A 60,948-nucleotide genomic window follows, 5' to 3' on the forward strand; every position below is an offset into this window, starting at 1 on the left:
ATTGGACTTCAATCCCACTTCCGGTGATATAATCAATGAATGTCATCCATCAGACTCTTGATGGTTTATTTTGAGTCGATTTGTTGAAAAAGCTGATTATGGCTTGGCAGTCCGTTCTTATCAGGATCTCTCTTTTGTCCAGATAGTATATCTTTAGGGCTTCGAGAGTTTTCAGGACTGCGTGTAATTCTGCGTCAATGGCTGATTTGATGGGGCTGAATTTTTCGCTAGCATAGGCACATATTCTTTCTGTGCTCCTTGGATCTCCTTTTTTATTTTTCCATTTACACACTCCTCCCCATCCTTCCATACATCCATCAACTTTTAGAACTATGTAGCAATCTAGGGGTGGTACTTCTAGAAGGAAGCCTTTGGACTTTGCTTTTGACTTCCTTGATAAGCTTCCAGTCCTGTTCATTGAGTCTCTTTTCTCCTGTTGGGCTTGTTTTCGAGTAGAGAGGCCCTAGGAGTTTGCCGAGATTTGGAATATAATTCCTGGCATAGTTTAGAATCCCCAGCCAAGACCTTAAACCCCTTTTGGTTATTAGGTCTTCTTCTTTGAACTCAGTAATTTTTTTTATTATGTGGGGCTGTAGCTTAATCCTTGAGTTTCCTAATACTACCCCTAGGAATTCTATTTCTTTGACTGCAATCTTCATTTTTGTCGGGCTTAATACTAATCCATTTTTTTTACAGATTTCTAGCATTTTATGAAGATGCCTAGCATGGTCCTTCGTATTTTCAGAGAATACTAGGATGTCGTCTATATAGACTGCTATAAATTATTTCGTACCTTTGAAGCAGTCATCCATTTTTCTCTGAAATATTACGGGGGCATTTTTGAGCCCAAATGGCATTGCCAGCCATTCATATAGTCCATCTGGTACCCAGAAAGTCATCCATTCTATTGAGTCCGGGTGCATTGCTACCTGATGGAATCCGGATTTTAGGTCAAACTTGGAGTATATCTTGCTGTTGCTGACCTTTCTTAGTATGGTGTTTATCCCTAGTAGGTTGTACTGGTCTTTTTCAGTGAGATCATTTAGTCTTCTGTAGTTAAAGACCATTCTTTCCTTTCCCCTTTTTTCCTGGCCAGTGACTGGGTCTACTGTTGTGCCAGAGTTGACTATGATTGTTGTTGTCATGTACTTGCTTTTGTTTGGTCTGATCACGCTAATGTCCAGAAGTTCTTTGACATGTTTAGAGAAGGATTCTCTAGCGTGAGGCGTGAGGTGCTTTAATGGCTTGTCCTCTATTGTAAGGTTTGGGTTTTTGATTTCCAGTTCACACATCAACCCGTTTTTCTTCTAGTGTTAAAGAGGATTTTCACCAATGTACCCTTGGGCCTTTAATTTTTCGATCAGTCTTCCAAACTGTGCTCTGAGTTTGTTTTTGTCCTTTTGAGGTTCGGTTGAGTATAGAACCAACTCCTGAATTTGGATGTAGTCTTCTTCTTCTAGTTCCAGTTCTTCTATTGCAGCTGTAACTTTAACATATGGGAGGGTGTTAATAGTGGTCAGATTCTTATAGAAGGTTACCGTATTTCCTTCAATCCTGACTCCTCCTTGCATGGCGCGGATGAAATTGCATCCGATTATCATATGTATGTCATCCCCTAATTTCATAGGGAACACATATGTGTATGGGATTCTGAAGGAGTTGTCACCTATCATCATTCTTTCTCCTCTCAATTTCTTATATGTTGTTGTCTTTGATGTAATCCCGCTGAAATGTACCAGGTAGGGATTCTTTTCCAGTGCTTCCCTAGGTATCGTGCCTTCATCTATGCAGCATGTGGTGGCCCTTGTGTCTAGAATGGCATTTACTTTGATTATAGGAGTATTGGGTATTTCAAGTTGTACCTTAAGGTTGAATAGCATATTCTTTGCTTTTTCTGGTTTGACGGCTTCTTTCGTCTCGGCTGATAGTATTTGCTGATTTTCCTCTATTAGTAAGACGTAGGTGCTTTCCTTTTCAACCTTTTCCTTTTGTTTTAGGAGATTGATCTCCTTTTGTAAGTCTGCCCTTTCCATGCGGAGCCTGTCAAGTTCCATATTTTCTTGTTCCAGCTCTCGGTATTTTCTTTTCAGTTCTTCTACTTCACGTTTTAGCTGGAGGTTTTCCTGGGCAATTGTAATGCCCTTTCCATGCTACAGGGGTCTTTTTGTTGAAGTAGTAGATGCTGCACATCCCGCACGAGGTGATTTCACACAGTGGGCAATGTCGTCTGTGCCTTTGCTGTGAGATTCTTTTATAGCAATTGCACCTTTCCAGTCTTGCCAGTAGTTCCTCGTTTATCCTCTAGATGTGGCTGCACTCGGCCTATTTTTGCGAGACTTGTATTCTTGCTCTGTATCCTGACTCTGGTCCAATCCACCACGTCCTGCTATCTTCAACAAGAGCAAATATCTTATGGGTGAAGGAGTGTATACCATGTTGTAATTCCTCTACGTCTTCTCCCTCAGAAATTGAGTAGATTGCGTCACTTTGGTTTTCTCCTTCTTGGACAGAGATGATTTCATAATCCTTTGGAAGGTCTAATTGTTCAAACATTGCAACCCTCTTTATGTTTTTGCAGTCGTTGGGGCATTCCCTGGCGAAATGTCCTTCCTCACCGCACAAATAGCACTTGCACCTTTTGTTTCTTACCAAGTGCTTTCTTTTTTCTATCCTTGCATGTGATGAGTGGGGCTTGCCTTTATATGTTTTGGATCTCCTAACCCCGTATTTCCTTTCGGGCTTGTTATAATACCCTGGGATGGGTATTTCACTACAGAAAGACAGGTCTTTGAGCGCCCTTTTGAATGCGGCGTCCTTGCATTATGCTTCCAGATATTTGTAGGAAAATAAGATCTTGGGGATTACCCCGATCGTATTGCCCCTGTATTTGGATTCAAAGGCGTCCTTTATTCTCTTTCCTAATTCTCCGGGCATCTTGGACCATAGTTTTTCAGATAGCTCGGGGCTTGTGAACAGCCTTCCCGTTTTTTAGGCTAACCTCATGTAGTCATTCAGGAATTGGATAATATGTTTCAGGTTGTTGCACAAAAGCCTCTCTAGGTCTCTGTAGGCCTCTTCTTGCATCCCGGTTGATCCCTGAAATGGGTCTTCAAGTATGAAGATTGTTCTTAATTGAGATAGGATATTTTGGGTACCTCCTGCTCCGTCGGCGTTTGCCAGTAGTAGTTGGTATTCGTCAGGATACGCCATCCTCCATTGGATCTAGGCTAGCTTTTCAGATTCACCGAGCAGATTTTCGATAAATTCCATCTTTGCTTGGGAATATGTGAATCCTTGGAGTGAGCCTAAATTCTTAGTTATTGACTCCCATCTCATAAAAACTTCATCAAACATCCCTAATTGTGTAGGGATAATGAACATGGCTCCCTGCTGTTGAAATGCTGAGGGTAGGTTCCATGCTTCAGAAAAATCCTTTGTTTTGAATTTGGCTTGCCTAGTGTATCCTTCAAAGGTAGGCTTCTGGATTGTTGACTCTATGTTAATTGCGGGGGGGTAGTTTGCTGGCCCCATAGTAGAGTCTGTAGGTGGTCTATAGTTTGATACGGCAGAGGAGGAATATACTTGTTGGGAGAGTTTGGCTAATTGTGGGTATTCCACTTCCCAATTTTCCTCAAGTCCTATGCTATAATTTCTTCTTGAAATTTTTTGGGATATGGCATCTCCCCACCACCTTCTGACGTCAATATCCTGAAAATAAAAATTCAGGTTATTCCGCAAGCCTTCTGCCTCATTGTCTTTGCTGCCCGATGTTTGTATTATGACAGTTATTGTGTGGCTCCAGATTTCTTCCTCGTCGCTGAACGTCTCGTCATCAGCGGTATTGTAGTTGATCCGGCTTGATGTAGATGCAGCTTTGTAATTGTCGAAGCTGACAGATATCCTTCCATCTAATAAATTTTGGCTTCGTGCTTCTGATGGCTGCATTGGTATTGAGACTTGAGTTGGTCGAATGACCCAGTCTCTTCCTTGTATATCTATTGTAGAGTACCTCCTCCCTGGTAGTGCCCTTAGACCGTGGCTGGTGAGGTAGTCCACCACCTCGGGTGACAAGCAAATTAGCTTCACCATTCCGCCATGTGTCATATCCTCTGGTGAGGATTGAGAGTTGAATATTGCGGTAAAAGTCCCCTATTGTCATCATGATGTCAGGGATTACGTAGACCAGCTGGCTCCCTCGAGTCAAGTCTACTTCCATGGTGGCAATGATGGACCGATCATACATCCATCTGTTGTCCCTGAACACTAGTAGTGCCAGTGTCCCTTCTTCCTGTCGATGCAGGGTTTGCAACCGTACCTGGAGTGTTCCCAGGTGGATATACTGCATTCTACTCCTTTGAAGCCTTTCGTAACTTTCCTCTATGATGAAGGATCTGTCCTCCTGGTTGTTTGTAACCAGCATGGCCTCTTCAGACCTGTGAACGTATACCCTGTGATGGGCATCGTCCCTTCTTGAGTGGTATAGCACCTCAGCTGGTGCTATAGTAGATCTTTTGCGCATAGATAACCTTAGTTGTGCCTGAGGTTCTATCTGCTGTTCTAGGACATGTTGGGTGGAGACTGAACCTCCAAATAATCTTTGTCCTGCACGTCTTGTTGCCTTGCGAGCGTTAAAGATCCTGCGTTGATTTCTTCTGTAATCTCGGATTTGATCTTCGATCAAGGGGGCAGATGTGGAGACTTCTTGAGTCCTGGTCATCATTTCTGGACTTGTTTCAGGATTTGTATAGGATCTTTGAACACCAAAATTTTTCCTTTTGCCTCGTTAGGTCTTTTTTGAGGGACCTAGGCTTAAATTGGAGAGCTTTGCTATCAAGTCTTCTGGGATGCTCTGGGGTGGTTCTGTCTTAGCTTGCTGAAGCTCCCTTATAGTTTGTAGTTCTGTTCGTATCCCCTTTATATCCTCACGATCTGTGTGAGGAGTTGGATTTGTGTGTTGTGCTGTTTAATCACAGCTGCTTGGTGGCTAAGGGTCCCCGGGTAATCGTTTGTTTTGAGAAATTCTAAAGATGGGGGATCAATAGGTTCTGTGGCCTTGAGGGCTTCTTTGTAGGATTCAGTGTTTTTGGAGAACAGATAGTTCATCCAAAAATTTGTTTTTCTATCCTTGATAGAAGTTGTTCAACCCTATGCAGCTTTTGATTTAAGCTTTGAGTTAGTTTGAGAGCCTCTTCTTCCACAAGTTTTGGTTGCTTGGAAATTTCTGCAACCAAATCTCGGACTTCTTGTTTCGTGAGGGGTCTATTTTCCGAGAGTAAGGCAGTGAGAGTTTTTATGGAGTGCTTGAGTCTTTTGATTTCCCTTTCTAGACTCTGATTTTTCTCAATAATAGCCTTGAAGTTTTTTAAATTGACTCTACTAGACAGGCAGGTTCTGTCGTAAATAATCGCAAGATTATGGGCTAGCTCTTTTCTGGTGGGACTATGGGTTTCCGCAAAGTCAAGGTAGTCAAGCTTCGAAGTATGAGAACTAGTGTACCATTGCTGTATGGCTTCTTCCCATTTTTTAAACATATACTTTTAGACTTTCATAACCTGATTTTCTTTTTCCTTTCTAGATTTTAGTCGTCTCACCTTGTTAGTGTTCCTACGGGTCTCCCTGCCCTTTTAACACCTTACGTCTTTTGATCGACTTACTTTTAGATCAGATAAGTACTTCCTCAAGGTTAATTAAGACTTCAAGTCCAGTGGGCTTATTAGGTCCAACCTCTGTGCCACTAGTTTCAATGTCTTAGAATAGGAAGGAACTTACAATTTATGTAAACTAGTCCTCTCTTTTACAGGATAGAACTATTATGAACAAAGATTTGGATAGGACCAAGCTAGGCATCTTCATAAAATAAATTGGGATGCCTAGCAGTCCTCAAAGGTTAGAATTACTTTTTGTCGGGTTTAATACTAATCCATTTTTTTTTACCATAAAGTAAAAAATAGTTTTTGGCACAGCTTTTCACTTTGGTTTAAACATGGCGTAACCAGGCATACGAAGCGTTGGTGTTCATACGAACAAATAATTTGACTTAATAAAATAATTAGTATTACTTAAAATTATTGTACCAGCATGGTCCTTCGTAAAATTATTTTTTTTACTTAATAAAATACTAATCCCGACAAAAATGGATTAGTATTACTTAAAATTATTGTACCAGCAATCGAGATTGAACCCCATCAAAACACCAACGCTTTTCTGCATCTTCGCTGACTTCTTCGAAAGATAATATACATGCATCTTGTGTTACTGAGATAAAAATAAGCTGCTGTGTCTTATTTGCAGCTCTCTAAATCTGTGTGTCATTCGTCAGCAAATATTGCATTCAAATTGATCATCATCTACTTGGTGTTGGGCAACAGCAAAATGATTGCAAATAAGTGAAAACAATCCTTCTTTCATCAAATCTGGATTTATATCCCTCAGGAGCAAAGCAAGATTTGGTTTGGCTATCCAGGTGATCACACCTCTTTCAACCTCACAGGGAAAAGAAGAAACAAGGCAAAGCAGTAGGAGACTGAATCATTCATTGATCCCCATCTTCCAAGTCATGGAGAACTTCTTCCCCAGAGGCAACGACAGTCCTGCAACCTCCACCACCGTGCTACTCCTGCTGTTCCCTCCCTCCACCTTCTCTTGATGCATCGGAGAAGTCTCGGCAAAGTAAGCATCCGCCGAGGGTTCGCCATCCACCTCGATCACCAGCGCCTGTCCGCTTCCCTGCAGCCCCAGCACGCGCACCTTCTCGATCAGCAAACCCTTCTGCAGACTGAAGCTCCCCAACTCCACTTGAGACCACACCGTGACCGTCGTCTTCTCACGAAGGCTGGCATAGAACTCGATGTAGGAAGCCTCCCCGTCCACGAGCTTCATCTCCGGGCGCTCGTCGTCGTCCACGTACACGCTCCCTCTGGCATCTCCTTCGGCGGCTCCAAAGGGGAAGGACACGATAAGCGTAAACGGTGTCGCTCTCGCCTCCTTGGAGATCATCCCTCCTCTCTGCATCGGGAGGATGGTGTTCTGGTACACATGCACGTTGATCTCGTTCAGCGGTGCATCGAGAGTTATGTAGCGCTCGTCCTTGGAAATGACGGCCTTGGTCATGTCGAACAGGTTATACCAGGTGCCAGGGGGGAACATCGCTTTCACTTTCGACTTGGCCTCGTTCAGGACCGGCGACACCATGACGCTGCTCCCTAGCAAGAACTGAGTGCTGAGGCCGTAGCTTGCTGTGAAGTTGGGGAACGAGAAGAATACAGGCCTCGCCATTGGCGCGCCACTGGTGTGAGCTTCGTAGTTCAACGTATACAGATAGGGGAGCAGCTTGTACCGCATGCCCAAAGCATTTCTTGCAGATTTGGCGACCGAGTCCCACACGTAAAGCTCTTGTCTCGGCGAAGCGAAGTTGGCGTGGTCTCTTGAGAAGGGATAGAACGCACCGAGCTGGATCCAGCGGTTGCAGAGCTCCTCCGTGGGTGCTGGGTAGAAGCCGCAGATGTCGGAGCCGACCATGGGCATGCCGAAGAGCCCAAAGTTCAGCACGGTGGATATCGAGTAGCGGAGGTTGACCCAGTTGCCCTGGTTGTCGCCCGTCCAATGCGCAGCATACGCTCCCGATCCCACAAAAGTGGAGCGGGAGAGAATGAAGGGACGCTTCCCCTGGAGTCCCTGGAGGGCCTCGTGAGTAGCAATGGCCTGGGAGAAGCCATACAAGCTGTGTGCATTGTACTCCAGGATTCCACCGTAATGCGTCGCGCTCGTGGCTATCGTCTTGGAACCCAACGGAGCCTGCGATCCTGATGCGTTGATCTTGTAGGGCGGGTCGTCCCATCTGGTGTTGGTGATGTTCTTGCAATCCAGACAACAAATCCATGGTGTTTTGGAACCCGGCACCGGGCACGAATGGTTGGCTGGGAGCTCGCACTTCCCTGTACAGAAGTTTGAAGGCTCGTTCATGTCGATCCAGAGGCCATCGACGGGCACCAGTTCGTGGAACCTGGCAATCTCATCGACCCACCACGCGACCCCGTTGGGGTTGAGGTAGTCCGGGAAGTAGACAGGCCCAGGCCACACCTGAGCCAGGTAAGGCTTGCCCTCGTACTTGATGAAGACGTCCTTGGCCATTCCCCTCTGGTAGACACCGTAGCTGGAGTTAACGGCTATTCCGGGATCGATGAGCACGATGTACTTCATGCCTTGCGAATGGATTCTGCTGAGGAAGTCGAGCAGCTTCGGCCGCGGGTAGTTGACAGGGTCGAGCGTGAAGTCCTTGGCTGCATCCATGTGATCGTCATCGTTCCAGATCACATCAAGAGGTATCCGAGCCTTCTTGTAGCCCTCCACCACCCCTTCCACCACCGAGAGGTTTTTGTAGCCCCATCTGCATTGGTGGAATCCTGTCAAAACAATGAGTAGTAAGCAGAATAGAGGGAGGACACAAATCAAGTTCTTTGTGCGACGTGAGTTGAAGCAGCTAAATAGCGTCAACAAACTCCAGAACAGTTGGATGATCTACCTAGCGCCCAGTACGGCATGGGAGCAGGGCGACCGATGAGAGCAGTGTACTGATCCACCACCGCCAGCGGCGAAGGCCCGGCAAAGAAGTAAAAGTCGAGCACTCCTCCGATGACCTTGTATGTGAGCTCCGTCCCTGTGTACAGCACATCCATGCCATTGCTGTTGAGCAACAGCACAGCATGAGCAGCGGCCTCGCCTCCCTCGTTCCTCAAGTCCATGTAAACAGGGTGAGACCCGTAGAGATCAGAATTTAGATTGATAGCCGAGAGATCGGTCGTGTAAAGGGTGTAGGGATCGTTCGGGCGCAAACGTATCCCACCAGGTTGCGTGTTCTCGCCAAGCCCATACAGGGAAGCAGTCTTGGGCAGGTGAGTGGAGATCTCGAGGTATTGATCCTTGAAGACTATGGTGCCACAACTCGAATCGAACAGCGTCTGCCCATTGGCCTTCCTCTTCACCACAAACGTGAATGGATCGGACGTGTAGCTGAAGATGAGCTCATCTCCTGCGTATTCCGACGCCATGAAGGGAGTTGTGGAGGCTTTGCTCCCCAATGGCGGGGGCTGTTCTCTTGGGAGCAGGTTGTAGGGGACTTCCCATCTTCCCTCCTCTGCATCAGTTATGTGGACCCTCAGTCGATCCTTGGTTTCATGCCTAGAGATGATCAACCACGATGAGCTAAAACATACACACATATACACGCACAGAGAGAAAGAACATGTGTTCTTACTTCACGAAGAGTCTGAGATGGGGGATATCAGGGCCATAAGCAGAGGTGCTCCGCTTCAGTTGGAGATGACCTATCAGCCCACCTCCATTCCTGTTCTCCTCGATCGACACCAAGCGGTAGCCAAAACCAACCTTTGTCGTAGGGACTGCAGCACAAAAGTGAAGAGAAAGGAGAGTGACGCAGCACAGGGCAAGATGCAGAGGAGAAGTGGAGGAGGAGGGCATCCTTTTGGCTCCCCTCAAGACTTTTCCAAGCAACGGTGAATGGGGAAGGGTGTGAAGTGAGCACACAGCCCGCAGGAGCTCAGGAGCAGCGCCTCATAGTTGTTGTACGACGAGCAGGGGGCGTTAAAAGAGTAGCTGAAGAGGGGAAGAGAGATACAGTGAGATTTCAGCCTTCCAGTATCACCGTCACCAGAGGCATGTGACAGTTCTCTGTGACCCACTCAGAGAGAGAGAGCGTGAGCTTTTGGGCTCCATATCCTTCTCTGTGACCCAGTCGATTCTGGGCTCCACTGAGAGAGAGGGCTTTACAGTAATTAATTATCTTAAATATTTTAATTTTTATAATTTAAAAAATTATATTAAGATTTTTATATTTATAAAAGTAAAATATTTAATTATGTTTCTCTATTCTAATAATGAAAATATGATTTACCATACTATTTTGTTTTATCATTAATTCTATCTTATTTTGATTTATTATTAAGTATGTATAATATTTTAATCAATAAAATCGAAAAGAAATAAAATTAAATATTTTATTTTTATAAGTATAAAGATCTTAATATAATTTTAAAAAAATAAAAATAAAGATATTAAAGATAACTAATTAGATAATATAAATCTATAATTAACCCACTCCACGAGCAGCTAACAGAGAGAGAGGAAAATAAGAGAGCCAGTCAATCCACGGGGGTTGGATCTTTGGAAATTGAGATATTATCCTTTCCTTCGATCAAAGCTAGTTTTATGATCCACGGAGGATGAGTCCATGTGGCCCACCCATGCCGGGAAGGTGACAAGACACGCAGGTTGCTGAGCAATTAGCATCCTCCAGAGAACCCTCCCCTTCCCAAGAAGAGGAGGCTCCGAGTCGAGTGCTTCAGCATGATTGCTTTGGCGTTCGTGGGACAATGGCGAGACCGAAACCGCGCATCTTTGGAAGACAGACGATGGCCCCAGATTCATGAGCTGTGTCGTCCTTGTACCATCTAAATGGCCCATGAACACGAGGTATAGCAAGCACTGGAAATTTATTTATCCTGAGAGATTAATCTCTGAATGCAGACTCTGCCATGATCGATGGTCTTGGCAAGAAAAACTCCTGGTTGCCGATAGAGAGACGTCACGAATAGCGACGGAGTTCATACGATCAAATGCAGGCCATGCCCAGGAGCAGACGATGGTGCTCTTCGGCTCATGTGAAGATGCCCGAGTGATGGCTGCGTTTGTCCACAGACGACAGTCCCCATGTGAGCCATCAAATGTAGGCGTGGTCTCGGGAAGTAACGGGCCACTGGAGGAAGACGACGACACCCTGTGTCGATCGTACTTGATATCCCATAGATCCAGATACTCTTGTACCGAACACAAGGTAAACAGATCTGAGATCTTTTTCTCTCTTCTTCCTCGTGAGGTGATGGTGTGATCGATGAAGAACATCGAGGAGGTTGTCGGCGTGATCGAGCGTGCCGTTGTCGGGATGTCCGTGTCGATTAAAGTTGGAGGGCGATAGGACCATTCGGCAATGGGACTCGAGGAGAAAGATGAGATAAAAAAGGCACAGGAAGCTGCGAACGAGTGAGTGAGTTGGTCGCCGGAGGGATGGGATGGGGGCTTTTTTTAGGCCCACATGATATGTAGGCCATGGGTGGTCGGGCAGGTTGGATGGAATGGGCTCGTTAATTCCTATCTAGCAATTTGTTGTTGAAGCTTACTTAAACGCCTCCAAACTCATTAATTCTATAGAAATGAAAGATCAGAATCAAAATAAATATATTTTATAAAATAATTATTATATTATTTAATCCATAATCAATCCATCCATCCGTAGTCAATCAACTTATACGACATTTCAATCATTCTTTAAGAATTTATAGTGTATTCAAATCTAAATAATTTATATATGAAATAATCTCAAGATTCTTTAATCATCATTCGATCCATAATTACAAATGAGCTATTCTTGATATTTAAAATTTTTCGAAATGATCATATGAGCAAATCACACATCCGTAAACAAACATTGTGACTCACATGCTAGCAAAAGTTGCCATAAATAAATAAATAAATAAATATATATATTATATTCAATATATGCTTTCAATACACACATAAATACTAAATACTAATTTTTTTTTATCATGCTTAAACAGTTTATAAAACATAAGTTTCATATGCATTATCTTCGGTTAGTAAAACTAGACATCTTAACCACAATGATTCATAATAATGTAAGGCAAAAGTGAAGAACAAATTAATCATTGACCATAAAGGAACCACAAAATAAATAGCAAATATGTTCTTATAATTTCTTATTGAATTTATCTTGTTCATAAATATAGATAAGAATAATATTCCAGAGGGTAACAAAATTCATAAATTAGTATGTCAAATTGTAATAGAAATTATGTCAAACTTCATATAATCTACCTAAAATTTAAAATAAGATTATATGAAAGAATTCTAGATCGCAAACAATAAACTATGGTAAAAAAAAAAAGCTATAAGGCTCATAAAATAAACTTAAATTTTTAATAAAATAAAAATCTAAATATTTTATAGTAAACATAAGCATCATCTAATATTTCTAGTCAACTTATCAAATTATTTTTAAAAAAATAAAAATATTAGGTATAAATCTAATACATGTATTTTCATGAATAACTAAGTCAATTGATAAATATATCTCAAAAAAAAAATAAATTTTGCAACCAAATTAACAACTTGAAATTAAAATATTATTATGCATCATACAAATTATAATAGTTCTAATATCAAATATTTTTAAAATATAAATAAAAATAAGTAAAAAAAAAAAAAGGATCTTACCTCTCCTAGATCCTCTCACTAATAGATTCGGTGAGGAATAAGAGAGGGGGTGCCCCTTTATATAGGAGAAATGAGTTCTTGCCAAAATATAAGTAATAATATAATTTTTATTTTAATTTATTTTTATTTTACTTTCACATACAAAGATAGAATTATAATATTTATTTCTTATGGTTCACATACAAAAATAAAATTTGAATTATTAACTTTCTAAAAATTGCATCACTCATTAAGAAATAAATTAATTAATAATTTAATTAATTGAAAAAATTATTGATTTGTTCACATGATTAAAAAAATAATTTTAATTATTTTCTTAACCATACTATACAAACAAGGAACTTAATAATTTAAATAAAGCAGCATATTATTTATGACAATTTGATTTATGTTAAGGGAAAAAAAATCATCAATGATTACATTCCTTCCTACTTAATAGAAATTTGGTTCCTAAATTTAATATGAAAATTAATATCAATTCAACATAGTTCCCACTTAAAATACTAAGTCAAAAGATAATTCTAAATCAACTTAAAAATATTTAGATACAAATGTGCCACTTGAAAACTTTAAGTGAAAAGATGTGTTTTGTTTTTATTTATTTTTGGAACAAAAAAATATATAAATTGAAAAAACTCATTCAATAAATTTGGTTTTTGATCACCAATGTAAAGTGACAATTAACAAGCATATCAAATTACACATCCAATAAATCATTAGAATTTTTAAATTTTAAAAATTAATTTGTTGTAGTATTTGAGCAATAATTTTGAAGACTTGTTGAAATATGTAATTCTATAATTAGAATATTAGATGGCTCAATTGGTTTTCAGATTTAAATTTTGGGTTGACACAATAGTACAACTGAAACATGAGTTTAAGATATTAAGATTATTTTGTTAAGCTGAATATAATTTATTTTTCGATAAAAAATGATTAATTAAAAGATTTTACACAAGGAGAGTCTAATTAAATGACTTGAACTGATATTACTAAGTAAAAAGCTAAAATTTTATTATATTTTCTCAAAATTATAATAAGTGTTGTAATGTTTTATTCTAGAAACTCTTGTAAAGTTTTATGTTTTGAATATAATTTTGTGATGACACTTTGATCTATTTTTGAAAAGTAGCTAAGAGTTAATTTGATGGGAGAATGTATTGTTTTCTTTTTTAGATATATTTATCAATATTTTTTTATATCTATTATTCATGAGAATACATATATTAGATTTATATCTAATATTTTTTTAAAAGAATAGTTTGATAATTTGATTAGAAATATTATATGATGCTTATGATTACTATGAAATATTTAGAATTTTATTTTACAAAAAAAAATATTTCATGAGTCTTATAGTTTTTTTTTTCAACCATAGTTTATTCATATTTAGGACCTAGAATCCTTTATATAATTTTGTTATACATAATAGGTAGATTATAAGTAAATAAAGTTTGACATAATTTCCATTATAGTTTGACATATTAATTTCTGAATTTTGTTGACATCTGCTCTCAAATATTATTCTTGTCTATAATTATGAATATGATAAGTTTAATAAAAAAAATATAAGAACGTATTTGTTATTTATTGTATGGCCTCTTTACGATCGATAATTAATTTTCTTCCTCACTTATGTCTTATATTATTATGAATCCTTGTGGTTAGCTTGTATAGTTTTACTAATCGAAGATAATAATATGTATCAATTGTTTTCTGAGATATAAAAGTTTTGATAAATTTTAAGAATACAAATTTTGTAGGGTGTTTTATAAATATATAAATTGAAAATATTTACATTGTGATTTATATCAAATATTACTCTTAAAAGTGAGATTAGATTTGACACGTGTTAGGATTCTTTGTATAAATAAAGTTATTTCTTAACATTAATAATATATATGATTTTGCAGTTGAATAAATTTGATCATATGTTGATATTGAAATTTAATTAAATGTGTAACTAGCTGGAATGGAGTTTTGCTTTAATAAGTGTCAAATCAATTATTAAATATTATTTATAAAAATCATCATTCATTATTCATAATTTATAAAAGATTTTTTACCTTTGAATTCAAAGAATTACATTGTTAATTATAACAATCATATCAATATCATCAATTTAATATAAAAAATAAGAAAAAATCACTAATCTCAATATTCCTTAATCAATCAACCAAAATTGCTACTGAAATAGTCCAATTTACTTGAATGAAACTCAATCCAATTAACATCAAATGAAACTAACCTTAAATCCTAATTTGGATTTTATTATTTTAATTAAGTCAAGTAGGCTTGAATCGATCAAGTTGGTTTGGAATCTTTTTGAACCGATTTAAACCAATTAAACCTATCTGATTTAGTCAACTAATAAACTCAAACCAATAAAGGAAGAAAAAATTAGACTATGTCACATAGAATTAATCTAGTATGAGTTGACCTATCTAAGCCATGGACGGGTTAAGTACATAGCACAAGCCAGTCCTAGGTAATAGGTTGGGTTGAGATACAATAGGCTAGATAATGGGGCGATATTGTGTCTAATGTCAATCGCATAGTTGGGCAAACCTAATTTCACGAGTTGAGCTAAGCCTCAGTTGGGTTAAACCTTACTATTGAACTAAGACATGCTTGACTCTTAGGTTAGATCATATTTGACAATATGGGTTGGATCATGTTTGGTCACATAAATTAGATCATACTTGGTCATATGAGATAATTGTGTTTGGTCACATGGGTTACGTCGTATCTAGCATATGAGTTTGGTCATGCTTAATAACAATGGTTGGGTCATACCTGATCACATGAGCTATGTTATACCTAATCACATGTGTTGGCTCATACTTTGCTATATGGGTTAAGCTATACCTAGCAATATAAGCTAGGCTATACCTAGCCACATAGGTTGGTCTGACCAATCAATTTAACTTATGTGCTACCTCAATTTAACTCTTTTTATTAAATTGTATACTTATATCTCTAGAAGTGCTTTACAATATTAGAAAAATTATAATTAATCTCAAATCTATTCTTTTTTATCAATTAATTAATTGGATTAATGATTCTAAATTTGATTAGACTCCCTTTTAGTAATATTTTTAATTAATTATTTTTATATCTATAAATAAAAGATATTTGGCTCAATAAAATAACCTTAATCATCTAAAATCATTCTTCAGTTGCACTACTATATCAACCCAAAATCTATGTTATATTTAGTTTCAGAGAATTATATACTAAAGAATATACAATTAGTCATTCATCATCCACTACGCAAATACCACGCAAGGCTCACAAGGGAAAAAGACTTAGGACAACCTAACACTCACTTGCCCGTATAAATAAGAGTTCAAGAGATAGCTTAGGTTGATTACTATCCAGCTTCCCTACGAAATATTTAGGGAATATATTTTAGAGTCGAGGGGGTAGCTCGGGTCAGTTACAAGCTACCTCCCTTGTGGAATATCCACGGGAATATTTTCTAGAGTCCAAGAGTATCTCGAAAGAAGATGCTTTCCACCTCAGACAACTCTATATATATAGAAAAGAACCATATCGTGCTATCAAGTATATTAACAATATTTTCCCCTAACATACACATTTCTGTTAGTTGAGGGGGTTTAGTTGAGTTTCTTTTGATGCTTATTCACTTTGGTTCCTGAGATGTGGAAGTAGTAGTGACTTACAAGTTCTCAAAGTTTTCTTGTACTAGTATTGGTGTGAGATCCAAGGCCATTAACTAGTCTTGGATTTAATCTTATCCGATGATTTATGACATGATTCATTTCATTATAATTTGAATATTCATAATTTATGAAAAAATTGTTATCTTTCAATTCAAATCCTTATATTTACAACACTATTTTTTTTTAAAGAATCATATCTTTTTAATAGGGCCATAATTGACAAAAAAATCTTTTACACCCATATCTCAGGTCTATTGCAAAGTAATAGGTTTCTTTGAAAATAATAATAAATATAAATGGGTTGGGTCATGCCTAGCCACATGGGTTAAGCCATGCGTGACCAAATGTGCTAGGTATGCTTGGACACGAGTTAAATAATACTTAATTATATAAGCTAAGTTATACTTAGCCACATAGGTCGTGTCATACTTGGCTACATGGGCTAGGTCGTACCTAGCTACATGAGTTAGATTATATCTAATCACATGGGTTAGGCTATGTGTAACCAAATATGTTAGGTCGTGCCTAGACACATGAGTTAGACAATGCTTAGTCATATGAGCTAGATCATACTTGGCCATATAAATTATGTCATATCTAGCTACATAAGCTGTATTATGCCTGGCTACATGGGTTAGATTATGTCTAATCACATGAGAATGATACCTGGTTATATGGACTATGTTGTAATTGGGCACATGGGATGAGTCGTATCTAGCCACATGGGTTAGTCTAACTAATCAATTTAATTCATATCATAGTTTGACCCCTCTTATTAAATTATATTCTAATAATATTTTTAAAATATTATAAAATGATAATTAATCTCAAATCTATTTTTTCATAAATTAACTAATTTAGATTCATGATTCCAACTTTAGTACGACTCTCGTTGAGTAACATTTTTTAACTAATCATTTTCTTATCTAAAAATAAAGCATATTTGGCTAAGTAAAATGACATCAATCTCCTGAAATCATGCTTCAATTTTACTGTTAACCTAAAATCTAAATCTTAAAAACTAATTGGGTTATCTATAGGGTCATAAGTGATGAAAAGATCTCCACTACCCAAGGCTCAAATCTATTATAAATAAATATAGGATAAAAACATATTAATAATCACTCATGCTAGTAAGAACATTTAAAAAATTATAAAAATAATATTTAATATTTAAGAAATATATATAAATATTAATAATTTAATATGAAATAATGACATATCAATTCATTACAAAACTCATGTATCATAATAACAATAATAATTCTTATCCAGTAAACAAAATCATACATTAATCATATACAATACATCTCGATAACATACATAACAATAAGATAATAAAGACATACATCACATTTGATTGTGCACTCTTCTAATAGTGGATGGAGTGACATACTCTACAAGATAGATTTCTTCCAACAGCGTATGGATAGAACTAATATCGCACTCCCAACAATGGATGAAGTGGTACCACTCATTCACCCAAGTTGGGACATGTTCTTCCCAGCAACAAATGGAGGATATGTCTAACTATTATATATGATGACCTACTAATCCCCGAAAGAAATCAAGTTACTTGCCCTTGGTAAGGATATATAGTCAACTACGTTTATTCGTTTAAATAATTTCATTCATTCATGCGTGCATCCAAGTAGTATAATAAAATACTATAAGGGACTATGTTTGATATATGACCTATTAGGCTATGTTCATAGGTGGCTTTGCATTATGATAGACCTATATCTCTTTTTACAAGTTGTACTTATAATATGAACTACTCAACATAGCCACATATACTATATAATGATAATTACATCAATATTATCAATTTAATAAAAAACACTAATCATTTATAAATATAATTTAAATAAACCTTTTAGTTTATCAAATTATAAAGACATGCAACGTGAATCTTCTATAATTAACTTGAATAAAACTTAATTCAATAAAAATCTAATAAAACCAATTTTAAATCCTTATAAAACTAGTTTGAAATCATCCTAGACTATTCTAATTTAGATTTGATTGGTTTTAATTATGTCAAGTAGGAAAGGCAATAAGACAAGCAAGAGCTCTCTAGCCTATGGGGCTCTGAATCCCTCCTATTTATAGAGGTCCCCTGTCAAACCCTAATGGGTCCTCCCTTAGTGGGTATTGGATCTGCATCCAATAAGACAAGGGCTCCGTCGGATATCTCATATCCGAACCTCTACTCATCGTAATGCCTACCATATGTGTGTGACCCTCTAGGCCCAATATCAAGCTGGCCGTGAGTCATACCTGTCAGAACTCCTTCTAACTCAGTGAATTATTATCTCTGTAATAATTCACTCGACTCATCGACTACGGACGTACTAGGCCACTACCCCGTAGTCCCCAGACGATACAGGGGAATCCAATCCATTGGACCTGTCTATCCTCAGTTACCGTGTACCTATAATCCCTCATCCATCTAATATTCCAGATACCGTATATCGAGCATGGTGTTGTCAGACCCATACAGTTTCTACTCGAGTCTCGCTCTAATCGGATTCTCCTGGAGAACTCTTTCTCTCTCAACCCGAATGACCATGGCCAGGGATTTGTCTGAGCAAGAACACATGGGATATTCCTCTCATGACGCCGAGAGTGGATGATCCTCTATCGACACTCAATAGCCCTCGTAAGGTCGACTACCACTCCCAATGACCAGCTGTACTAGAATTGGGACAGCCAAACCTATAAGTCTGGTATCAAAGAGTGGAGCACTCATACAGGACATCCTTGGTGTCTCAAGTCTAAGGACCAGATACACCACTAGGACTACGGAATCGCTGTTTGACAATAAGGCATCATCAACCATCCAGCATTCCGTAAGCGGATCAATCAGTGAACTCATTCTCCAATGAGCACCTGTACTGTATCCCTAGTGTCCCTACACGAGCAGCTATGAGACCAGCTGCATCCATCATATGGACGGGTATACAGCACACCAGTCTGTCCGGTTATCACGATGTCCCTCTCGAGTAACCTATGACCGGGATTATTTAGGATATGTGTTTAAAGGTGAATCGATCTCATTATCGTGATCTCATCACGATCTGATTCCCATTGCACAAATCCAAAGATATCACAATATATGTATGCATTTATGCAATAGTTATAAAGTGATATACACCAAAATATAATAAGCAAAAAGATTCTGTATCAAGTCACACGTGCCATCACTCACGTGATTGGCTTGCTGGGCACTTATGACTAGCAAAGACACCGGCCAAGACTTCTGTAGAAGGATTAGCATATTATGACCCAATTACTTCTCTAGTATATTAGGGTGATGGGGGAGATGTGCAGGAACATGGTGTCGAGCCTGATGTTGATCTACCTGCAGGACATGTTGAGCGAGAAGAAGTTAGAGAGCAACTTCCAACAGAATCTCAGTTGAGAAGATCTTCTAGACAACGTCAACCTTCCAGAAGATACTCTACATATGGGCATATGATGCTTACTGATGCAAGTGAACCAGAGAGTTACTAGGAAGCAATTGAAAGTGAGCAGAAAGAGAAGTGATTAGTTGTTATGCAAGAAGAGATGAATTATCTTCAGAAGAATCACACTTATGATTTAGTACTACTATCAAATGGAATGAAGGTCTTGAAAAACAAGTGGGTTTTTAGGTTGAAGACTCAAGAATATTATTCTCAACCAAAGTACAAAGCTAGATTGGTTGTGAAAGGCTTTGGTCAAAAGAAAGGTATTGACTTTGAAAAGATTTTTTCTCCTGTTATTAAAATGTCTTCTATTCGTGTTGCTCTTGTTATTGCTGTAAGCCAGGACTTGGAGGTTGAGTAGTTAGATGTGAAGACATCTTTTCTTCATGGTGATTTGGAGGAGGAAATTTATATGGAGCAACCAGAAGGTTTTAAAGTCAAAGGTAAAGAGAATTTTGTTTGCAAGTTGAAGAAGAGCTTGTATGGGCTAAAACAAGCTCTAAGATAGTGGTACAGAAAGTTTGATTCATTTATGATAGAAAATGGATACAAAAAAACGGCTTCAAATCATTGTGTGTATATCAAATGGTTTGATGAGAATTTTATTATTCTCTTACTTTATGTTGATGATATGCTTATTCTTAGGAAAGAGATGTCTAAAATTAACAAGTTGAAGAAGGAAATGAGTGAGTCTTTTGTAATGAAGGACATGGGGCCAGCAAAGCAAATACTAGATATGTAGATTTCTCGTGACAAGAAAAATAAGAAGATTTGGTTGTCATAGGAGAAGTACATCGAGAAGGTATTAGAAAGATTCAGTATGAGTAATGCAAAATGAGTTGGTTCTCCTCTTACAGGTCACTTCAAGTTATGCTCAGAACAGAGTCCGTTAGAGGAGAAGGAGAATATGCAAAAGGTTCCTTATGCTTCAGCAGTTCGAAGTTTAATGTACGCGATGGTATGTACGAAACCAGACATCGCATATGCAATGGGTGTTACTAGCAAATTTCTTGCAAATCCAAGCAAAGAGCACTGGGCAACAATGAAGTAGATTTTTATATATCTCAAAGGGAGCTCTAAGGTTTGTTTAAGTTTAGGAGGTAGACCACCTGTGTTGATAGGTTACACAGATGCAGATATTGCAAGAGATATAGATACGAGGAAGTCCACATCAGATTATGTACTCACTTTTGCAGGGGAGGCTATGTCATGACAATCCAAATTGCAAAAGTGTATTGCTCTCTCCACCATAGAGGAAGAATATATTGCTGCTACAAAGGTATTCAAATAAATGTTATGGATGAAAAAATTCTTACAAGAATTGGGGCTGAAATAGAAAAACTATGTGGTGCATTGTGATAGCCAGAGTGTCATCCATTTATGTAAGAACCCAATGTTTCATTCCAAGTCAAAGCATATAGATGTTAGATATCACTGGATTCGAAATGTATTTGAAGAGAAGCAGTTGTAGCTTCAGAAAATTCACATAGATGACAATAGAGCAGACATGTTGACAAAGATCTTACCAAAAGAAAGATAGGAGATATGCCGACAATTGGTCGGTATGGCTTCACGTTGAGGAGTCTTGGGACTGCCTCCCTTATGGGCTGAAGGGGGAGGTTGTTGGGCTGACAGCCCATATTCGGCCCAAGGTGGGCTTTATCAGCCCACAGTTTACCCCCTCTTTTAACCTAACCCTAATTCATATTAGGGGGTGTGTGGTGACCGCAAAAAAAAGCATAAATAGGGCAGCAACGAGGAGATCTTGGCAGCAGCAAAAAGAGGAGAAAAAGACAGAAATCCAAGGAGAAAGAAAGGGAAGAAAACAAGGACAATGCAGAGAGACTATTCTCAATCATTTAGCAGTATTCTCATCTCAGGTTAAATCAAATCTATAGTAGATTCTTACTATAATTACTTGGGGAGAATTTAGATATTGTGCATAGTGATGTGATCCTTGTATCCCAATTATTCTATTGTGATTATTGCTAGAATTTTTAGGCAAGAGATTGAGATTTGTATATTTATTATTATTATAGTATATTATCTCTAGTTTGTCCCATGGTTTTTACCCTTCATATTGAAGGGGTTTTCCACACATATCTTGATATTCTATTTGATTGTGATTCCATTTAATTCCGCTACATGTTATGGCTGCTAGTATTTGTTCATATACAAAAATTATTTCTCTTTATATCCCATCACTATCATCCTATCGAATCGTCGGTTAATAAGTTACGATTCGACATCAAGTTTCGGACTTTATTTGAACCCAACCTGAATCGACTAAGCTCGATCAATGATCGATGTGCGGATGGTCCAATCTCACTTGACTAGAGAGAGAGAAGATCGATGATATTGCTACCGCCTAAGCTAGCATAGAATGATTGAGGGGGACGGGCCCCACCACCCCTCTCTCATGTTAATAAGAAGAGACTTTTAGCATTGTATATATAACATTGTCCGTATAGTACTGTTGGTCAGGAAGGGACTTAGTAGTGTGTCTTGTATAATTACCATTGACGTCTACCTCTTTTATTACCTTTTTTTTCGACACCATCACTCACAAAAAAAAAAATGACTTGGAAAATTCGTCTTCCAAATGTTTATAATGACATTATAATTCTCAAGCTTCTAATCTGAACATTTTTTATCATCAGGTTTACTAGAAGATGACTTCTAAGTTCTCTGTCATCACTGTTAGTCTCCTTCTTCTCTCTCTTCGTGCTTGCTTGTGAAGTCTTGGTATATACGTATGTCACCTACATACGTTTTGCATCACGTCATTCTTGATATCATAAGGGTCTATTTAATGGCTTTTTTCTTTGACAAACACCATCATTACTGAAGACTTTGGAAATTCTTAGGTCAGTGCTACTTCCAAATGTTCACAATGATAGTATAGTTGTCAAGCTTCAACTTCCAACTTTTTTTTTCATCAGGTTCACTAGAAGAGATGGTTTCCAAATTCTCTGTCATCACCGTCGGCCTCCTTGTTCTCTCTCTTGTGATGCTCGTGAGATCTACAGGTACATCGTGTCAAGATCATCTACCACCTACATATGTTTTGTGTCCCCCTCATGCTTTGAATTCAATTTAAAACACTAATCCCATTTCTCTAGCTTCTTATTGCTGCTTCAATCTTGTGTTTACTTGCAGAGACTCCAGTGAAAGAGATTGGTGAAGGCTGCATACCGATTGGGGCACCATGCAAGAACGCTAGTGACTGTAACGTACCATGCGGACGAGAGCATGGGTATCTTGCGAAGTGCACCTCTGATGGGTGTTTGTATTGGAGATTAAAAACGTCTTGTTAGTATCAAAAGCAATAAGAGAGAGAGAGAGAGAGAGAGAGATGCTTTGGACACATGATCACTGACTGTGCTTCTTGTGGCTTGGCTTGCTCAGTCGAACTATGAAACATGAACAAGACATCCTTCCCTTTTTATTTTCTTTATATATAACATGTTTTCTTGTTCTTTAGAGTGCTATTTCTTAACCATTTGAAGGTATGACTTTCTAATTTCATCAGGAGTGATAGGTAAAAAGAAATTGTCATCACTATGATCGAAGAATCAAACACTAAAAAGAATTTTCGAAGCCATCAAATAGAACTTTTATGTTATCATGACATTTGCTCCAATAATAATTAGCAACTATTCATTGAGTATATTTGAGGTATGATCTATGGGATATGATTCATGGAACCATAATTTGGAAAATAATGAATCTTATTTAGATTCATGGACCCAAGGTATATTTTGGGTCCCAGCCATGTCATCACCACATCATCAGCCACGTTACCACCGACGCATACTCTTTCCACGCGTTAAGCCAGAATCCGTACGGAGGCGTTCCTCGAGACGCCCCTCAAGAATTGGCTGACACACCACACCTGCGTACGATAGTCACCTGACGTCGTCCCGCACGTTCCGAGGCTGCGACCGCACAAAGGTACCAATGCACCGCTCGAGGATCGACTGGCATGCCAAGCTTACGTATGACCGACCCTCATGCAATGGTATAAAAACCCTTGGTTGGCATCTGGGCCAGGGAGAGGTAAAAACAAACACCCCCCCCCCCACCAAGCACTGACTTGATCATCGGAGGGGCCAACGTCGGTAACCAACCGACGAGGGTCTTCTGTGAAAGCGGAGGTCACCGGGCTACCATCGTCATCTCGACCGAGAGATGCCAGTGCACGACTACCAGCGCCCCCGTCCCAAGAGCGTGACCGACTTCGATAACCAGCTCATCGGTTGAAGATTCCCAACATCGGCTCGTGAACCAAGCCGTGCTGACTCACCAGCCACGATACATTCGTTCACCAACAAAGTATATCAGAAACAAATTGAGCAATACATTTAATTTCCATTGACTCAAATTATTTCATTGGTATAAATTTGGTGATATCGTGAGGCTTACCTGATTGAGTTTAGCAAGTCTTAGATAGGTATGTCTTGGTATACAATTTATGATAACAGATACACTTAACATTTTAAAAACGAAGCATCTTTCTATATTTCCTCTTCATGATTTATCTGAAATACAAATAAACTAATATATTGAAATACAAATAAATTGATCCTAGAACAATTTAATGACATGTAATTGGAGCAATGTCAAAATACATAACATATATTATGAATTCTTAGTCAATAGAACAATAGTATTGAGATGTATTACAAATACATCCACAACTTGTAGCCTATTGTGACACAAATAACAAGCTGCAACTTGCTCCACTTCTTTCTTTGTCCCACTGGATCTTTGATTAATAAATAGTTTGTCAATGATCTATATTCATTTAGATGATACAAACATAACTATGCATTGTTACATTTTTTTGGAGGTTCATGTGCAAAAAAAAAAAAAAAATTCATTAAAATTGAATAAATTAAAAGAATAAAATATAATACTTATCAAACCTGATTTTTCCATGGTAACCCTCTTCTTACTCTAACTGACTCTTATGATGATACCACGTCTTGCCTTATATGATAGATACATTTATATGTATATTGATCGTACTATCCATCGACTCGACGACATCATCGCACCTTATATGATAGATATATTTATATGTATATCTATGAATGACTTAACATAACATTAAAATGCTATGTTTTGCTCGAGATAGGAGTAAGGATATCAATGGAGCAAGACGGATGAGGAGTGCCCTCCCCGTCCTTACCTCCATTCCCATTTCACCTCTCATCCTTACTTCATTTCCCATTTAAATAGAACAGAGTAAGAAACTCACGAATTTTTTATATTTTCTTAATTAATTTATTTATTTAAAAAAAATAATATATATTATTAAGATTAATTAATAATATCAAAACTTACGAATAAAAATCCAATTAATTGAATAGAAATTCTAGCAATATCATATCTGTTATTACATCACGTCAATTGACGACCATTAAAACTCGAATTAATCAGACCCAAATTAATTGAGGAGAAATTCTAGCAATTCTGGTTCCGATGCTTCGTCCGATTTCCATGACCCGAGTCCTCTGGAGTATTATCACTTCCCTTCTTATGATTCCTCTCCCCTACGTCGTTGGGAGTTCTGGATCTCCATGGTCAGGAGGTAGAGGTACCATGGCCTTCTCCACTGCCGGCGGAGCGCTGACCGCCAACCGAAGCAGGAACGAACGTTCTCGGGGAAAGAAGACGGTATCGGAGCACCCATCGCGTCCTATAGCCGGCATGGGCTTTTGCTCATCCCGTTCCTTCATGTGCGTCTGTCTTCGTGGGAGTCCAATGGTTTTCCCGCGGAAATCCGATGAAGCATCATGGCCGTCCGTCTGATCCGCCGTATGGTATCATCGTCACGAAGAACAACTATTGGATAATACCGTCTGATCGGGAGCGCTTTGTTGGAAGACGGAAAGGCTACGCATCACAGGACCCGATCTTGATCGAACCCAACCTAGCTCGATCCATGTGTGGACGGCCAGACCTTACCTCCCACCGCAGGGAGCCCACCGCCGGGTCTCACGTGTTCGTCGTCGTCGCCGAGCTGCCGTAAGTGATTAGGAATAAAGACGAGAGAGAGAGAGAGAGAGAGAAGCATGTGATGGGTAGGAGGAGGAGGAGAAGAAGCAGATGCTGCTGCCGCCGTCGTCGATGGCGGGTGAGTGAAGCCAGGCTAGCATTGGCGGCCATGATTGAAGGCGCGACCCCGCCACCTCCCCTGGCATCCCACATGGGTCGCGCAGACCCATGCATAATCTCTCTACCCCACAGCCTCTCTCTCTGTCTCTCTCTCTCTCTCTGTAGTGTTAATCGGTGGCTTTTAGGATTGCATATATAACATTTTCCATGTTGAAAAGCACAGGAATTTCCCCGAAAACTTCATCCATCTCAATCTTCCCACAATCTACGATTGGTTCTTCTTATTTTCTCATCTTCCTATTTCTAATTCATCGCAGCGGACGATCATATATTCATATCTGTATACATTTGATATTATATTGACTGGATCTTGAAGCAAGAAAGGAAGAGTAGGTCCCTCGATCGAATACAAGCTGTCCTCGCCATGTATTGTCTCTTACACACACAATGTAGGTAGTAATGTGTGTCAGCTTGATCCTCGAGCTGTCACCTAAAGAAATGCCCACACTTGATGATTAGGAGGCAAATATTTATTAGAAGATTATTTTGCTTCTTGGCATGGTTTAATTTAAATGTCCTCTTCCTCTTTCTTTACTTCTTCCTCTTCTTCTTCGGACTGAATTGTCTGAGCATCCAAGGCAAGAAGTTGGAAGGCGATTTAAGGAGCCCAACCCAGAAGCCACCCTCTGCTCCTCGTTGGTTCTCGTCACCAGATGATCACATGTACTCTCGGGAGAAGCCGGCGGTGGGTCTGCATCTGGGTGATTAAAAAGATTAACTTGGTCATATACAGTAACTTAAAATAGTATTGTGTACTCCCGGCGTAAACAGGGGAGCTTGTGGTCTTTGTGCCCGCTTGGTTTCCTCTTCTTCTTCTTCTTCTTGCCTCTTCCTCCATCGTTTTTCTGCCCCTTCTTCCTCTTCCTGCTTCGTCTTCGCCTTCTCTGTCTCGTAGAGACATCCCCTGGCAACCCACATGGGTCTCATGAAGAGGCTCGTAAGTACGTTTTTCCCTTTTTCTTTTTTCCTTCCTTCTTCTTCTGTTTCCCTTTGTCTTTGTTGAAGGAACGCATTTGCTTGTCTGTAAGGAAGGTATGGTTATTGGACTTATGCGAAGATGTGATCTTTCTTGCTTGGTGTCGTTTGTTATGCCTTCCTCGGTTGTTCGATGGTGCGGTGATCCGGGTGTTTTTGGATCGAACACGATTCAAGTGTTTTCTTAAGATGCTTTTCTTTGAAGCGATCGCTTGAACTTTGATTTGGTTCCTCCACTTGTGCTTCTCTCCATTGTTTCAGTTAAGAAGAAGCCATTTTGATCATTTGGGCCTTTTACTTGGTTTTCTATTTGCTGGGCATCGCTAGTTTTGCATCATGTGATTCGGAAAAATGGGAATCGGAAGTGTGTTTGACGAACTGGACAAGTGTGACATGAACTATGGCCTGTGTCTTCGATACTTGCATCTACTGACATCAGTCAACGAGATTTTGCTTTTTATCTGCAGTAAATCCAGCGGCGGAGATTTTGTAATGCATACCCACCAATGTACCAATTGGATTGTCCTCGATTCATTGTCAGATGGGCTTCCCTTCATAGTAATCCATCTGATTGTCATGAGATAGCATAACTTCACCTGATTATGCTTTGGCCTCAGAATGATTGTTGAAATTACTTGATGGTTTAGGGGCTCAGGGAAGAACAAGTGCCACTTTCTGGTGCTAATTTTGTGGTTTTATAATACTGCTTGTCTTTCTGCAGGAAGTAGTGCTTTTACTTCTGGCAATTGCCGTTGTCGTCCAAGGCAATGGAAGGGGTGGTGATGGCTATTGCAATCACAAGCGCGGTCCAACGCCAAGACCACACAGTGTCACCATTACAGAGTTTGGGGCAGTGGGAGATGGAGTGACCTCCAACACTCTGGCCTTTCAGAATGCAGTTTTCTATTTGCGATCATTTGCCGACAAGGGTGGTGCTCAGCTGTATGTTCCTAAAGGGAGATGGCTGACAGGAAGTTTCAACCTAACCAGTCACCTCACCTTGTTCCTGGACAAAGATGCTGTTATAATTGGCAGTCAGGTCTTAGCCGTGTTGCATAAACATCTATATCTTCGTTCATGTGCATCCTTCATTTCTGATTGTGAACGATCAATCCCCCATCATAATTTGCTTCTTGTCAACATTGCTAACTTTATGCCTGTACTTTCTTAGCTTTCTAAGAAAAATTTCCAGCTATATCATGCAAAGTAGTGTACTATTTGCTACATTAAAATCAAAATTTCTGTGTCTTATGTTCATTTTAGGATGCATCTCACTGGCCTGTTGTTGAGCCTTTGCCGTCTTATGGACAAGGGATAGACCTTCCTGGTCCGAGGCATCGCAGCTTGATAAATGGATACAACTTGACGGACATAGTGATAACAGGCATGTTTCTTTCCGATTTTGGTAGACCGATGCTGTTGTTCCTTTTTTTATGAGTTGTGTAGCCTTGGCTTCTTTGCATGCTTTGCTCAATTTGATTTGTGGAACAGGTGATAATGGGACTATTGATGGACAGGGTTCTGTCTGGTGGGAGTGGTTCCACTCCCAGACCTTGAATTACAGTCGTCCTCATCTTCTTGAACTTGTGAGTTCCAGTGACATTGTGATCTCAAATTTAACTTTCTTGAATCCCCCTGCCTGGAGTATCCATCCAGTCTATTCTAGGTATGTTCTAAAACTAGTTGTTTATTATTCATTTGATTTTGTCAAGAAACTTTGAACACAACTACAAATAACTTTCTTCTGTCTGTGATGCATGCAGCAATGTGGAGATCCAGAACGTCAAAATCCATTGTTCATCTGCTTCTTCATATACTAATGGTATAGTACCAGGTAAGGAAACTCAAATTTCAGCATACATGAAGCTATATTTTGATGATTTTCTTCCTTTTTGTATCTATGCTTGTAATGTACAAAACATCTACAAGATTTATTTTCAAGTTCATATGTAATGATTGATATGTTACTATTTTTTTTTATTCAAGTCATGCTATGGTGTTCTACATTTTTTATCTGCGCTGCTCTACAGCAAAAATTCATCATCTTGGTCTTGGTCCATTATAATGACACAAATATATGGGAAAGTAGACTTTGAATTGCATGTTTACTGATATGACAATGGCTGAAACAGTGCATGATTTGCTTTGGTGTATGATCTGTAATACCCTTATAATTCTAAAGCTCAACGCAATATCACCTTGCGAGTGAGCAGCTACTGTTATCAAATCGGAACGCGACTAATGTGACTTCATTCTACCTAATGTGACTCATCCAACATAGACTGCAAACTACCGTGCAGTAGATGCTCTGCTCAAATATTAATCTTTCCGAAAAAAAGTTCATTTCCTAGAATCTGAGATTTTGCCTCTTCCTATATCTTTGTACATGTTGTCCAGTCAATTTTTTCCTGTATCATGAGTGAAGTTCTAAGATAAGATATTATACACTATACCGTTGTTTCATTTTGAAGAACATAGAATTTATAGAGCATTGTCGGTTGGTCGGTCGGTCTAAATTCCAGTATCTATGCCCACAATGCTATTTCATCTCTGACTATACTCTGAACTTGCTACATGCGCATGCCCTTGAATCGTTCTTTTGGATTGTAAAGGTCTACTACTATACTGCTACAAGCTGCAAACTGATCCTGCATCTATCTTACCTGCTTGCTTCAGATTCATGCTCGAATTGCTGCATCCTAGATTGCAGCATCAGTGTTGGACATGATGCCATTGCTCTGAAGAGTGGTTGGGACAACTATGGTATCTCTTTCAACAGACCTTCCTCAAACATTCACATCAACAATGTCCATCTGCAGACGTCCCTCGGTTCAGCACTTGCTTTCGGCAGTGAGATGTCGGGCGGGATCTCAGACATACAAGTCGAGCAACTCCATATCCATGATTCTTTCACTGGTATAAAATTCAAGACCACCCGTGGACGAGGTGGCTACATCGAAGATATTATCATATCAGATGTGGAAATGGAAAATGTTCACGAAGCATTTCAAATCACGGGCCACTGTGGTGCACATCCTGATGACCAATATGATCCAGATGCTCTCCCGATGATCAAGCAGATCACCATAAAAGATGTGGTCGGCACCAACATCTCGATCGCTGGATCTCTTTCAGGAATGGATCATGGTCCCTTCAGTGCCATCTGCCTTGCAAACATCAGTTTGTCTGTCACCTCAGGTGCTTCCAATTCTTGGATTTGTTCCAATGTTTCTGGATTCTCTGAATCAGTCGTTCCACAACCATGCTCTGATCTGAGTTCGAATTCTTCTCTCTCCTGCTTTTCCCTCGAAAACTTCAATGCTCTTGTGGATTTCCAATAAGATATTTTTGCATGCAATTATCATTTGTTTATTCTCCTTCAGCTCATCATTGTCTTTGCCAATTCTTTCCAATAAATCCCGAGAAATTCAAAGTTTCGGTACCCCCTCCCTCCATCACCCGTCCAATGTGCTTGTTTGTACAGCTAGATTTCTTCATTCAGTGTCTGTAAGAAAAAATTTTTGGTAGTAGTTGGAATTCAGATGTTTGATTGTGCTGTCATTGGCTGTTGCTTTGTTCAATCATATCATCAGTAGTTTGTATATTCTATCCTGTGTACTGGAATTCAGGAAGGAGATTGTAGTGGCCATGGAATGAGATGGCTTATGTGTGCCAAATGGCTTCTTGATATCAATATAAAATAAGGTGGTCTGCACAGCAGTTCATCTATGGCTGCGGTTGTCTCCTCTTTTTGATTCTTTCTTGTGTTGCTCACATTATGCTGGCAACTCATGTAGCAGCTTTAGACAATGGATTCCAGCAAAGGAGTTGACAGGGTGTGTGTGCTTCCGACATCATATTTACTGATGAAGGTGACCTAAAATTCTTAATAATGCAAGCTTCCTAATGATGCAGTATGATTACAATCAAGGACATTGCAGCAAGTTTATACATGAGAAAATGCAAGCTTCCTAAGTGTATCTTCTTGTTTGGTTAAACCTAAGATCTTGTCATGCAGCTAAGAATATTCATCTTATTAATGGCAGCTCAGTGCCTGGTTTTATGTGGATACAGTGACAGAAAAACCTCTTCTTTTCTTAAAGCTATAATTACCTATAATCATATTTTTTGAAGCTCTTCTTTTTTATGAAGAGGAAGAAATAGTACTTGTTCTTCCAACCTCTCAAAGAAAGTTCCATGAATGCATCCTTTTTTCTATAATGGTGCTCCCAGGTACTAGCAATCATAACATCATAATGATTGTTTCCAGCTTTTCTCTTACACCCACACAGCACCCAACCTTGGCATCATCCCCCCCTCTCTCTCTCTCTCTCTTAAGATAAATGTTGAAGATGAGATTCAGTGACAAACTATTTAGGTCACTGGTCTTCACCTTGGCATCATTCTCGATTACTACCACATGCATGTGTTTCTCGAAGAGCAAACACAGATCTGTTGTACACTATTGAAGTACATTCTAAAACTCAGATTTGCATCAACCATTTCTTAGAAGTTGAGTCATAACAATGACCTAATGATCTCTATACGATCCTCATGTATAAAATTCATCTTGTTCTTGTTGGATATTTTTTGCTCCATGGAAATGGAAGCTCATAATTCCACCTTATTCAGTGTTATTAGACCCAACTTCTAACTCGATTGATGGATTATTTGATGGTCTAGTGTTGATCTGGATGCTCCCATTTGACTCAATTACCCTAATAATGTTTTTTATATTTTTCTAGGACATTTATGCTACATTCGATATAGAAAATATATAAGAATCGTATAGTATAATTATAGGAAAAAAATTATATTTATAATCATATAAGATAATTCATGTTCCATAAGATAGAAAGTTGGTCGGATGTCATTATAACGAGCTCTTAATGAAATAGCCAATTCATTGCTTTTGTTTGGAATGATTTCAAGTGGAGCGAATAAGAGACGTGACACAACCAACCATTTTGCTCTCTCATGAATGGGCTCTCACGCAATCACATAACACAGCGCGCCGCTCGGAAGTAGAGTTAGGCCGCGGCCTGGTTGCTGCCACCGGAGGACTCCTGACGCTGAAGCCTCATCTGCTCGTAGAACCGGGCGATGAACTCCTCGGCCTTCATGTCGATCGCGTTCGGAGCCCCGGCGTCCGCCTCGGTGCTGTCGTCGGCATCGTCCAGCAACTGGAGATCCTCCGCGGACGCGTAGCGGCTCATGCCGTCGCTGGAGGAGCACGAGGGCGAGGGCAGAAGGTACGCATCGTGAAAGGACTCGTGCCCGGCGGGCGGCGGCGGCGGTAGCAGAGGAAGCGGAGGGCGGTACTCGAGCGGGAGACCGAGAGGGCGCATGCTGCCCACGAGGGTCTTCAGCATCCCGTCGGCGCCCGTCGGGGAACCCAGGGTAGCATCCTTCTTGCTGGCGGAGCAGCCGCTGAGCGCGACGATAGCGGCACGGAAGATGCTCAGGGTGCTCCGCTTCTTCGCCGGCAGCGTGTGGCGGGGAGTTTGGGCCATGATGGTGACATCTTTCACCGGTACCCCCTCCTCCATGAAGGAAGAACCAACAAGGGAGAGGAGGGGGGCTTGTGTTCTTTTAGCTCTAAAGGCTACGGCGAGAGCAGACGCAAGTTTATACCTGCCATGGCGGTTGGGTTGGAGGAACCTATTTGTGGTTTCTAGTTGTTTATCTTGTCAAAATGACAGAAATGGGCTCTTCTTGATGTCTATTTCTCATGGAGTGATTGCAGGTGGAGGTGGTAAATATGCGTGGGGGAGGTGGTCAAACTTGGAATGCTGACGTCAACGAGTCCTATTTTATTGGTTGTGGACGGTGGAGGCGATGGCAACTGTCGCTGTAGGTGGCAGAGGAATAGGTGGGACGTGTGGTCACGGTTGAGAGTTTAATTCTGGGAATGCTGCCTCAGTTTTAATGGGTCTCCTCCATCTCTCTCTCTCTCTTATATATATATATATACATATATATATATATATATATATATATAAGAGGGGAAGCTCAACAGCACTGTCAAAGAACACTTTTACGCTTTGAGAGAGATGTATATCTCATGTTGGTTTGCTAAAGTTATTCTTTAATATTTATTAACCATAGATTTTTATAAAAAAATAAAAAATATATATTTTTTAAAAATTTTATTAATCAAATGATATACATGATGTTTACAACGTAGATTCAAGCATCATTTATATAGTAACACACTGACCAATGATGGAGTCGTTTGAGATTGATCATTTACGTTGCATGTGATATAAATAATGATAGCCATGGAGTTCTTCCAAGACCCCATTGAATCTAGTGGATGCCAACCAATCAATTACCAAGCACACTCGCGTAACTAACACACAGCTCATTTTAATGTCCTTATGCTACGAGGCCAAAACAGTCCACGCAACCCCATGTGAAGCACAACCGCGTTCCTTGCGGTAAACCGTGGAGGCTCCCGCCGCCCCCACATAGTCCACGGCCTCTACAAGAACCAGCTCATCATTCCAACAACTTGCTGCCTATATACTCCAACCCCCTGATCACTTCTCGTCCATCTCTTGCTTCTGCCATGGGGAAGAAGAAAGCCTGCTTGGCTCGGCGTGCGTGGAACCTGCTGCGGATGGCCCTGATGTGGACCGCCGAGGGCGGTGCCTTGACGCGGAGGCTGACGGCCGACCTCGTCAGCCGTCTTAAGAGGCTTGGAGAAGCCGAGACGCCTTACAAGATGCAGCTCCGCCATGGGGAGCGGGAGCTGTCGTTCGACGAGACTCCCACCTTCAAGTTCAGGATGCGCCGGCCTCGCTTCCTGTGCATCACTCCGCAGGCCGACGACGGCGACGACGAGGATAGCAACATGGCGAGCTACTTCGCGCGGCAGGAGACGAGAGGCAATGGCGACGAGGAAGAAGAGGCTGCGTGCGGTCGAGAGCAGGAAGGCATCGACACCAAGGCGGAGGAGTTCATAAAGAGGTTCCATCAGCAGATGCAGCTGCAACGGCAGATGTCGTTGCTGCAGTACCATGAGATGCTTCTTCGAGGCGTCAGCTAAAGGGAGCAATTAAAGAAGACGGAACAAAAAAACGTTTTCGCTCTCATCATATAGTTGAATCAAAGAACATTTAAGATTGTGCGGAGCAATTAATGATCGACGGAAATGTGTTGAATCAGAGAACATTTAAGATCGTGCCGATGTGAATGAATAGCCTCTCAGGCTTCCAAACCGTTGTGGGCATGACTGGATATCAAACTCTATTTGTTTTTGTGTTTTCCCATGAGCTGGATATATGTAGAACAATCAAATCATGCTTTACAAACTGATATCAGGCTGTGCCTTGAATTAAGGGATCCGAGGACAGAGTTCCAGCTATGCGAGCTACCAAGACAACAGAAACATTGCTTCCCAACTTTTTTTTTTTTTTGTTGTTCTAAAAACAGGTCATTTGAGTAACAGTTCAACCATGACAAACAAGATCAGTTGAATTGTAATGATATCAATAACAAGATCGGACGCTAAGTCAAAAAGATAAGTTCATTAACAAGTGGAGTCTGTAACATGAAGAACCCTATTCCCCATAGTAAAAGTATCCCCTCTCGTTGACACAGAAAAATCTTAGATGCCTCCATCAGCTTAAGCTGCAAAAGTAGACAGGATGTTCTTCTTAATGATGAACTCGTCCACCTTGGAAGCACTAATCGACTGTTGCAATATATAAATTATATCCATGTTAGCATTTTCAAAGGACTAGATGCAAGAGATTCACTTTCGATCACAAAAAACACAAATTTCTTTTTTTTTTTTTCACCTTTTCCAACATGCGTTGCAGCCTCTCGATTTCCTTCTTAGCATAGTCAGCACCTTTTTCGATACAGCTTTTTGCAGCCTTCAAGTAAGTCTTGCCATACCTGAATTTTACAACCAAAATATAACCGGAGGACCTTAAATCCCAGCACAATTCTTGAAGCCAAAGTATTATATTAGTAATAGCATACGATAATAATTGTTGTCATCGTTGTACATTTGATATGTTTTAAGTACATGTGTATTAGCCTTTTCATCTTTTATGGTGTCCTAGGTGGGTTGGCTGGGCTCGTTTGGTTGTCCACTGTTACTTCTTGGGAGCTGATGGAGGGTGAATAATGGACTGTAAAAGAAGCAAATAAAGTAATCATAAAAGGAGACATTGCTGATAAGTGCAGCATCACAGAATGTCAACAAAAGCATATGAATGAAAAGAGGCTTAAGGGAGAATGTTTGGGTATGTGACAAGCAGATACTGTTAAAAGAGACTAGAAATATTCGAGCAAGTTGGTAATGCATTTCAGTGGCTACCATACAAAGGACGAAATCTTGTTTTGACATATGGTTACCATAGCAGCGATCAACTAGTCCAAAAGAGAGCTATGAGATGCAGCAAATGGCTGTAAAAAAGGTCAGATTTGTAAAGTTGATGGTTTATAATCTTCAGATGTGCATCGTAAGTTTCTTGAAAGAAACATATTATGGAACAAAGTTAATACAAGAAATCTGAAGTAACACATTCTGAAATACAAAAGAAACCATGAAGGCTATGTTTTACCACTTCAATCACAAACAACAGATGGAATACTATATTGGCAGACAAAGTTAACAGTCATTTCTTATTAATCAAAATAATAGAACATAAGTATATTAGTAATAGAAATAGAGAAGATAGATAGTAAATGAAGTAGAACACTAGCATTACCGTAGAACAAAAGAAAAACAGCTGACAACACATTTTCTAAGTCACAATCAACAGTACTGCTATAGTTATTACTAGAAAAATTGCATTACCTTGCAGAAGAACCTGTTAGTTTTCCAACCTCCTCTTCCATCTGAGATAGAATCGCTTTTCGTGCATCATTTGAAGCAGTCGCAAATTCCTTCACCAAAGCATCTAAGCTTGCTACAATGCCAGCCTACATTAGTTAAACTGCACTTGTTAAAACAGATTGTAACAAGATTTGTAAATTCCATCCTATGTAATGTATGACCCACACCTGTGAAGTAAGTTGGCCATTCGCATCACGACTGGTGCCACACTTCTCATTCAGAAATTTAACAAAGTCATCCAAATCGCGGCCACCCTCATAGTCTTCACCACCTTTGTTGCTTTTTGGGAAAAACTTCAATGTAGGATAACCACTTACTCCGTATCTGAAAGACAGCAGGTTACCAATTACAATTTAGCCTTAACATGGTAAAGATTAAAATTATTGTCCTGCCGCATATAAGATCTGAGATGCCTAAATAATTTCCATTACATGGTGAAATTTCATTTAGAATCAGTCAGGAAACTATTAATTTTACTAAATCTAAAAAATCCAACATTATGTCATAGTCATTGAAGGATCATACAGCAAAAAATCCACATCTTATTTTGATAATGATCACACAAAAATTCATAAAAACCTTAAACATGACAGTTAGCAAAGGCATCACAAACATTTTTTCACAAAAAAACATTAATCATAGTTGAGACTGCACAGAATTTCATTTCAATAATCAGAAGCTTAAAACTTATTGTAGTCCACTGGCATTGACGGAACTTGGTGTAAGATTTCCACAAGATAAATATGGAGGTTAAAAAAGAGAGGATATCCACGTAAATATGGATGTTAAAAAGAGAGGTTACAATAAGCAGCATGAAGGAAAAGACACAGGAAAAGACACACCAGGAGAACCAAACCAAGCCCATGTTGTCAACAGAACTGATCACAATGAGTACCATCACATAATGTATGAATAATTTTTCATAATGAGTATCATCAACATCAACTATGTGCTAAAAGCGACCAAAACAACATGGTGAATGCAGAATTCAGTAACAAATTTATTGCTCACTTTTAAGTAGAAATTGCTGGTTCTCGTATAAAGATAACATTATGGGCGAAATTCAAAACAACTACACTAAAAATTTAAAACTATGATCAAAATACTAGAGATAGGGAAGTCTTAACCAGCTAGCATTTTCACACATGAATTGATACACCCGATACAACCCAAGGTTCTTCAAAATAGAATCCAATCTCTAGGTATATTTTCAGAATATAACCACTGTTATTGCTGAAACATGTCTAAAACACCTGAAACCCCATAAGAATCAGTCCACCCTATGTTTCCCCTTTGATCCCCTAGAATCAGTTCCAGGAAGCCATCAGATTAAAAACAATCGAATGAAGCACACAATATGGCACTATATTCTTGCTCTCAAATAACTTATTCAACAATAAGGTCAAAATGATAATTATATAGCTAGGGCAGATGATAAACATTGAAAGCTCCAACCTAACTGTCTTGAACTATGAACAGACTAAACGGTTTCTGGCAACTTCCTGCTAATTCTAAGCAGATGACATAGATTGAAATGTCATATTGGATTGGATTAACTGAATTAATTGCATACTTCAAACTTACTTTTCTGCTAAATCCTTGTATTTGTCAGCATCCAAGTTAGCTATGATAACTTCCTCTTCCAATTTATATGCATTGGCTACCTTCTCATAAGTCTGCATTGAATAAAACATACCAGGTTTAATAAGCTACCTATATGACAGATGTGATTTAAGCAATCTGCTCTAGCATAAGCAATTTTGTTCAATTTAATATACTCACAGGAGCAAGATGCTTGCAGTGACCACACCTGTTGACATATTAAAATTTTGACTTCAATTGATAATGTATAAGAAAAGCTACCTCATGCAATTTATCATCCACAAAAGAGGAGCACTGAAATTTAAACTAACCATGGTGCATAGAATTCCACAAGAACATCTTTTGTTTCATCAAGGACGATTTGGTCAAATGTTTCCGAAGTTAAAACAACTACATTGGAGGGAACAGTCGCCAACTTCACATTTGTTCCTGAAGTAAAATAATTTAAAAAATCAATCCAAGTTATCGAAGACTAGTAATGATCTTTGAAAGTGATGATCTATGCAAAGGTTGGCATGTATTTGAAACAAACCAGAACTAGAGCAATCTCTAAGAGTTATAATTTATACTAACAGCATATCAGATCTAAGTTGTACCTCCTTCGGTATTCACAAACTCAACAAGTGCTTCTGCAGTTCGTGGGCCTTCGTATCTACATAATTTCAAGTAATAAGGGTAATTAGTATCATATCCCAGAAAAGCATATGTAGAAGTGTCATGCTGGATGACTAAGAAAGCAATACAAACACTCACTTTTTTGGTTCAAGGGAACCTTTGGGAAACCACTGAATTGTTGGGTATCCTGAAACCCCATACTTGCTGCATAAACTCTTGTGTTCATCGCAGTCCACCTAAATAGAACAAATGGAAGCTAAATTAAGATCAGAGGCATGGTAAGAAGTCCTAGAACAGTTTAATCATGAAACGTCCTGCCTGTATGGTCAAGGGGATGTTTTTTCTTATTATCATTTAACAGGCCACATCATAGACAAAAAATAATGAGCAAGGTCAGGGATTAAGAAACATGGAACCATGAGCATGAATTATCAAACAAATATCCTAAATTCATTAACAAGACAATTAACATAAAACTAACCTTTCCAATCAAAACAGATTTAGCCTTCTTAAAGCTTGAGCCAAGCTTTTCATATTCAGGGGCAAGCTTCTTACAGTGCCCACACCTGCAAACAAGAGAATACTTAATAAGCAAAGACTACAGTTATATAATTGAAAAAGTAAAAAACTGAAACTTTTAAGTTATACAAAAAAAGATGTCTTTGCCTACGATGTTTTAGTTCCCAAACAGAACCTCATCTCGGTTATCTTCTTGGCTACTTTTCATCATCTTAGTGAATTTTATCACCATAATGGGACACTTAAAGAAACTCCAAAGATCAAAAAAGAAACCAATTAATCTTGGCCATGGTTTGACATACCGAAACGTATCACTTGGTACGAGCTGTATATATCGGTCTGATAGAAGATTAGTATGAGCAGTACATCATTATGTACCACATGTCAGTAAACTCGGTACATACATAACTGATCAATACATGAGACCGGACAGTAAATGCAAACTATGATCTTGGCAACGTAGTGTATCCGAAAATAGCAATTTCACACCAAATAAATCAATAATTAACCCATATTCTGTCATTTTTTTGGTCAAACCTGAACATTTCCGTTTATAATACTAAAGCGCCCAATTAAGCAGTGTCTTCCAAGGCGTAAGGGCCACAAATCGGATAGTGATGAAAGATCACTTCTTCCTAAAATTAAATTATAGAAGGAAAACTGAAGAAAACAATTCAATGGATAGAACGCTGAAAAAAAGAGAAAAGAAAGACTAATCATGCGCTTTGTCAAAATCAAGTCAACGCCCGATCTAACATGAAACCGACGAGATCCACCCATTAGAAGTGCTAAAAGAACGCACGAAAAATAGAATTATTGTAAATTTCACGAACCGATCAAATACTCTTCAGAAAGAATTGAATGGCTGCGAAAACTCAAGCAGATTCACCGATCAAGGAGAAACAAGAAGAAAAACAGCACTCATCGAGAAGTGAAGGCTTCGGAGGTACCAAGGCGCGTAGAACTCGACGAGGGCGCCGCGATCCTGGCCAACCTCCTTCTCGAAGTTGGCCTCAGTGAGGACGACGACGTCGCCGTCGGCGAGGGCGGAGGCAAAGAGCAGACCTATGGTTAGGGTTCCGACAGCAAACCAGATCTGAGATCTCTCCATCTCTCTCTCCTCTGTTCTCTGTTCCAAGAACGCAGTGTCCTCTTCTTCCTCCGATTGCTCGTCGTGGTTATAAGAAAGCAAGAGGCGGCGAGGGCTTTGTCGAGATCCAAGTACTAACTGCGAGATGCGACGGACTGGTAGATCCAACGGCCATAATATTTGAGGCTCGTCACTGGATGCCGATATGACCGTCCGATCTGATTTGTGGTGAAAAATGATCGTTAATAATAAAGAAACATTTTTTACGCAAAAAATGAACCAAAAAATTAGAGAGAAATCATCAAAATTTGGAAAATACCAACACTAATGGTTTGGATTTCCCGTCATGAGCTCATCAGATTCGATTTCGGATCCTTTCTTGTGTCGGCTCCGATATGACCCGATAACGCCCATAAAAGCTGTGCGGTAGTGTGGAATACTTAAATCCCGTAGTACCTACCGAACACGAAACACGCTTTCGATTGAATGAATAGTGACCACCTCTCGCCTACCTTGCCCCGCGGAGAACGTAACGGAAGGTTGAATGATAACACGTGTTCCTTTTCTATTCGTTCGAACACCAAATCCCTCCCATCGCATTGGCCCGCTTCGGTCGATCCACGTTTCCGAAGACCGTCACGTTGACACTCCCACTTAAAATGTGGAGGAAAAGGAGCGGAAAAGAAAGCCGTTCCCACGCAGAGGTAGCGATCCGGTCCGACCGGCAGACTCGATTCCACCTCCGAACCCTAAATTTCACCCCTCATTTGTCGATTCACAATCCAAAATCCTCGATTGGGTCCTGCTTCTGAGGAATCCAGATGCTAATCGCAGGTGCCTCAGATCCCATGGCGCCTTCTGTGAGGCGGGGGCTCCTCCTTTTCGTCTTCCTTCTGTCCCACGTTCTCTGCGTTCTCGGAGGGTACGATTTGGTCCTTGTAGAGTGGGCTTCCTCGAATGATTGGCACTTGAAGCTTTCTAAATTATTTTACTGAGTTTTCTTGGTTTTTCGGATGGGTGGCTTCGTTTAGGAAGAGCTATTACGATGTATTGCAAGTTTCAAAGGGTGCTTCCGATGAGCAGATCAAGAGGGCTTACCGGAAGCTGGCTCTGAAGTACCATCCGGATAAGAACCAGGGAAATGAGGAGGCCAACAAGAGATTTGCAGAGATCAACAATGGTAGCGATTTCGATCAGTTTTCTTTACTGAAACTGGACATGATTAACTCTTTTCTTTACGCTAGAGCACGAACTATACTCTATTATACTCAAATTTTTGTTTTGCGTTCGTTTCTTTCTTTTTTGATACGTCGTTATCAGCATATGAAGTGCTCTCGGATTCGGAGAAGAGGAATATATATGATCGGTATGGAGAAGAGGGCCTTAAGCAGCATGCTGCTGGCGGTGGAAGAGGCCCAGGGATGAACATCCAAGACATATTTAATGAGTAAGAGGTTTTTCTTGTCCTTTTTTTCTGCAATAGATCCTTTTTCTCATTCTATATAATTTCTGTAGTCATTCTATGCAAACACAAATGACTATGACCTTTAAAGTCATATTTGGGCTTCAGCTGTCTGTTACTTCTTTGGTTGCTCATCTGCTAGATAATATGAACTCCCCTTTTCAACTTGATCAAATCGACCAATCTTGTCCATGGCATTAAGAGCTTTCTGAATGGACCAGCAGGAGCTTTTGATCAAATCAAGAATTTATCTGTTCTTGCTCCAGCCTTCTGTAGTAACTTGATCAAGAATACTTAAGTTGCAAACTCCATTGGAGTTATGATAAAAAATTGGTTATGTTACGAATTCTAAATAAGCAATAAAGTGCAATAATTTGAAATGTCTTAATCAGCCTTGTGAAAACAAGAGTGAGCACTTTGATACAGATCATCTATCCATATAGTGTCCACAATTTGCCTATGAAGTAACAAGCTAACAGCATAATTATGTAACATTTTTCCCGTATCATTCTTCATAGTTCATATTTAAGAACTATTAGTAGGATGAATAAGGAGCTCCGATATGAATCTATTATATATAATGTTTTTAAGTTCTCTGCTAGTATTAATTTTGTGTGTGTTTGGAGGGCAAGCATTATGAACCACAGATCTGATGGGATGAATGATAAGTATGTTAGATTCTGATCATTCATAGTTTCAGGTGTCTTCAACTTCACTGTGTATATTTTTTGTTTTCTCATGTTAATTGGTATTGTTTCTTGCTCAAGCAAGATAAAAAACTGTCGCTGCATTTTCAATTCCACAAACTTTTACTTGAAATGACTTAACAACAAGTTGTCGTATCTTGGTTTCAAGGTACAAACTATTGCTGCTGGTCCTCGTGACTTTGGTTTTCTGTTTGGCAAATGACTGTGTCTGTCAAATTTGCTTTTTATAGTTTACACTACCAAATGATAACTTGTAGGTTGGTTTACATCTGGAACTATTGAAATTGGCAAAACTGACTGCAACGTGCAGAAAGCTAAAAGATTTTCAGTTCACTACTGGCAATATCAATTGGCAACTTAAAAGCATATGATCCATGTTTGTTTGTTCTGTTAGTTTCTACTTGCTTTCTTACCAATTGTTGGTTTGCAGCTGTTCCTGTGCTGATTTTAGCCTGCTATTTTTCTGATTTGTGCTTTGAGCCATCTCATTTACTGTATGCAGTGTCCTGGGAAACAAGTTTATGTTTTTCTCTGTTGGTTTATTTGGGTGCATTTTTCTTCTTGAATCTTTTGTATTGGACTAAAATTCAAGTCTCAAGTTCCGCTCACATCTTTGTCTTACTAGATTCTTTGGAACTGGTCACCAAGAAGACCAGGAGGAATCAATACCGAAAGGTGATGATGTAATCATTGAATTGGACGCAACACTAGAAGATTTATACATGGGAGGTTCATTGAAGGTAATGGGATTGGGTTTTCCTTTGGTTTCTACTTTGCCAACTCTATGAACCATTGATAACTTTCTGGTTGACTAAATACTTCAAACACTATTTAATAGGTAACAACCTGTAGTAACTAGTTTTGCATGATGTTCTTTGGTTTTTTAGCTTTCCTTCCCTGTTTCCTTGTTTTGGAGATCTGCAATGAACTATTTCAGCTATATTGACTTTGGATCATCTAGGATAGCTTGTAGGTGAATAGATTCTTGAGGCAATCTTGTGGTGCAACTTTCCTGATTTTATGTTATTTTTCTCCTTTGGTGTGATATTAATCAGGTTTGGAGGGAAAAAAATGTCATAAAGCCAGCCCCAGGAAAAAGACGCTGTAACTGCAGAAACGAAGTATATCACAGGCAAATTGCTCCAGGAATGTTTCAGCAGATGACAGAGCAAGTAATTGTTCCATGTCAATAAGAATACCCTGAAATATTTACTATCTTTAGATTTCTCAACACGGGGATGAGTATTTCTTACTTGCATTACTGAGAACTTGCTGATTGAGCATTCCTGTCTTTGTGTAAGAATTTACAGAAATTTTGGTATCTTGTATTAAGATTATATCTTCTTGTCTCAGGTTTGTGAGCAATGCCCAAATGTGAAGTACGAGCGAGAAGGTTATTTCATTACAGTTGATATCGAGAAGGGGATGCAAGATGGGCAAGTAAGCTGCCAAATTTGATATTGGCTTTGGTATTATGGATACTATTAGCTGAGCAATTCTTAGTAGCTGCACTATTTTGGGCTTGCTATTCTTGTTACTGTAAGACTTCCTAAAGCTGGCCTTTCTCTGATTTAACTGTAGTATATATTATAGTTAGAATACATCAAGTGCAGAGTTTTTCGTGCTTATCTTTGTTTAGAACTCTACTTGTTTCTGGATTGAATTGTATTAAAATTCAATACAAAATGTTCAGCATTTGCTAGATTTTTCTGGAGTCTTTCGAGTTTGTTTCCCTATTTTGGTTATGGTTGATAGAATTTTTCTGTTCAACCACCTTTGTGTTGAATCTCTAAAATTCATGTAGCTTTCTAACTCATTCCTAAATTCTGGATCCTACGACAGGATGTGCTATTTTATGAGGATGGGGAACCTAAAATCGATGGAGAAGCTGGAGATTTGAAGGTTTTTCATATATTTCATTGAAAATTATGTCAATAGTTTTAGTTAACTTCTTTCTGAACCCAGTCATTGTTCTGAGCAGTTTAGAATTCGAACAGCACCCCATGAGCGCTTTAGAAGGGAAGGCAATGATTTGCATACTACTGTGACCATTTCACTGGTAATTCCTCTCTCCTAGTTTCTTCATATCAGTGTTGCATGAGTTTACCACCATGACCACTGTGGTTTATGGCTGTTCTTCAAAGTTCCTACTTTCTGATTCAGCATAAGTTGTCGTCATTTAGATTATTACATAAGCTGTTGCCATTTAGATTTCTTTCACAGGCAAGAGGCTTAATCTGGCTTGTCGTCCTTCATCTGATGATGACTAAGAGCACTCTTCTTTTCCTGCATACTATTGAGAACCTTCAGCACAATAAATTGCAAAGCCTTACTCATTTTCGAGTCTTCCATATTTTTATTCATCTTGAAGCTCCTTTTATTGATCAAATCCATCTCTGGCAGTTAGCATTCTTGTATCTTGTAATAGTTAAGGCTTCTGTTGAGCCTTATCAGTGTTTTAAATTTGTTTGTTACTAGAAATTTTAATGCTGTCATCAATTTTATCCTTTAAAGCTTTCCTGGAGCAGTACACGACCCACAAATTGTTAGTAGCCACCATCATCGTTGCCTTTAATATTCTCAAACAACATGCCTTTAGCTGTTATGTTGCGACTAGACACTGAGGACATGTAGAGTTGCCATTCAAAATTATACAATATATCAAAAAAGAAACATTAAGTTGATACTCCCTAAATATACTTGTTCATACAAGTTGCAATCCTGGGTGCTGTCATGGGTGTTATATCAGAATTTATTTTTGTTCTCTTTTTTTAATGATTAAATTCACTAACAACTCCAGCTTCTCTTTCAGCTTCAAGCACTTGTGGGTTTTGAGAAAACTATCGAACATCTTGATGAGCATCCGTTGGAAATAGGCACCAAGGTGAGTTAAACAGTCATGTCATCATCGTCAATTTGAAAGTTTGTTCATTCCCAAGTACTTTTCGTCATTTCAAATGGATTTGGTGATTTCCTTTTTCAGGGAATTACTAAGCCTAAAGAGGTGAGGAAGTTTAAAGGCGAAGGAATGCCACTGCACCTAAGTACAAAGAGGGGGGATTTGTACGTCACTTTCGAAGTTTTGTTCCCCAAGTCTCTGACTGAAGACCAGAAGAACAAGATAAAGTCTGTTCTTTCTTAAAGTCTAACATTCTTGGCATGATAGAAACATTACAATACCCTTGTATCACGATGAACCCATCCAAATGGTTCTTGGAAGGGCTATCATTTGTAATTTTGTTCGGTTCCCTGCTTCTCCTCGACTATTTTTTCGACAGTGAGACGTAAGCTTAGAGAGGAAGACGATCATTTGAAATGCTATTTAATCTCTCTGATTCCTTGGCAACAAGGTAAACTATCAATCGGATGAAGTGATAGTTGATGTAATCTTCTATTACTAGCAGGAAATGAGCTTGGCTTTTTTTTTTTTGCAGCTTTAGTCAAAGAATCAATTCTTTCATTTGCTCTTGATGCCATTCTAATTGTATAATACTGTTAAACCATTTGCTCAGTGTCATTTGAATTCTTTCATTTGCTAGTTATCCTTTGCATCAAACCAATATTTAAAATTTAATTTGAAACTTCATCTAACATATGTGAGTCAGGTTTGAACTCCTCGAGATAGTTTTTGACAAAAGCTCTTCTGTTGTACTTCCCTTAAAAAGGTATTTAACTTGAGCAATTTACGGCTCATTTTTTTTAGATAGGAGAAGATCCTAAGGTCTTTAATATGATCTCTTAGAAGCTTATATGCTATCCTAAGGAGGAAGGAGTATCATTGCTTCTAAGGACTTTGTACGAATCGAGTGAATTTTTTATTGATATTTGTGCAGACATTTTATACGGTCCCTTTATATGCATGCCTATAAGTGAATCTTGAAATTTAAAAGTAATCTTTCAAGTGCTTGCTGTTTTTATATGGTTATACCTTTAGCACCTTTAAGAAATTCTACACCTTTCTCTTGTAGAAGAAATTTTCTTTGAATTTAGGTCTTGTCTGATGGCTAGTGTTTATGAAATTCAATATAATAAGCAATTTCACTCGTCCTTTTTGAGTGGCATCGGTTGGTATTGTTGAAAATTATTGTTTTTAGAAATATGCTCTGCATAGGTTAGTATGGTTCAAAAAATTTTTTTTTTTTAGTTCAAAAATATTAAATATTTTTGCTTTATATATATTATATATGAGTAAATTCTAAAAAAAACCTTTTATTTTCATAAATTTTTAATACCATATCTTTGGAAAAGATACATTGCTTTTTGCCTCCACGTTACTATGAGGCCCTTCCTTCATCTTCTCTTTTGTTTCTTCGACCTCTTTTTCATCATCGTTTTCACCCTTCCTCTCTTATTTCTTCTATTACCATTAGTAAGATCTTATCTTTTATTAATAATATCGGCATCACCTGAATCAATGTCATTGTCATTGATACATCCAAACCTTTGTTGTTGGCCTTTCGTCGAGGTTAACAATGAAAACGATCGTCGATGTTAACAACGGAAATGATAGGGATGACAAGGCGAAGGAGGCCTTAATGATCTCCATTCACTCGTTCTCATATGTCGCACCCTCACCTCTTATCCGCTTATAGTGAGAAAGAAAATGTTTTAGAGATATATGTTTTTTTGAGAGATCGTTTGTCTTGTTCGAAAAATACAAGGCAACGACGATGGTGGATAGGAATTTGTGAAAGAAAAGATTTTTTATTTATATAAAGTAAAATAATATTTTAAAGATAAATAAAAAAATTAAAAATTAAAATATAAACTATCACGTCTTTGCCAGCAACACGTTCCAAATAGCTGTGACGCAGGTTGAAAGAGGAATGAGCTGCTTGCTTAACTGCAAGTGATGACCAGTAGAGAGAACCGTGCGGCGAAGCGGCGCGTGCTCCGCCTCCTGCACGATCGCGATACCCGTGTCCGCCTCACCAAGATCCACGCCCACATCCTCCACCACCATCCCCACGGCTCCGACCTCGTCTCCACCTGCGCCGCCGCCCGACGCCCCTCCTACGCTCTGCGCCTCTTCCGCCATCTTTCTTCCCCCTCCCTCCTCCTCTTCGGCGCCGCCATCAAGGTCCTCTCCCTCGTCGCTGCCTCCGCCGCGGACGCTTTCCGCCTCTTCTCCCTCCGCTCCCGCTCCCTCTTCCCCGACCGCCTCACACTCGCGCCCCTCCTCAAGGCCGCCACCCACCTCGCCGACCTACGCCTCGCCCGATCTCTACACGCCCTCACCCTGTCCTCGGGATTCGCTTCTCACCCTCCCGTCGCTGTCGGGGTCATTGAACTTTACGCTGCCTCTGGTCACAGGTTCGACGCCCAAAACTTTTTCGACGAAATGCCACGCAGAGATATCATCGCGTGGAATCTAATGATCAATGGCTTCTGCCGAAGAGGCGACGTGGAAAGCGCGATTGGCCTCTTTAGATGGATGAGCGAGAGGAGCGTGGTCACTTGGAATTCCATGATTGCCGGCTTCGCCCGTCGTGGCAGAGACGCCGTCGCATTGCAGTTTTTCCAGGAGATGTGGGACTACTCCGGGTTTGAACCCGACGACGCCACATTGGCCGCAGTGTTGCCGGTCTGCGCTCGGTCGGGTAACTGCGATGTCGGGAGTAAAATACATCGCTATGCCGAAAGAAAAGGATTGTTGAAGGACGCCGTGCACGTCGGGAACTCAATCATCGACATGTACTGCAAATGCGGGGATTTGGCCAGCGCTAAATCGGTTTTCGACCAGATGCCCAGGAAGAGTGCGGTCAATCGGCCTTGATTTGTTCGATGAAGTGATGAGGAGAGGCGAGAAGCCCAACGCCGGGACGTTCGTGGGTGCTCTCGGCTGCTGCACTCATGGTGGCTGGGTAGACAAGGGTCGAGAGTTGTTCCGCTCGATGCTTGCTGAGCGTGGAATCCAGCCGTGGCACGAGCATTACGGCAGCATGGTGGACCTCTTGGGGAGGTGCGGCCATGTCGAAGAGGCTCATGACTTGATCAAGAGTATGTCTATGAGGCCGAACGCCGCCATTTAGGGCGCATTGCTTTAGTGCATGCAGAAACCACCGGGAGGTTCGCGTTGCAGAGGTGGCCGCCAAGGAGCTTATTGAGCTTGAGCCATGGAATTCGGGGAACTACGCGCTGTTGGCCAATCTTTATGCGGAGATGGGACGATGGGAGGCTGCGGAGGAAGTGAGGAGGTTGATGAAGGGGAATAGCGTGCAGAAGGCGCCAGGGCGGAATCTTGTAGGCTCAGAATGCGGCTGAGGAAGAACTCAAACTGGAGAAGACGAAGTTCTTCGTTCAATTGGTGGAGCTTGCGATTGCCCCACTGCCCATCTTGTGGACAAAACCAGGCGGCAAACGAGTTACAATCAGAAGCAGCGGAAGAAGAGGATTTTTCGGTCCGAACTCTTCTGGTAAACATATATTTATTGAGATTAATCGACTTACAACAAGAAACCTTTCGTCGAACACCACTAGCACGTTATCTTGTGCGAACTCTTATTCTTCAATCCGCATGAATAATCAGAACATCCGTCTTCTGATCTTTGCCCTCCATCTTTGAGAGCATTGATCAGTACAGAGATCCCACAAATTCAAAGGGCGCTACTACTGTCTATACGAGCTTTGTTGACGAAGCAATCCTACGTCTTATTCTTACTTTTTTATTGCAGCTCCTATCGACGCAGAGATTCGGCCTGCAACGAGATGGTGTGCGTCAGATCGCCTACATGAAGGCTGTGCTCGCCCAGTGGAATCCGCCGGATGCCGTCACCGTCAGCCACGGTGAGATCCCTGCACACGTCCACGCCCAGGAGGACCCTCACCTGCTCCCCGGCGGCGAGGTGTACCTTCTCGAAGGCCACCAGTTGCTTACTGGGGGCACCGTCCGCTGCCGGCGGCCTCCAGTACACGAGCACCGTGTGGGACCCGTCGCGATCGCCAGCGTTCGTCACGTCTACGTGAACGGGGACGGAGAGGCCGTCGCACCGTGCGTGGGTGACCGGGACCGTTCGGCCCGGCTCGCTCGCGTTGAATAATGGTTCCGCTCGTAGCCCATCAAGCGGGACCGAGACTTGGGCCGGGGTGTCGGCCAGGGCGTGGGTGAATTTGGTGTAGCTCAGGCCGTGGCCGAAGGAGTACACGACCGGTCCATCGTAGAAACGATACGTCCTGCCCGGGTAGCCTGTCGACGGGTCGGCTCGCATGGCCATGTTGGTCATCGTCACTTTCTCCACGTACTCCTGGGGGTACCACGTCACCGGCAATTTACCACCTAGTAAAACAGTGCCACAAAAAATTACACGCCGAAAATAAGCGATTAGCACATAAAGATGGAATATTTAAGTGTAGTGTTGGTGGTTAGTACCTGGATTGTGTGCGCCAAAAATCACTTCGGCGATGGCCGTTCCGCCGGCTTGGCCAGGGTACCCCGCCCATAGAATGGCTGCGATGTTTGGGTCGTCCTTGGCGAACGACACGTCGACCGGCCCGCCGCACATGAGCACCAGCACCGTCGGGCCCCGGCAGGCTTTCGCCACCTCCGACACCAGCTCCTGTTGCCAGCCAGGGAGGAGGAGCCCCACCCTGTCCCGCCCCTCGGACTCGATGGATTGATCCAGACCCACCACCACAATTGCGGCGTCCGCCCGGCGGGCGGCTTCCACTGCTGCTCCGATGGGCTGCTCTCCGCTGCAAGCCACGTTATTGCAGCCGACCTGGTGTACGGTGTCCACGTACCCACCGATCCCTTTAAGAGGGCTCGTGTAGGCACAAGGAACACCGGCATAGTTTCCGATCATGGTGACCGTGGCATCCGAGTTGGGACCGACGACGGCAACGGTTCGAAGGCGAGACGGCGACAGCGGCAAGGTGCCGGCATCGTTCTTGAGCAACACCATGGCTTGCCGGGCTGCCTCGAGGGCGAGGTTCCGATGGGCCTGGGTGCACACGTGTTGTGGACCGAGGTTGCCGAACGGCTGCTGCGACGGCTCGCCGTCGAACATCCCCAGCCGCATCTGCACGGCGACCGTGTGGGTCAACGCGGCGTCGACGTCGGCTTCACTTACCTTGCCTTGCTTCAAGGCACTCTCAGTATGCTGTGCCAAGAATTGCCCACAATCCAGATCCAATCCTGAAACATAAGAACATCAGGTAATTAACATAACATAGCTGACAATAAAATGGGCTAATCTAACTCTAGTAGCATATCTACCTGCTTTGAGTGCATATGCAACTGCATCCTCAGGGGTGGAGGTGTAATGCTGTGCGCTATAGAAGACACCAACGGAGTCACAGTCGGAGACGATGTACCTATACAACCAGATGAAGAAGAGTGTTCCCATTAGCTTTCTATGTAACAGGCATTTGATTTGATTGGCTTCTGATGATGATGATGATGATGCTGACTGACCCATTGAGCCTCCATTGGCCACGAACCGTGTGGCGAAGAAGGTTCGAATCTGCACAACTGGGGACTCCATTGACTTGGTTGTAGGAGCACATCACACTCGCCACCTTCCCTTCCACCACACAAGCCTTGAAGGGAACATCGTACGTGTCCTCCAAGTCTTGCTTGCTCACCTGTCAAACCCACACGGTCGGTCAGATGAAGAAGAAAGCAGTGGAGGAAGGTACGACACAGCAACAGCAATATTAGCGACAAGAGCGTGCCTTGGCATTGAAGTGGAAGCGGTCGACCCCCTTCCAGTTGTCGAGGTCGTAGGCGGTGTAGTGCTTGCAGCAGGCAGCGACCTTGAGGCGGGCATGGCTGGTGCCGCCGTTTGCTTGTTGGAGGCCGCGGACGTAGGCGGCAGCGTAGCGGGCGGACACGGCGGGGTCTTCGCCGGGGGTCTCCTGGCCGCGGCCCCACCGTGGGTCCCTGTATATGTTCACGTTGGGGCTCCAAAACGTCAGCCCGGCTTGGCCTCCGTTGTACATGGCCCGAGCCTCGTCCGACACAACCTGCCTCAGATTAGTAGTAGTAGTAGCAGTCATCACATTAGATTGCTGTGGGCAACGTACACAGCGACCAAAGAGAGTGAAGAGGAGAATGGAGAGCAACACATCGGCCACCGACAACAAAGGATAGGGACAGTTAAAAGGCAGTTAATGGACTTGGATCAAGAGTTGAAGCGTGAGTTAAATTTGCTGTGGTGGTTACTAAATCCACCGCAAAAGTCAGGAAGGAAAACTGGAGCTCCACCTAACGCTCATCCCTCTCCAATCATGTCTTTACAGCACCCAACTCACATGGCCTTCTCCTCAGTGGCCAACCCTACAATGGGACAGTGGTTTGTGAGGAAGAATTGGAAGATAGCTGCGACTTGAATGCATCACATCACCACGTCTGATCTATATCTGTGACATATCAAGTTTGCAGTAGGAAACACATATAGGCCTGCCCATGAACCGATGCTTCCTCCAGCTTTCATCCTATTATTGTCTTCGTCCACGGGGGTAACTTGGATGGCCAGATTCCACAAACAATAATTGAGCTTTGGACAAATAGAGGAAGAGGAAGCTGACAGCGTAAGTTGGCAGCTCAGCTTCTCAAGTTTAACTCGGGTGTTCCTCCTATTCATAAAGGAAACTATGGAGTGACATAGACTTGCATGTTAAGCTACAATATTCTTGAGAAAAGCCTTTGGGGTAAAGACAATGTTCACTGGCTTTACCAAGGCAAAGAGAAAGAAGAAAAGGTTGGAATGACAAGTCGGTGGTTAATGGCATTGTTGCCATTGCACGGGTGTCGGCGCCGTTGCCGGCCAGGTGATGAGAGAGTATGGAAGTAGAAGAACGAGGGGCGGGGGGGGAGGAGTACGGACCTGACCCATGAGCTCCCAGAGAGTGGCATTGAAGGAGGCGGCGGAGGAGATGACCTGGGGGAAGCTGGTGGCGCCAGGGAAGGCGCCGCCGAAGCGGACGCCGGGCCCGGAGTTGGACACCCCGTGCAGCGCCTCCGACCACCACTGGTACCCGGGGATGCCCAGCCGCGGCACCCCCGCCGCGGTGTTCACCAGCAGCGCCACCTTCTCCGCCACCGTCAACCGGCCGACCAGGTCCCGCGCCCTGGCCCGGATCGGCTGACCCCGCTGGCAGAACGGCAGCCCCGCCGCAGGGCTCCCCGCCCCGCAGGCGAACGCTGCATTGGTAGCGGCACCTCCGCCCCGTACGAGGGCGGCGGCGACGACAATGGCGAGGTGGAGGAGGATGTAAGAGGAGCTACGGGGTTCGCCCATAAGTGACATTAGTCGAGCGTGAAGGCGATCGGAGAGGATTGGAGGTATAAATAGACTGCGAGACGCTATAATAATAGCGGGCCACAATATGTTTTGGAAGAGATGGGATCCAATAACAAAAGAGGAGCAAAAAAAAAAAGTAAATCATTATAAAAAAAATAAAAAATAGTAAAATACTTCCATCTTGGGTCCTCTCACAAATTATTTAGGCAAATCATATGGAGGTTATTGCTACTATAAACTAAACTCCAATAAATTATCGATGGGTTAATATTTGGATCATCTACTTAATGTTTGATGGATAAAACTTTCTAGATACTTTTTCTTAAATGAAACACCTAACTCTTGACTCGCTCTTTATTTCAAGATGCATAGATATTGGTATATCTAAGATGAATCGTCAATGTAGAGACGTCGATATCTTTCAGACTGAAATATAGATATCTTAGGAAGGAACATGAGAATCATACGTCAACATTCGACTGATATGGAATATTATCCCTCATCAATTATTATATTCTACCATTCAATATCGTTGTGGAGATATGGATATCCCACCAAACTAAGAACTTTTGATGTTAATTTATAGCAATGTTATCTTCATAGAGCGTGTCCAAACAGAAAGTGTATGTAGCATGAGAAGAGTGTCCAAGTAGAACATGTATGTGGCATGAGAACGAACAGCAATCATGACATGGTTCCTTGGTGGCTGTAGCATGCAAGAAAAGAAAAGAAAAGCTTGGGAATCCATGACACTCCCACCACGGTAAAGGAATCAAGCTCACCTCCTAACGCTTAATTTGCCACTATGAGCATGGGTGATGAGATCTAGTTGGAGAAGCAACCAAACTAGTGTGTGAGTTCAGATTCATCTTCTTCCTTTTTCTTCATACTAAGCTGGGTGTCATAGGTCTGATAACGATTCGAATCGAATCGGACCGGAATCGACTTAGTCTGATGATTCGTCCGTTTTAAACTGAATTCCATAATTTTAAAAATAATTTTTTTATTTATATTTTAAATTTTAATTTCAAAAATGGTACTTGCCAATTCGATTCTGATTTTTAATTTTAAAAAATCGAAATTATCAATATGCTGCCGAACCCCCGTAGCTGTCACATTAACCTCCAATTGTTTGGAGTACTGCTCAATTATTCTTCCTTCTACCGAGAGAGAGAGAGAGAGAGAGAGAGAGAGAGAGGAAAAGCAGCACAAGTTTGAGTAAGAAGCATTTAAGAAAAAGGACGGTAGCACAGAAAGTACACGAGTCCTTTTCATCCTATCTGTTATCTCGACATATAATGAAAGGGCAGCAGCTGTCGGCAGACAGAAATATATTATCGTGTATCTCCTTTTAGGTCCAAGAAATCGAGAGGCGGATGGTTCATCGTTTGGAGTGCCTTCCACTGGTTTCCCAGGAATAATTGAGCACGAAGACAGATCTCTCTCTTGGGTTCATCTTTCGACTTTGTGACATCAAACATCCAGTAGCAAGTATTCTCGTACAACTTCTAGGAGGTGAAGTTTGAGAGGCAATGAGTGGTGGAAGAAAGAATACTTTTACATCTCTAATAATCTAAAGAATGGGATGATTTATTTGATCTAATAGTAACATGACTTAGAGGCAAAGTTTTGAATCAGAAAACGATCCGATGACATACATTAGATTTAACATACAACGTAATGTTCAATCTCACATATGTTAATCTTAATCCAAACGTTTGCTTTGCTCGAAAGGCTCCTTTATCTCCACTCCCATCCATCGCTATTCTTCAAAGTAATGCATTGGCTTTCCAGGCATGGATGGGCTCTATTTGTTCTTTTGCTACTCTCACACAGAATATTTATACTCAAAGGTAAGAATGGGAGTTTGGGTAAACTAATAAGAATATATTATTTATATATATATGTATAGTTTGGAAGGGCTTTTGGACCCATCCTAACCACCTAATATAGGTAGAACTAACTTAACCCCACATCTGTTGTCCAAAAAGTAAGTTCTTACAGTCTTTTAGGCCCCCTACACACATCACCAATCCCTTTCTTCTTCTTCTTCTTCTTCTTCTTCTTCTTCTTCTTCTTCTTCTTCTTCTTCTTCTTCTTCTTCTCCTTTGCCATGAACACGATTGACCCACATTGCTTCTCAACATGACCTACATTTTGCAGCACTCTTATAGTAGAGGATCACAAGTTAGTTGTACTAATGCCATTTTCCTAACATGCATGTGATGCTGCTCTTCCTCCAACTTTTAACTTCCCAGCTTTTATGGGATATAATGTGTTATTCCTGATATGATCCAAGACAAAAGAGAAGCCAGAGAGCATAAGGGTCAAGATGTTTAATGAATCCACCAAACTTTCATTGCTTATGTGAGAGCAAACAGCTTGGCAATCACAATCACATTTAATTTCTACGAAGAAAAGCCTCTGACAAGAAGTAAAAGGTATAATAGAAAAAGAAAAGAAAATTCTTATGAGCTTCCACTAGCTTGGTTGTTCTGACAAGAATCTTTGTTGGGGTCTATCAAGCATATGATTACTGACCCATCGGCTGTGACATGCAAATCCCCGGGTTACCTAACAATGAAGACTCATAAATTTTGAGTGGTCTCATCATGGTTGTTAGTGTGGCTGCATGGAGCTGTCGCATATTGGTAAAATATCACATCACACCCTCAGACTAGTATTACACCATTGGAATGGTGATTTCTTCATGACAAACAGTGACATGAAAATAATAAAAGTGTTTGATTGCAAGTATGAGGAACAGTTGTTGAAGAGACACCTTATCTTGTGATAATCCAACCCCAAACTCTATCGTATGTGTTTGTCTATGCCCTGTGCATCTATGGGCATATGCAATATTAGTTACATAGTATTCAGTATTCGATGTGGGTCATTCCTTCCTTTGATGCTATTATATGGGTAAGAAGGGTTTTGATTCCATGTATTAAAAAAATTGATCTGATATCATAAAGAATAATCAAGAGAGTCAACAAAAAAAAATTGAAAAATAAATTCAATAGTAGTGCATATAAGATTTACATAGTTCAACATTCATATTTTGCCTATCCCAAGTGATATTTGAAAAGAAAAAAAAAAAAAGAAATTACCAGCCTCCAATTAGCCATCTGTCCCATCCTAAGTGATATTAAAAAAAAATACATTACCAACCTCCAATTAGCTACTTTTGCATTATTTCTAGTTATAGTAAAATTGCTTTGGATCAGGGGAGACATCCCATAAATAATCCAACCATGACAGTCTGGTTGTGCACCCTATCCTCCCTGTCAAAGGTCTCTTTTGTAGGAGATGATATTTCTGGGTGGATCAACGCACACACAAGAGAGAGAGAGAGAGAGAGAGAGAGAGAGAGAGAGAGAGGATATTCTGCAGAAGAAATATCAGAAATTAGGATCATTGCATTGCTAACCATTTATCAGGTTTCATTCTTTCATGACTTGTTGTCACTTGGTCGCCTCACTTCAAGTTTTTTTTTTTCCCTCAAGCAATGTGATTGAGACAAATGAATCAGACTTGATGAAGGATTTCCATAAACCTTTCTATTCCTTTTAATTTAATTTAATTTTTTTTGGGGGTCAAAACAATCTTAATATGACTAGCTTGTCTCAACTCCACAGTTTACCAAAATTACATCTATTGAAAATGAGAAAAAGATAATTCTGCCTAATTAACATCCTATCATTTCAGTTTCATACATAAAACTCAGTTTGATAAAAAAATATTTATAACGTTCATGTAAAATTAGATTAAAAATTAAAAAAATTTTACACCTTCACACATAGGTTGGTAATGTCGATCACCCCCTCTCTTCCCTTGGCCGCATGTACTTTCGAATGAGGATAGTGATAATTCACGATAAGAGCTTACGGGTGGAACAAAGGCGTAATTAGAACTAAGACTATAATAATTTTTTTTAATTATGAGAGTAAAATAATTGATTTATATAGCTAAGGTTGCCCTGTGGGAAGAAAAAAAAAAACTTAATACTTTCCATAATCTTCTTTATTTTTTTTTTCTGCTAATTTTGTACTATGTGATACTATATCAATCTTGCTATGCTTGCGCCTACAATAGAATCGTTCCTTAAGACAGTCTAAAGCTTATTTTTTTATTTTTATTAATCGAATCTAATTTATTTTTTATTATTGAGTTTTTAGCCAACAAAATATACATCCTTAATACACTGTCACACACAAACTGCATTATCATTACAGGATAAAGAAGATACAAACAAAGGTTAGACATCTACATTCAAATAGATGTATTGGGCTAACCAAGAAGCAGTTGGCATGGCTTGAGAATCAGATCTGGTGTCACAGTTTGAATGTCCATCGTCATGCGGTTGAACTCCTCCACTAAGCGGAGCAAAGAGTTCATAGATTTCAGCTTCTTTGTCGACTCCTTCACTAGTTCTTGAGGTGGTATTATGGGCATCCAGCCATAGATACTACTGCTGCTGTAGTGTATGGAGCTAGATCTGTTAGAAATTTTGATATCAAAATGTGTTTCTAAAACATTATAATAGAAACACAAGAAAACTAATGCAGAAGCGAAATAGTATACCTCTAGTCATTATTGTCAAGAATTTCATTAACGATTTTTCCTTGAACTTTGGCACTTCTCGGCTCAGAACCCTCGCTTTAGATGCTATAGGAAATCCTTTAGACTTCAAAGAGATGTTGAGCCCAAAGACCAAAATCCTCGTTTATATAGATGTACTCTCATCAAGAACATTTATTATTACCAACTCATAACGTTCAAGAATTAATTCAAATTTGTAACGTTTGGACTATAATGAAAAATTTTAATGATATTAAATAAATTATTTAATAATAATAGTTTTATTTATAATGAATAAAAAATTAAAATGTTTAAATCATAATAAATGAAGAAATTCATGATAATGAATTATGAATCTTAATAAGAACGGTTACATTCTCCCATTTTCATCCATATGTTTAACTTAATAATTTAAATTAGTCTTTATTGAATAATTTTCTTAAGAAACAAATATATGAATCATAACGATAAGTCCTTTAAGAGCGAGTATTATTATCCATGTATCATGATGTATTTAATTTCTTAATCTTAATGTGGTAATATTACTTAATGAATAAACCTTATGTGTATTCTTGGTCCAGTAATAATATATTTTCTCAAAATAATATGCACATGAATGGAAAAAATAGCATAATATATATAAGAGTTTCAATATCATTACAAAGTGAAACCAAGTCTCATTTTCTCTACATGATCCTTGAATTTCAAAGGTGGTATGCCTTTAGTCAAAGGATCAGCAATAATCAATTTAGTGCTAATATGCTCAATGACCATTTTCTTTTCTTTTACATGTTCTCTTATGGCTAAATACTTAATGTCGATATATTTAACTTCTATTTTTATTGTTTTTAGCCATAAAGACAGTAGCTGAATTATCACAAAAAATTCTTAATGGCCTAAAAATAGAATCTATGATTTTAAGCCTAGAAATGAAAATGTTAAATCATATACCATGTGAAGTAGCCTCAAAACAAAAGATAAACTCAGCTTCCATGGTAGAAGTAGCAGTCAAGGTCTGCTTAGAACTTTTCCAAGAAATAGCTCCATCAGCCATTATAAAAATATATCCTGATATTGATTTACGAGAATCAACACAATCGGCGAAATCTGAATCTGAGTAACCAATCACATCTAGATTGTCTGTATGTCTATATATAAGCATGTAATCTTTGGTTCCTTGTAGATACCTCATCACTTTCTTTGCACCTCTCCAGTGGTCCATACTTGGATTACTCTGATATCAACTTAGCATCCCCACAACAAATGTAATATCATATCTAGTACAGACCTAAGCATACATAAGGCTTTCTATGACAGAAGCATATGAGATGTTCTTCATTGATTCCCTTTCAAGATTGTTCTTTGGGCATTGGTTCAAATTGAACCTATCACCTTTGACAATGGGAGCAACACTTGGTGAACAATCCTTTACCTGAAATCTTTCTAAAAGTTTATCAATATAGGTTTCTTGTGATAGACCTAAAATGCCTCGATGTTTATTTCTATGGATCTTAATACTAATGACGTAAGATGCTTCACTCATATGCTTTATGTCAAAATTTTTAGAAAGGAATTGTTTCACCTCATGCAGCAAACCCTTATCATTAGTTGCAAGCAAAATATTATCTACGTATAAAAACAAGAAAACATATTTTACTTCCACTGACCTTTTGGTATATGCATTGATCCATGAGATTTTTAACAAATCCGAATAAAAAAATCACTTCATAGAATTTAAAATATCATTGGCGGGAGGCTTGTTTTAAATCGTATGTAAAATTCTTAAACGTACAAACCAAGTGTTCACCAACAGTAGAGGAGAAACCTTCAGGTTGTTTCATATAAACTTCTTCCTCTAGATATCCATTAAGAAATGTTGTTTTCACATCTATTTGTTGCAACTCAATGTCAAAATGAGCAATCAATGCCAAAATGATACGAAGAGAATTTTTTTTAGATACAGGAGAAAACGTCTCTGTATAATCGATTCCCTCTTTTTGAGTAAATCCCTTTACAACAAGTCTTGCCTTGTATCCCTCAATGTTGCCTAATGAATCTTTCTTAGTTTTAAAGACTCATTTGCAGATAATAGCCTTTGCTTCGTTAGGCAACTCTACAAGATCCCAGACTCCATTGTTCTTCATGGAATTCATCTATTCTTTCATGGCATCGTGCTATAAATTTGATTCTTTGCAACTCATGGCTTGTGAAAAGGTTTCAGAATCATTTTTGGCTCTAATATTATAGTCAAATTCTTGTAGATATACAACATAATCACTAGGAATTATTGATCTTTTATTTCTAGTAGATCTTCTTAATGTTGAACCAATGTTTCCCTAAGGAACTTGTGGTTCAACTAGTTGTTCAGGAGCTTGTTGTAATTCTTGAATTACTTGATCTATTAGAATACTATCAACAACTTATGAAATTTCAATGATTGGTTATTCAACACTAGTTTGTACTTGAGGAGTGCTATGAACTATAACCAATCTATCATTTGATGTGGAAGCTTGAGATTCTATATGATCATGTGCAGAAACTATGTTCATGAAATGATCGCTCCCACTAATCATGTCATCCTCAAGAAATTTTGCGTTTCTTGATTCTACAATCCTAGTTGTGTGAGATGGACAATAGAACTTGTAACCTTTGGACTTTTCGGTATATGCAATGAAATACCCACTAATAGTCCTCGGGTCTAGTTTCTTTTCTTGTGAATTATATATCTAACCTCAGACGGACATCCCCAAATACGCATATGTCGCAAACTCGGTTTCCAATCTTTCTATAATTCAAATAGTGTCTTTTGGATAGCCTTGGTTGTAACTCGGTTTAATATATACACAGCCGTCTTTAGTGCTTCAGTCCATAAAAACTTACGAAGATTGTAGTTGCTAAGCATACTCCGCACCATGTCTAATAATGTTCGGTTTCTTCTTTCTGTAATATCATTCTGGTCTGGAGAACCAGGCATGGTGTATTGGGTAACAATCTCATGTTCTTGAAGAAACTTAGCAAAAGGACCAAGTGCTTGTCCATTTTTAGTATATCTACCATAATATTCTCCACCTCTATTTGTTAGGATCAAGAGCACTAAGAGGCGGGGGGTGAATTAGTGCAGCGGAAAACCTTCTGCAATTAAAATCGAAAACTACGTTCGTTCGATAGAAGTGATTTTGGTAAGAAAGCCGATTCGTAAATCACTTCAACTTTTGACTAGGAGAGATGCAGCAAAGATATGAACGCAGTTTGCAGTTATGATGGAAATCAGAATATAAGCGCAAACTGAAATACGACGTTCATACGATAAAAGCGATTTCGGTATAAAAGCTGATTCGTAAATCACTTTAACTTGAGATAAGGCGAGATGCAGTTAAAGCAAAGATATAAAGGCAGTTTGCAGTTATAATGGAAATCAGAACGTAAGCGCAAACTGAAATACAACGTTCGTACGATAAAACTGATTTGCGTCTTAAACCCCGATTCGGAAAGCACTGAACTTTGAAACACGTTCGTAAAAACACAGAAGGAAGTAAGCTATTGAGGAGGTTTGCAGTAAAGATAAGATGCTCAAAGTAAATGCAAACCGAGATTTAGAGTGGTTCGGTCAATCTTGACCTACTCCACTTTTGGCTTCCTCCACCGACGAGGTCACCGACGTCAACTAGAGGCCTTCCTTCAATAGGCGAAGGCTAACCACCCTTTTACAGTTTCACTCCTTTTGACGGGCTTAGGAGACAACCCTTACAAAATTTTCTCTCCTCTCTTTACAACTCAGAACTTGGAAGAAAAGAGGGAGAAGAACTTTTGGCCTTTACAACAATTTTGAGCTCTAAGAATCACATAAAAAGATCAAGATTTCGGTGTAAGTTCATGCCCTTTCAGTGCTGAATGGGTGGGGTATTTATAGGCCCCAACCCAGTTCAAATTTGGAGCTCAAAACTGTCAATTCCCGGAATTCCGGGATCAGGCGGTTGCACCTCCTGACTGAGGCGGTTGCACCGCTTGGCAGAGCTCGAAGACTGAGCCTCTGGGTGGTGCTACCTCCTGTCAGGGGCGGTTGCACCTCCTGCCAGAGCTCGAAGACCGAGCTCAGGCGGTGCCACCTCTTGTCAGGGGAGGTTGCACCGCCCAGTCTCGCTCGGAGACTGAGCCCAAGCGGTGCCACCTCCTGGCTGGGGCGGTTGCACCGCCCAGTCTCGCTTGGAGACTTAGCCCAGGCGGTGCCACCTCCTGGCTTGGGCGGTTGCACCTCCCAACAGAAATCAGGGTCCGAATGGGTTGATCCATTCGGCCCAATTTGGGTTTTCAAGGGCCCAATTGCCCCAAGATTAAGTTAATGGGATCACCTCCCATTTCCAACTTAATCATTGTGCTAACTACGATATTCCCTAAGACATTTACTGCAACTTGCTCTGGTGCGTCAATCGCTTCTTCCGGCGAGCTTCCGACGAACTTCCGTCGATCATCCAATGAACCCTCGATGATGCTCCTGCGGACTTCCGGCAAACTCCTGGACTTGCGATGATCCACTTGGCGAGTTCCGACAAGCTTCTTTGGCAAGTTCATGGACTTCTCGGATTTGTTCCTGCAGAACCTTCGACGACTGTCCGAACTTTCGTCGAACTCTCGAACTCCCAACGTGATCATTGTC

General features: G+C 40.2%; 7 protein-coding genes and 1 pseudogene across 10 annotated transcripts; 4 read left to right on the forward strand and 4 right to left on the reverse strand.

Annotated features, from left to right (window-relative positions):
• Window positions 1-6,460: 6,460 nt before the first annotated feature.
• Window positions 6,461-9,680, reverse strand: LOC135652916 (alpha-xylosidase 1-like). The gene is made up of 3 exons (XM_065174247.1): window positions 9,254-9,680; window positions 8,522-9,177; window positions 6,461-8,402 (listed from the first exon to the last, which is right to left on the reverse strand). Exons 1-3 carry the CDS (start codon window positions 9,475-9,477, stop codon window positions 6,529-6,531), a joined length of 2,754 nt encoding a protein of 917 aa, XP_065030319.1. The 5' UTR covers window positions 9,478-9,680; the 3' UTR covers window positions 6,461-6,528.
• Window positions 9,681-26,182: 16,502 nt separating this feature from the next.
• On the forward strand, window positions 26,183-30,349 carry LOC135583434 (probable polygalacturonase). 4 transcript variants are annotated; one of them, XM_065174139.1, is made up of 6 exons: window positions 26,183-26,330; window positions 27,342-27,659; window positions 27,884-28,004; window positions 28,112-28,286; window positions 28,384-28,454; window positions 29,297-30,349. In XM_065174139.1, exons 1-6 carry the CDS (start codon window positions 26,307-26,309, stop codon window positions 29,959-29,961), a joined length of 1,374 nt encoding a protein of 457 aa, XP_065030211.1. In that variant the 5' UTR covers window positions 26,183-26,306; the 3' UTR covers window positions 29,962-30,349. The 4 variants fall into 4 exon arrangements, with proteins under 4 accessions (XP_065030211.1, XP_065030213.1, XP_065030214.1 ...); XM_065174141.1 differs by having other exon boundaries at window positions 26,207-26,346; XM_065174142.1 differs by lacking the exon at window positions 26,183-26,330 and adding an exon at window positions 26,409-26,582.
• Window positions 30,350-31,506: 1,157 nt separating this feature from the next.
• Window positions 31,507-32,239, reverse strand: LOC103971441 (uncharacterized). The gene has a single exon (XM_009385460.3). It carries the CDS (start codon window positions 32,167-32,169, stop codon window positions 31,651-31,653), a length of 519 nt encoding a protein of 172 aa, XP_009383735.1. The 5' UTR covers window positions 32,170-32,239; the 3' UTR covers window positions 31,507-31,650.
• A 909-nt stretch (window positions 32,240-33,148) lies between these two features.
• LOC135653437 (uncharacterized) lies at window positions 33,149-33,894 on the forward strand. Its single transcript, XM_065175409.1, has one exon. The coding sequence runs from the start codon at window positions 33,192-33,194 to the stop codon at window positions 33,669-33,671; it is 480 nt and encodes a 159-aa protein (XP_065031481.1). The 5' UTR covers window positions 33,149-33,191; the 3' UTR covers window positions 33,672-33,894.
• Window positions 33,895-34,015: 121 nt separating this feature from the next.
• Window positions 34,016-39,409, reverse strand: LOC135653436 (protein disulfide isomerase-like 2-2). The gene is made up of 11 exons (XM_065175408.1): window positions 39,161-39,409; window positions 38,173-38,257; window positions 37,830-37,927; window positions 37,673-37,728; window positions 37,388-37,505; window positions 37,257-37,284; window positions 37,059-37,150; window positions 35,642-35,798; window positions 35,436-35,560; window positions 34,426-34,525; window positions 34,016-34,319 (listed from the first exon to the last, which is right to left on the reverse strand). Exons 1-11 carry the CDS (start codon window positions 39,319-39,321, stop codon window positions 34,251-34,253), a joined length of 1,089 nt encoding a protein of 362 aa, XP_065031480.1. The 5' UTR covers window positions 39,322-39,409; the 3' UTR covers window positions 34,016-34,250.
• Window positions 39,410-39,980: 571 nt separating this feature from the next.
• Window positions 39,981-44,908, forward strand: LOC135652506 (dnaJ protein ERDJ3B-like). Its single transcript, XM_065173477.1, has 10 exons — window positions 39,981-40,222; window positions 40,332-40,480; window positions 40,621-40,747; window positions 42,095-42,209; window positions 42,525-42,641; window positions 42,823-42,909; window positions 43,312-43,371; window positions 43,451-43,528; window positions 44,282-44,353; window positions 44,453-44,908. The coding sequence occupies exons 1-10, from the start codon at window positions 40,122-40,124 to the stop codon at window positions 44,609-44,611; spliced, it is 1,065 nt and encodes a 354-aa protein (XP_065029549.1). The 5' UTR covers window positions 39,981-40,121; the 3' UTR covers window positions 44,612-44,908.
• Window positions 44,909-46,284: 1,376 nt separating this feature from the next.
• Window positions 46,285-47,879, forward strand: LOC103971490 (pentatricopeptide repeat-containing protein At1g09190-like; annotated as a pseudogene).
• On the reverse strand, window positions 47,864-51,723 carry LOC135653448 (probable beta-D-xylosidase 2). Its single transcript, XM_065175437.1, has 6 exons — window positions 51,297-51,723; window positions 50,143-50,433; window positions 49,883-50,052; window positions 49,685-49,782; window positions 48,839-49,603; window positions 47,864-48,745 (listed from the first exon to the last, which is right to left on the reverse strand). Exons 1-6 carry the CDS (start codon window positions 51,717-51,719, stop codon window positions 48,147-48,149), a joined length of 2,346 nt encoding a protein of 781 aa, XP_065031509.1. The 5' UTR covers window positions 51,720-51,723; the 3' UTR covers window positions 47,864-48,146.
• Window positions 51,724-60,948: the final 9,225 nt, after the last annotated feature.

The sequence above is a fragment of the Musa acuminata genome, chromosome BXJ3-11, assembly GCF_036884655.1.
Source record: "Musa acuminata AAA Group cultivar baxijiao chromosome BXJ3-11, Cavendish_Baxijiao_AAA, whole genome shotgun sequence".
Taxonomy (NCBI): domain Eukaryota; kingdom Viridiplantae; phylum Streptophyta; class Magnoliopsida; order Zingiberales; family Musaceae; genus Musa; species Musa acuminata.

Bases quoted from the DNA above. Each gene is read 5' to 3' on its own strand.
- LOC135652916 (XM_065174247.1), bottom strand. From the start codon at position 9,477: ATGCCCTCCTCCTCCACTTCTCCTCTGCATCTTGCCCTGTGCTGCGTC. The intron at 9,178-9,253 runs GTAAGAACACAT...GATCATCTCTAG, and splicing joins CATCTCAGACTCTTCGTGAA to GCATGAAACCAAGGATCGAC. The intron at 8,403-8,521 runs GTAGATCATCCA...TTGTTTTGACAG, and splicing joins CATGCCGTACTGGGCGCTAG to GATTCCACCAATGCAGATGG.
- LOC135583434 (XM_065174140.1), top strand. From the start codon at position 26,972: ATGGGAATCGGAAGTGTGTTTGACGAACTGGACAAGTGTGACATGAAC. The intron at 27,660-27,883 runs GTCTTAGCCGTG...TGTTCATTTTAG, and splicing joins CTGTTATAATTGGCAGTCAG to GATGCATCTCACTGGCCTGT. The intron at 28,287-28,383 runs GTATGTTCTAAA...TGATGCATGCAG, and splicing joins ATCCATCCAGTCTATTCTAG to CAATGTGGAGATCCAGAACG.
- LOC103971441 (XM_009385460.3), bottom strand. From the start codon at position 32,169: ATGGAGGAGGGGGTACCGGTGAAAGATGTCACCATCATGGCCCAAACT.
- LOC135653437 (XM_065175409.1), top strand. From the start codon at position 33,192: ATGGGGAAGAAGAAAGCCTGCTTGGCTCGGCGTGCGTGGAACCTGCTG.
- LOC135653436 (XM_065175408.1), bottom strand. From the start codon at position 39,321: ATGGAGAGATCTCAGATCTGGTTTGCTGTCGGAACCCTAACCATAGGT. The intron at 35,799-37,058 runs GTAAGTTTGAAG...GCTGTCTTTCAG, and splicing joins TACAAGGATTTAGCAGAAAA to ATACGGAGTAAGTGGTTATC. The intron at 34,320-34,425 runs GTGAAAAAAAAA...ATATTGCAACAG, and splicing joins TGCAACGCATGTTGGAAAAG to TCGATTAGTGCTTCCAAGGT.
- LOC135652506 (XM_065173477.1), top strand. From the start codon at position 40,122: ATGCTAATCGCAGGTGCCTCAGATCCCATGGCGCCTTCTGTGAGGCGG. The intron at 40,481-40,620 runs GTAGCGATTTCG...CGTCGTTATCAG, and splicing joins ATTTGCAGAGATCAACAATG to CATATGAAGTGCTCTCGGAT. The intron at 43,529-44,281 runs GTAATTCCTCTC...CTTCTCTTTCAG, and splicing joins CTACTGTGACCATTTCACTG to CTTCAAGCACTTGTGGGTTT.
- LOC135653448 (XM_065175437.1), bottom strand. From the start codon at position 51,719: ATGTCACTTATGGGCGAACCCCGTAGCTCCTCTTACATCCTCCTCCAC. The intron at 49,604-49,684 runs GTAGATATGCTA...CTTATGTTTCAG, and splicing joins TGCATATGCACTCAAAGCAG to GATTGGATCTGGATTGTGGG. The intron at 48,746-48,838 runs GTACTAACCACC...CTGTTTTACTAG, and splicing joins TTTTGGCGCACACAATCCAG to GTGGTAAATTGCCGGTGACG.